The 67,645-nt window shown below is 32.0% G+C and overlaps 3 protein-coding genes across 9 annotated transcripts; 2 read left to right on the forward strand and 1 right to left on the reverse strand.

Annotated features, from left to right (window-relative positions):
- Positions 1 to 13,735: 13,735 nt before the first annotated feature.
- On the forward strand, positions 13,736 to 22,127 carry LOC129316551 (receptor-like protein 35). Its single transcript, XM_054960971.1, has 6 exons — positions 13,736 to 13,917; positions 14,608 to 14,745; positions 15,475 to 15,598; positions 15,987 to 16,041; positions 20,323 to 20,527; positions 21,590 to 22,127. Exons 1-6 carry the CDS (start codon positions 13,736 to 13,738, stop codon positions 22,125 to 22,127), a joined length of 1,242 nt encoding a protein of 413 aa, XP_054816946.1.
- A 14,573-nt stretch (positions 22,128 to 36,700) lies between these two features.
- LOC129316034 (uncharacterized) lies at positions 36,701 to 55,879 on the forward strand. Of its 5 annotated transcripts, XR_008594656.1 has the most exons (4): positions 36,701 to 36,882; positions 54,284 to 54,422; positions 54,860 to 55,004; positions 55,558 to 55,879. XR_008594656.1 is itself a non-coding variant. In XM_054960273.1 (3 exons), the coding sequence occupies exons 1-3, from the start codon at positions 36,809 to 36,811 to the stop codon at positions 54,941 to 54,943; spliced, it is 297 nt and encodes a 98-aa protein (XP_054816248.1). In that variant the 5' UTR covers positions 36,701 to 36,808; the 3' UTR covers positions 54,944 to 55,465. The 5 variants fall into 5 exon arrangements, 2 of the variants coding, with proteins under 2 accessions (XP_054816248.1, XP_054816247.1); XM_054960273.1 differs by lacking the exon at positions 55,558 to 55,879 and having other exon boundaries at positions 54,860 to 55,465; XR_008594657.1 differs by lacking the exons at positions 54,284 to 54,422; positions 54,860 to 55,004.
- LOC129316033 (disease resistance protein RPV1-like) lies at positions 39,779 to 53,042 on the reverse strand. 3 transcript variants are annotated; one of them, XR_008594655.1, is made up of 5 exons: positions 52,384 to 53,042; positions 50,919 to 51,981; positions 50,526 to 50,819; positions 48,897 to 50,402; positions 39,779 to 40,028 (listed from the first exon to the last, which is right to left on the reverse strand). XR_008594655.1 is itself a non-coding variant. In XM_054960270.1 (4 exons), exons 1-4 carry the CDS (start codon positions 52,902 to 52,904, stop codon positions 48,999 to 49,001), a joined length of 3,282 nt encoding a protein of 1,093 aa, XP_054816245.1. In that variant the 5' UTR covers positions 52,905 to 53,042; the 3' UTR covers positions 48,810 to 48,998. The 3 variants fall into 3 exon arrangements, 1 of the variants encoding a protein (XP_054816245.1); XR_008594654.1 differs by lacking the exon at positions 39,779 to 40,028 and adding an exon at positions 47,231 to 47,697; XM_054960270.1 differs by lacking the exon at positions 39,779 to 40,028 and having other exon boundaries at positions 48,810 to 50,402.
- Positions 55,880 to 67,645: the final 11,766 nt, after the last annotated feature.

A 67,645-nucleotide genomic window follows, 5' to 3' on the forward strand; every position in this document is an offset into this window, starting at 1 on the left:
CGACTTTGATATGTTTTCCTTTTGTGTTGTAGGTATGATTGCTTGAGTAGCTTTGTTATTTGCTTTCTCTTTTTATTTCTTAATTCTTGAATATCTTGTTTGACCATTGATTTTAATTATTATCATTATTTTTTGTTGGAAAATTATTATAATTATTTAATGGGCATTATTGTTTTCTTTTAATTTGGTCATATGGGTAAATAGTGGAAGAAAAAAGTTTTAATCCATTTTATTCCATCCGTTTTATAATAACTCCCAAAATAATGGTTATGTAAAACCATTCATTTTCTATCATAAAACTCCAAAAAATGAAAAAAATTATTCTATTTTGCTCCATTCCTTTTCATTCAATCCTAAATTTCTCAAATGCACTTTGAAGGTCATTTCCACCCAAGTAAATCAAGATATATAAGAATCTTTTATAAATTATTTATTCTATAATAAAACTCTTGATATTAATGGGTAAATTCTTACATTGAACTTATAATTATATATTATCAAATATTGGTTTATTAAGTTTAATTTTTTAAAATAAGATAATAGTTTAAAAATAAATGAACCAAACTAAGACCATATACTAATAGTGTTATTAAAAATAAATGAACCAAACTAAGCCCATATATAAAGTTAGAGACCAAAGATATACTTTAGCTTTATTAATGTTATGCAAAATGTAATAGGAGGTCCCTATAATTTGATTGTGTTTTGTTTTAGTTCCTATAGTTTTGTTTTGTTGTTCCAAGCCGGTTAGTTTTTTTAGTTTGATTCTTTTGTAAAAATTAGTCTCTATAGTTTTCAAAATGTGCATAAGGATTATGAGCTGAAATTCACATATTAAAGTTAATTTTGCTTGTGCACTTAACTCTTTTAACTAGTTTGCCATCATGTATTTAATTTCATATAACTCTTTTAACTAGTTTGCCGACATATATTTAATTTCATATTATCTTCCACATTCTATTTAATTAAACCAAATATAAATAAAAATTGTCAAGATAGATTTTATTAAGAATACATGTTGGAATCCTTGTTTAATATTTTTTTTTTGTCATTTAATATTCTACCTTTCACACCGACAATTGTGGCATAGATAAAATAATTTACCATCAACCTTTTACCTTTAATAAGATGCCTTGTTAAATATAAGATAAATATGAAAAGATATTATCAATTTAAAAAAATAATAATTTATTAAAATATAATTTGGTTAAAAATATTGTATATTTTTAAACGGATGGAGTATAATTTTGCCTATTAGACAACCGTCTTTTATTTTAAATGCTATTTTGAAGCAAAAATTTATTTTAAATACTTATGGTTATTGCATTCCAATCTAATTAAAATAATAGCTGCTACATAATGTTGCGTGCTAATACATTCACCTATATATATATATATATATATATATTCATATTCAGAACTCAATAACAATAACTTCTTGGAGTTTATTAATTATATAGTTAATTATATAAGATTACTTTTGCAGTATACTAACGAGACACCGACACCTCCAAGTGCCATGTGTAGCATGCATAAGGCAACATACACATGTGTGCGTCACAATATTGCATTGATTGTTGAGAGAATGAAAGTAAAGTCTTAAAAGATTAAATTAATGAATATTAGGTCTTCAATAAAATCCTTTGAAAAATATTGTAAATAAATCAAATCAAATAGTTGCAATATTTGAAACTTCTAAATTCATAATTATTTGGATCTGCAATTCATTTTTCAACAATTTATATTAGAGACCTAATTGTTATTAATTCATTCTGTTATTAGGACTTAACAGTCATTCTCTTTTGATTGTTCAGTTCACAATATTATGGTGTGAGTCTACATATGCTGGTTTGGTTTGATGAGGAGGACAAGCACAGTTGTGATTCACACACACAGCAGCTGCAAATCCACAACTAGGGCAATCCTCATCTGTTTGGCAGATAACTTGTGCCTTACTTGCACTTATAGTCACTCTTGCAGATGAAGTTCCTGCTTGGTATAGTTTCAGCGAAAATAAAAGGAATGTTAATTAGCATTGCACACAATAATGATAAGTTAATTATTTAGGCTTTTAACTACAGCAAGAACTGGAAAAAAATTGACATTTTTTCTGAAAACATATGATAGAAATTAAGATTGCAAATTGATTTTGCAACGAATTGCTCCATTACAAATAAAGGTATCACAAAATTTTCCTGATGGATTTGCTATACAGTATGAAGAATGAGAGATAAGAAATTAAGTTAAATAACGAGATAGAGTATGTTGGACTATGTAATTTATTTATACACATGCCCCCCTTTTTTTTTGCTATTTTTATAAAACACTACATGCATAAAATATTTACTATGGGGCATATATATAACTTGTAAATAGTAATAGAGATGATGAGGAAGTACCATGGGTGGTGAAAGCAAGGAGAAGAAATATGAAAGCCAACTTGAAAGGAGCGTTTGCCATGTTTTCTCTTTTCGTAGATTCAAACGTAGGAAGTTAATGTGATTTGTGACAGTATAGAATTTATGTTTGTTTCTTAGATACAATACCAACATATATAATAGCAATGTGCAAGGGATGATGTGAGTGACAACGAATGTGGACATGAGTATTGATAGAAGCAAATAGAAATTGGAAATTTAGTATTAATGGATTTATTATAAGATTTTTATTATTTACTATGAAAGAATGTAGAAATTTCATTCATCTAAAATCTTCTTACAACTAAAGTGTACAATGTATTTCAAAATTTCATTCATCCAAAAATCTTCTTACAACTAATGTGTACAATGTATTTTAATAGTTTCATTCATGATCATTGAAAACAACACATTTAATTGTATCTTTCACGTTTACTTAAGGGTTAAAGGTCATTTTTGCACTCAAATTATTCATGCCAAGTCTATGGGTGCCCTGAACGTGATTTTGGTTAATTTTTCCCTAAACATTTGAAAACTCATCCGTTTCTTCCTTCACCGATGAATTTGGTGAAGCAGTGGAAACCTAGCTCTGACCTGAAAATTGAGTGAGTGAGTGAGTGAGTGAGTGAGTGAGTGAGTGTGTGTGTGTGTGTGTGTGTGTGTGATGACGTGGTCTCTCTGCGTGATTATGTGATTATTCCTGATCTTTACCTCAAAAAAAAACCGCACTTTTTATTTGTTTCACATCACAATTATGCATTATATACAAAAAAAAATGAAATAATCCTTTCTTATATGACAAATCAATGATGAAGATAATTTACATTAAAGTTATTACAAATTAATTTATAAAAAAAACTTCAGTTTATTATCACATTATGGATGTATATGTATGTCATGCAGATTTGACATCGCCATGAATGTGAACGCAATGGGAGCTTTGAACGTCTTAAACTTCTCAAGAGGTGTAGAAAGATGCAAGTACGCTAATTTAATTAAAATCAGCTAGCGAGAGTCCTCTGGGCTTGTTCATTTTTTTTTTTTAAATTCTGAGCAGCTATTTAATTTGAAGCTGGAGAAATAAAAGAATATTATTAAGTGCATATCACGTTTTTAATTTGAATAAATAAAAAGATATTCTCTATATTTCATTAAATTTGCATATATATATATAAATATATCTCTTTTATATTCTAAAAATAAATTATACTGTAATATAATTTGAATTTCTTATATGACATTCTAGCCAGTCCAAGTAGAATAGTTTTGTTACGATTGCTTGCATTTTAGTCTTTTTAGCCCTACTATTTAATAGAATGTCTCAATTAGAAGATCCTACTTAAACTCTTTAATTAAGGATATTTTTGGGAAAAACTTATTAATTACTGGTTAAAATACCCAAACTCTCTTATATTTTTTTAAAATGATATTTTAGAAAAAAAATTTGTAATACCAAACAGAGGAATGAGTATATGAACCGATATTATAATATATTGATATTAATGATTATGACCCTAATGATTTATATCTTAGCATGTGTGTGGGGAGGCTAAGGACAAAAAAGCCATACGATAAGAGCCCTTCAAGATGGGTCAAACATTGAAGAGAGGTAGAGAATTAGACATTCACCCGGGACTGAGTTTTATGAAGAATAGATTGCAGCAACTCCAAGCGCTGAATGATAGTTCATAGCTCATCGCAGCTGCAATGAAAGATTATGGACTCAAGAGGTTCGCCTTTATCAATTTAAAACCCCATACTGTACATGTTTTCCCTAATAACCTGATTAATTAATGCAAATTTAATTAAACACAGCAAACTTTTATGGATGGTCAAGTCACTTACGTGTTTACAAAAGCTATGGGGATGTCACATCTCAAAGATCAGATTCCTTTAGTCCAAGTCACTTTTATGGATGGCCGTGTTTATGCATGGTGATCAATACCTACAAAGAACCCTTTCCTGATTGGATTAAAAGAAGTCCCACATCTAAATATTAGAAGATATATAGACTGTGAATAAATAAGCTTAAGAAGTATTTAACCAAATGACTTAAGCTATTTTGGTGGAGTATACTATCCTTAAGCATACTTAAAATAAGAAATCTAATATGGTATTAGAGCCATTCAATCAGGGACAAAAAAGACAGAGAGAAAAAAAATGAAACAAATCAAAGAATGAAAGATTAAAAAAATAACAAGAGTAAAAAAAAAAGAGAGAGAGAGAAGGAGAAGAAAAAAGAAGAAGAAATTAAATATATTTGAGCTCTCTCAGGCTTCATTTGAGGTCTCTAAGACTAAAAAAAGTATAAGCCCGGCAGGAGAAGAAGAAGAAAATGGAAAAAAGGAGAGAGACAAAGTAGTAGAGGAAATATTAAAATATAAAAAGAAGTCCCACATTTAAAAATTAAAAAGATAGACTATGAATATATAAGCTTAGAAAATACTTAACTAAATAGTTTAAGCTATTTTAGTAGAGTATATTATCCTTAACTATACTCAATATAAGAAATCTAATAAGATTCTCTATTAATTATACATTACCTTCACACATCTTCAATCCTTGCCCCAACAGAAATGATAAAACTAACGGTGCTACAAGGGAAAAGTGAGTTACTTTCCGGGTAATCCCAAGACAATCTTGGACTTGGTAAGTATTAGGCTCTGCTGTGCTTTTCATGGCTACTGTAAATACAATCATATGATGACTTGTCATTTAAATGACTTTGGAATCCGCTAGCCAGGATAAATTGGTATTATGGGTGATATCAAGACAATCTGGACTTGGTAAGTATTTAGGTTCTGCTGTGCTTTTCATGGCTTACTGTAAATACAATTCATATGATGACTTGTCATTTAAATGACTTTGGAATCCGTTAGCCAGGATAAATTGGTGTTATGGGTGATATAACGGCATGCTTTGCATAATAATAAGGTAGTATTATATCCAAGGATTTGGCAAGAAACTTATTTATAAACAAAGACTAATAACAAGTCCCATTCAGAGGGAAAAAAAATTACGTTTTCATTTTAACAACAATCCAAATATATGGTCATTGCATGCAAATAATAAGCTCCTTGCCACATTTTAACATTGATTCTCTCTAGCTAATATTAATTATGATTCATAATAATGACGATGATGTTGACAATGCATATGCCTGTGGATAGAGTCATAAATTGTAGGGTTAAGATTCAATTTTATCCCTGTGTGCTTTTTTTAGGAGCTATGGGTACCCTATACTCTTTAATGGGGCAATTTTCCCCGTGAAGTATTTTTTTGAAGTCCAAAAACACCCTTCTATTATGAAGCCATTAACTCTGTCATTACATGCTGACGTGGCATGTGTGTGGAGCCTAGCTACAGTGACAAGTAATACTCTGTCTATATCCTTAGTTACTAATTTGCCCTTGAACTCTTCTTTTTTTTAAGAGCACCGAACACCCTAAAGTCTTTTTCTAGGAGCACTGGGTACCTTGAAATCTTATTAAAATAAAATTTAATAAATATTACCAAAATATTATATTATATATTTTCATATTTAACAATTTAAATAATATTATTTATAAATATTCATTCAAAATTTAAAAATTACCTTTTAAATATTAACAACTCAAACTAGCATTTTATAAATTTATAAATAATTTTTTATTTTTATTTATCGATCTTCGATCTTCTTTTTGAGACAGTGCCTAAATTGTTATGCCTTTTGTGCATGTCAAAACTTACATTTTTATGTGGTTTAAATTCCTTAATTTTTGTCAACTGACGATTTTTCTCTAAAATATTGCACTACCCAAATTTAATACTCTTTATATGTTGCAGTGTTGGGAGTAAAATTTAAATTATGACAATTAGGATAAGAAAAAAATAGAGAGATAAGAAGAAAAAATTCATTCCTTTATTTGGAAGTTCATTCCTTCATTTTTAATACCAATTTGCAAAATATTAAAAAATTAAAATATTAAATTGGGGGGTAATGCTTTAAAATAATGATACTTAAATTATTAAATATTAAATAATGTAATAACAACTATTTATTAAATTTTATTTCAATAAAACTTCAAGGTGTCTAGCGCTCCTAAAAAAAAAGATTTAAGGTGTTCAACGCTCTTAGAAAAAAATTTAGGGGCAAATTAAGAAAAAAAATATGGTCAAAGTCTTATATGTCAGTATGCATGGGCCCCGCACATGCTACTTTAGCAAAAAAAAAGAAAAATTTATAGTTCATTAATAGAGGGAGTTTTATGCTCCTTAAAAAAATAGTTCAAGGATAAAATTGCTCCACTTAAAAGTATAGAGTACCCAGTACTCCTAAAAATAAGTACATAGGCAATATTAGACCTTAACCCTAAATTATGTGATGGTAGCAATAGTGAATCATTCAAAAGAGGTCACTTCAGATGTTGAGAGTTAGAATAAAATAGGTTTTAGGCTATCATTGTTAGGTTTTGGGCTGTCATTGTTAATTTGGTCTAAGCCTAATCAGTATTACTCCTAGTCAGTATTACTCACTTTACTCACTCATTTCTTATTTCTTAATGTGTATTTAAGGCTAGTTTAGGTTGTACTTTGGAGGCTAAGTAGCTGAAGATCACATCCAAAATAAATAAAAGTTTTCCATTGCCTTTCTATAATTTTCAACATGGCATTAGAGCGGGTTCGGACCCCTGACCCAGTTTATTTTTAGTCATAACCCTAATCTTTACCGATTCTTATTTCTCACTTCTTCGATTTTCACTCACCGTGCTCCCCTCCCTTTCTCAATTTGTCATCCACCATCACGTCTGATGCCATTTTCACTTGAACCTTAATATCTTTCTCAGATCTTTTCCCTCTAATCTCCTACGTTGTCCCAACCAAGTTCCTTCTTGATAATTTTCTCAACCCTCACCGCAAATCCCTACTTTCCTCCTTTCAAGATCTGTCATAGCAGAAATTGATATCCTTCGACCTTCCGCTTCTGTAGTCGATTTGAACCATCCACTCTACCTTTATCCATCTGATACTCAAGCTTCAACTTTGATAGCTCAACCGCTCATCAGAAGCAGGAATTATGCAATCTAGCATAATGCGATGAGGATGGCTTTCAAGGCCAACAATAAAATCAGACTAATCGACGAATCTTGCAAGCGAGAATCTCAAATTGAAATCCTTCGAACCCAATGCAATTGATGCAATGTAGTAGTACTTTCTTGGCTCATCAACTCAGTTTCCAAGGAGATTGTGGCCAGCATCACATTTTTTGATAATGCATAAGAAGTCTGGGATGATTTACACGAGCATTTTAACGTTACTGATGGAACTAAGATTTATAGCCTTCACCATCTCAATAATACTCTTAGCCAGGGAGGTTTATCAACCTCGAGCTATTTCACCAAGTTGAAGGAACTCTAGGAAGAATATTCCATGATTGTTCCCCTCCCTACTTGCAAGTGTCATTCCTTCATAAAGTATGCAAAAGGGATTCAATAATAGAAACTATTTTAGTTTCTTATGGGATTGAATGACTCCTACCAATTTATTCGATGTCGGATCTTAATTATGAGTCCCCTACCTTCAGTCAACCAAGCATACTCCATGATCTCACAAGAAGAAGCTCAACGATCCATATCTTCTTCCTCTCTTCAATCATTGACCAATCAGCTACTACAACCACTAGAGGCCATGGGCGTTATATAAAGGGGCGTGGTAGAGCTAATCCATTTGATGAATGCTCTTACTATCATAGAAAAGGCCATACAAGAGACAATTGTTTTCATATTATCAGGTTCCCACCCAATTTTCAAAAAGGAAAGGGTTGAGGCAATTTATCCAATCGAGCAAATCATATCAAAAATCCCAGTCTTCATACTGCATAAAAGCCACAACATGAGACATCATCAAATCATCAATTGTTGTCACCAATCGACTATGAGAGAATCATTGATAATCTTAAGAAAGAAGTTCACACCCTTTCAAATAAGTCTCTTCCAATAGGTAGAGTGGCCATTAAAGACTTGAGAGAGTTTACAGGTTCGAATTTATGCTTATTTTCTGCATGTTCCATAGCTGACACACGACCATATTGGCTATTAGATTTAGGGGCATCATGTCATGTTATGAGCAAATTATCATTTTTTGATAATTATCAGGAATACTGTGGCTCTTCTCTTAAAATTAAAATCCTCAATGCTGACAAACTAACCATTACTCATATTGGTAGTGTTAGGATTTTAGATGATATTGTCTTAAATAATGTCCTTTATGCACCTGGAATATGTTATGATTTAGTATCCATTTCCCAACTGACTAAAGATTAACAATGCATAGTTGCTTTTTTTTTCTTGACACTTGTGTATTACAGGATCTCTCCACTGGCAAAACCAAGATGATTGGTAGCATAAAATTTGGTCTCTATCTAATAGATGGAAGCCTCCCCTTATTAACTAATATTCACACTAGTAACTCTATTCTTGATGATGATATTTGGCATTTGAGATTATAACACCCATCTGACTCTATTCTTAAACATGTAGTTTCATTACAGAACAATTTGTCTTCTTTAAATTCTTCCAGTTGTGGTACTCGCTTTAAAGCTAAACAAATTCAATTGTCTTTTCCTTCCAGTCAAATAAAAACTGCTTCATTCTCTGAATTACTTCATGTTAATGTTTAGGGGCCATATAAAGACCCTACTCATCAAGGCTATAAGTTCCTTCTTACTATTATTGATGATTTTTCCCATGTAACTTGGATTTATCAGATGCATAATAAATTTGAGACTTTCTGTCATCTATAACAGTTCTTTTCTTTTGTAATAGATTAGCTTGGTGTTAAGATTAAGCACCTTCACAGTGATAACGGAACTAAATTTATGACCCATGATGCTTCTGTCGATTTTCTTAAAAATGGTATTATTCATGAAACCTCATGTGTTCACACCCCACAACAAAATGGGGTTGTAGAAAGAAAACATAGACATATGTTGGAGGTTTCTAGAAGTTTACTTTTCCAAGCCAATTTACCAATCAAATTTTAAGGGAAAGTTGTTAGGACTGCAATCTATTTGATTAATAGAATTCCCTCAAAAGTCTTGCATTATAAATCTCCATATGAAGCTTTATACAAGGGACCCCCAAACTTATCTAATTTGAAAGTGTTTGGGTGTTTAGCTTATGCCAAAATCCCAGGAAGATTGGAAAAGTTTCAAACCAGGTCTATCGAGTGTGTTTTTCTAGGGTATCCAAATACTCAAAAGGGGTATATTTTTTACGATTATAAAAATGATACTATTCTTGTTAACAAAGATGTTATATTTCTTGAGAAATAATTTCCATTTTTAGATCAGCTTTCTACTATTAAAAAGCAAGATCGGATACGTACTTATGACCTATTTATATTTGATGATATATCTGTACCTACAATTTATCCTGACCCCTATTTGAACATTAGTAATGAACTTATTCCTGAATCAAATGAAAATCGTGATGCTCTTAACAATGAACCTAATTCAAATAACAAAAACACTGTAATGTTCACCTTGACATTATCAGGACAACACTCATACATTATTGTGATAACTCAAATTAAATAAAATCCTTAAGAGAAGTTACCACAACTCAATGGTTTGAAGATAATTAGTTAAAACATTGGGATTCCAAGAAAACCCTTTTTAAAATATAGTTTGAGCTCAAACCATGGTCAAAAATTAACTAAGAGTAAATATGGAAGCATGGAAAACAAACTACAACAAAATCTGGCTTAAACGCCATATTTCAACAAATATTGGCCCATTCGCTGTGGCGGATGGCATAAAGGGATGAATCCCTCGAGGGCCTCTTGTACCGCGGTGCAATAATCATGCACCGTGGCGTGTACCTACTGTCATGACTTTTTTCCAAACTTCCAAAGCATATCATTTCATCATCCGACATTCGATTTGGGTGGTTCAAGTGTTCACACAAAGCTCTTTGAGCCCTCTCCCATCTTACACTCATACAATTATCCATTTAAAAGATGGACATCGAACCCAAAATGGTTCATTTTCACAACAAAACATATATTATGGTGTCCAACTTACAATACACAATGCCATTAGTTTCAGAGACAACTTGACCACCTCAAATAGGCCATTCACATTACACAATTAAGCAATCGCACTCAAAATGACTACCAAATTCCTATTGGACAAAAACACAATGGGGTAGACAAAATCCAATGCATCAATCAATTGATTATTTTGATACTCAAAACACTTAATATATATATATAAATCACTTGTAAGCAACTTGGCCAAGCACACAATTAATCCGTATCATCATTCTTGGACCAAGATATACATACTTATCACAATTTCATACAAGTGACATTTAAATAATGTCATGTTTGGTAATAAATATCGACAATATTAATTACCACACACAAAAAGAGAAAAGGGAAGAGCTATATTATGATGCTCTTCACTTTTCAAATTCCCCTTCCTTCCCCTTACCCATACCAAAGCCTTCACCTGTAAAATATAACCATGGGGTGAGATAATCATCTCAGTAACTAATATAGCTCATTAAATATTTATTACCATAAATAACCATAAAAAAGTATCAAAACTATAGAAATACCAAGCACACCATAATTATGAGATATATAGATCTCTTCTCAACAAAACGCGTAGTTTTACACTAGTATGATCATCTAACCACCGAACCTCCAATGCTCCCCAACATAAAACCATAGGCTCTCCTGATTCAATCACTTGTTGACCTGAGCACATTTTCGATGGTAGAAATACCTAGCCAAAGGTAATCTAACCCGCCTACGGACTATGGTTTTTTCCTCTTCACATACTTGTGATAGAGGCGTCGTTGACTCCTAACTGCACCCTAATAGGTACTAGGGAGTTACTAGACTATCCGGATGTCCCATGGTAACAGTCTCATATAATGCTGCAACGGATGTCCCATGGTGTCAGCTTGACCATATAAATTTTTCATTCACATATCTCCACACACACATATTCCCACATATCTCGGGTGAATTCTCACCCCCTATGATCATACTCTTTCACAATTTTCACCACTTTTCATCACATTTTTCACATCACACTTATATACATACTATATATATATATTTCAATTAGAAACAATAACCATTTACAAAACACTCTTTCATGCTAAAATCATTTACAATGTCAAATTATGCACAAAACTATTCAAAATCACAACTTTGTCATTTATAATTACTTCTATACAATTACAATAGTTAATAAACACAATAAACTATATGGTTACCTCAATCCTTTTGTTGCACAAAAAGGGTTACCGTGACTCAACGTTAGCTCCACACGTTCTATACGCACAATATAGCTCGAGCAACACTCAATCTATACCAATAGGTGATAATCGCTAATTATCACTCCGGATAACTCCGAATTCACTAGTTCTAAGTGCTTAAAATACTCAATTTTCTAACAATACCAACCATTCCCACACACTCTAACCATCCTATTACACATTCCAACACACTAAATTCACTAATCAATGTTCCACAATGTCTCAAAATCCTCAAATTATACTTAGGGTTCATCCAAACCCTTACCAAAATTCTTCATCGTCACAAAACTCATAAACTTAAGGTTAGAGGCTTGATTTAACTCTTCAAGATCTTAGATAAACAAATGAGTTCGGTCTAAACCCAAGGGAACCAAAATCAAAGCCCCCCTTACCCCAAACGTTTAGATTTTTGCATAAAAGAGGGAGAAGAGGGAATGTACAACTTACCCAATGGTGATTCAAGCTCCAATTGCCCTTAAAGTAGTCTAAAGATCGTGCCCTAGTAGACCAAAAGCTTTTCTCCATTGCTCTCTCAGTATCTCTCTTTTTCTCTTCTGTTTTTGATCTGTTTTTCACGTCTGATAAGTGTTGATTTTGCTTGTGAGCCGCGGTGCACTAACTCGCCCGCTGCGGCGTATGGCACGGAAAGGCCCATGAAATTTCAAACTCCCTTCCGTGTCATGGCCTACTTAAATCTTAACCTAGCCCTCTTTTAAGACTGTCTAAAGATGAAAAATCCATATTAGTCTCCATAAACCTCGCTAAATAACAATTTATCTAAATTGACAAAATTATTCCTTGAAAACACTGATAATTACCAATAAAGGAACTTAGGATGTTACAGACACTGCCTTAAATAATAGTAGACCTGTTAGACATAGAAATGCTCCTAGTTAGCTTAGAGATTATGACTGCTCTAGTGTGGATTTTTTAAATAAAATAGACAAAAAAGGGAATAAGAAAATTTTATACCCTATGCAACACAGCATCAGTTATGCTCACATTTCTGAATCATATAAAGAATTTGTAGCCTTAACAGACGATGTTAGTGAGCCTGATACATTTGAAGAAGCTATAAGAGACAATAGGTAGATTAAAACTATGTAAGATGAAATTACTGTTTTAAAAAGAAATCAAACATGGGAAATAGTATTACCTCCAAGTAAGAAAGCTATAGGATGCAAATGGATTTTCAAAAAGAAATTTAATGTTGATGGTACCTTAAATAAATTAAAAGGCATATTAGTTGCCAAAGGATTCAGTCAAGTAGAGGGTATAGATTGCTCAGAAACATTTTCTCTTGTTGTAAAAATGACTACTATTCATCCTGTTTTAGCTATTATTGCCCAGAATAATTGGAATCTGGTTTAAATAGATGTAGATAATGCTTTCCTTCAAGGGGATTTAGATGAAAAGGTATATATGAAAATTCCTCTAGGATTTAGCAAACAGGTGAGAAAAGGGTATGCAAGCTAGCTAAATCCTTATATGGTTTAAAGTAAGTGGCTAGGCAATGGAATATTAAGTTGTGTGAGGCCTTAATTGCTGATGGTTTTGTTCAAAGCATGTATGATTACTCCTTGTTCACCAAACAAGACAAAATGATTTTATAATTGTTCTAGCTTATATGGATGATCTTGTAATAACTGGAAACAGTGTAGAAGGGATAAAGAAAATGAAAGACTTCCTTCATATGAATTTTAAAATGAAAGATTTGGGTTCACTAAAATATTTTCTTGGCATTGAGGTTGCTAAATCAAATAAAGGGTTAATACTAAATCAACAAAAGTATACCTTAGATTTAATAACATCTACTGGTTTGGGAGCATCAAAACCAAGGAATGTTCCTTTAAATCCTAGTCTAAGCCTTAATAGTGAACCTAAAAAGGGGAGAAAGATGACCTCTTAAAGGATTGTACTAGATACAAGAGTTTGATAGGGAAATTATTATATCTGACTACCACTAGACCAGATATAAGCTATGCTATCCAGTTAGTAAGCTAGTTCATGAGCAGCCCTAGGAAATTGCATTTAAAGGCTGCCTTGAATGTTGTGAACTACCTGAAAAAGGATCCTGGTAGGGGCCTCTTATTTCCTTCTTTCGGAATCATGGAGGTAGAAGGGTTTTGTGATTTAGACTGGGCCTCACGTCCAAAATCACGTAGATCTGTTACAGGATACTTGGTTAGGTTAGATGGAGCCATTATTTCCTGGAAATCAAAGAAACAAACTACATTTTCTAGATCATCTGCTGAAGCAAACTATAGAGCATTGGGAATATATTGTTTTTGAAATTAGTTCGCTTATTGGATTGCTTAAGGATTTGCATGTTTGTGATTTAACTCCTGTTTGTGTTTATTGTGATAGTAGAGCTGTGATTCAAATTACCTCCAATCCAGTTTATCATGAAAGAACGAAACACATCGAGATCGATTGTCACTTTGTGAGGGAGAAACTTCAAGATAGCTTGATCAGTTTGAGGCATGTTATGTCTGAAGAGCAACAAGCAGATGTTTTAACCAAAGCCCTTTGTAGGAAAATGCATGAATGCATGTTGAGCAAGTTGGACACCTTTAATATTTTCAGGACCAACTTTAGGGGGAGTGTTGAGAGTTAGAATAAAATAGGTATTAGGCTGTCATTGTTAGGTTTTAGGCTGTCATTATTAATTTGGGCTAAGCCCTGTCAATATTACTTGCTTTACTCACTCGTTTCTTATTTCTTGATGTGTATTTAAGGCTGGTTCAGGTTGTACTTTGGAGGCTAAGTAGCCAAAGATGGCATTCAAAATAAATAAAATTTTCCATTACCTTTATGTAATTTTCAACATCAGAGAATTACATATACCATGTTGGTTCTTTGTCAACAAATCCTTTTAGACTTGCCTCTATTCCTGATATCATGTATCTCTACTTCAAAAACAGCCCATTGACTGCCAAAAATGGAGAACCACTGAAGATTCAATCCAAGCCAGCAGTAACAAGCAATGGTCGTTTCCATATGTTTTTGTTGATTCAGTACCTGCTTCCACTCATGTTATATCTGCTACGCTTGAAGCTATACTTCACAACAATCTCTTTCTCTCTCTCTCTCTCTCTACAACATATATATACTCTCTCCAGACTTATGTATAAGTAACTTTCTAGGAGGAATTGATGGTCTTTTTATATACCTTACTTTGCATAAAAAAGTAGTTCATTATGAATCACTTTTCTATGAGTAGAGTAAAAGATTACATATATATATATATATATATATATGAAGAAAAAGTGTTTTTAAAGACCATTCATTTATTAAGGTTAAACTGGGAAATTTTTTTGGGACAAATATCATAGTTTAACTACTTTTTTTACTCTGATAAGGTAGTTAAAAATGACTTGTGTATAACAAATCAGAGGGAATATTTTGTATATATTCAATCCTGTCTAATTCATAAAATTGCATATACACACTAATGCGTTTGCACGACTTGGTGGATTTGAAAAGGGATTAAATTTAGTGAACAAAGTGCTCTGCGGACGCTTCCAAAATGTTTACAGTGGGAGCCACAGGAAAATTAAAATGGTGATACGAATGGCTGAGCTTTACAAACCCTACGTGTTTCTTAAGGCTGCGTATGTTTTTAAATTGTTAATTCTGTTTTCATTAATTTCAAACTTATATATTATATGTTAATTTGAAGAAATTTTTAGCATAACATATTTGGAATGATTATTGATGATGTTATGAAAATATAAAACTAACAGGTTCCACGACACGAACACAGAAAAGCTAAGGAAGGCCACAAAGTTGGAGAGAGTTGGAAGCATTGATTGGACAAAGGACATGATAAATGTCCACATTCCTGGGCCTCATCAAGCATGCAATCAAGTAACCTTCCAAGAATCTCCATGAAGTCAATAAAATCCCGCTGTAGCAGTGCTGGACCAATGTGAAATGTGTTAATATTTTTATGACTTGTGAAAAATATGTGTGATTTGTCATGAATTTTATATGATATATTAATATTGTTAATTTTTCCTTGATTTTTTGTGTACTTAAAAAAAATTGGATTTTTTTATTTTATATGTAAGATTTTCCGGAAATGGGCAGTGACAAATGAAGAGTAAATGTAAATGAATGTAGGAGAATTACAACTAAGTCTCAATGAAGAGAATTAACTATTACAAGATCCATTAATATTTGAACTAAAGCCATGGTCTTAGTTCAATAATTAATAGACTTTGTAGTAATTAATTCTTTTTTGTGGAACTTTAAGGTAATTCTTCCAATGAATATTGGTGAAGCAGAGCAGAGACAGAGCTGTGCCTGGGGTTTTTGGAAAGAGAGTATTTCTCTAATGAGACATACGAATTTGGACTTGGTAATTATACTTAATATAGGAACTTAGTGCCTATATCATTTAAATTATTGAAACTCATACCAATGTTTTTAAATGTATACTCCACTTGAAATTAATGAATGAATGAGTTTATCTGAACCATTTACATAAATTTTAAAGGCTCAAATATACAAGCACTCAATGTCTATAGTTATCAAATCCAAATCCAATACACACAAAGCAAACAATTTTAGGGGCACATTGTCTTCATGGAGTCTCATTTATGTTAGACAAGGGCAATATTGCTCTATTTTTTAGATTTTCACAAACACTGCTTTTAAAAAGTAAGAAACTGGATATTCTTTTGAAAAAACTTTTGAAATATTTTTACCCTTTAACTCATTTTAAAATTCACATATAGTACCCTAATGTTTGATTTAAATTATCTAAAGTTAGATCTATGAATTTTTGTGAAGTTTATCTTTTTAAAGAAGAAAGAGAAGATTTTATATTTTATTAAAAATAATAGAAATGAAAAAATAATTTAGAAAAGAAATTTTCACAAAAATTCACATATTTCAACTAAAGAGGATTTAAATCCCATAATGTTCATATATAATGTATGTGGTGGATGACTTTGTGGAATTGTTTCGTGGAGGACAAAACAAGTTGAAAGTTGACATGACCCGACTCAAATAGCTAGGGACCATTCGGAAAATTAAAGGCATGATTAAGGATACTTTTAAGAGTCTTGACTCCTGAAAATACATTTTTTATTAAAAAATTTATATGGCAATTTATCGTTGTTTCTTGCATTGATTTGCGGAGGACAAAACAAATTGATTTGAACCGTAAAATACGTGGCTCTTTCTTTACCAAAAAGTGGCATGACAAAAGCATATTTTTAAGATTCGTAACCCTGAAAAATACACTCTTGACCCAAAATTTATGGCAGAGTTGCCTTTGTCACTCCCTTTGTTTTATTTTATAACATTTTCCCTGATAAAATTATGAATGCTAATCAAATTAGTTAATTAAATATAAAATTTCAAAAATAGCTTGATTGAATAATACGGGCAATTGCCCAATTTTCACCAAAAAAAAATCAAAAATAGCTAGCTAGTGTTCATTTAATACGAGAGAAAGGGAAAGAAATATTTAATGAGTGAAATTAAATAATGAGGGACAATTTTAAAATAAACTACCTTAATGATGAATCATTATTTTATAAAAACATATTATATTATGAAACATCAAACCCCTTAAAAATATATCTTATAAAATGGGGCGGGTAGTATTCAACACTTGTTTTCCAGGCTCTTAACTCATGTATTGTTTCTCCAACATCATTGTATGATTGTCTATTTTTATTTTTCTCATTTTCCTTCAACGTTAATTCTTTTTTATTGATGTTTGGATAATTAATTTACATTAAAAAGAAATTAGATTTAAAAAGTGTAAATAAAAACCTGCACCCGCCAAGTTGCAGCCTGCCTAACCTGCTTTTCCTAGCTGTATGGAAAATCAAAGACTAATTGAAATTATAAGACAAAGACAAGTCAATGGAGGAAAGAAAGCTCAGCACGCTAACTAAAAAGGAGTATCAGACACGAAGAATAGTCAATGATACTTTGACGTGATAATACCTACACCAAAACTTATTATCGGGAGATTATGAGTGATAAAGAAATCAAATTCTCACATTTAAAAAATAGAAAATGGATTGAGAATATATAAAATTTAATCAAATTATTTTGATCAAGTAAACCACTGTTAAGCATACTTAACGTAAAGAGTTTAATAAAGAGGAGTGGTTTTTATATGTCTATTGCATTATCAGATCTATCATCTATCTATGGAGTGTAACGGTAACTGGTTTTTGGCTATTCCATTATTCTTATACTTGCAATCATAGACTTGCACCACTCATTTAATTTCTACTCAATACTTTGGACCGCATTGATGAGTTACATGAACTATTTATAAGTTAAGAATAATATTTGTCTTGGTACATTTGATTTCTTTAATTAATCCATTTTATTTTCATTCTTTTAAAAAAACACTCGGCCCCTACCTATATGTTATATTAACTGATATGTTAATGATTTTTATTTAAAATATAAAATATATTTTTTAATAAATCACTTTTTAATTTGATTTTTCTTCATTCTATTCTTTTAAAATGAATATATATATATATATATATATATATATATATATATATTAGACCAGAAAATAAACATATGTAAAAAACTGAAAAAAGTTGAACTAAAAATGAAACATGTGAGAGAAACAAGAATTGAATAACGAAGAAAGAGAGAGAGAGAAATTCTGCAAGCATTTTTTCCATAATATGTGGGCTGGAAAAATTTTGAATTTTTTTATTGGCCAGAACTTGATTATTTGCGTCGAGTGCTTTCATTTAAATCCGTGGGAGCTTTTCCTACATTGACTTGTCTTTATTCATTATTTTCTTCAAGTCTACGACGTAAATTAAGGTTTCATTGATGACTACACGGTGCCCTATTGCCCATTCATAAGGGTGAAGGAATTAATTAAGCGAATAAAGCAATTATACAAACATATATATGCAACCTGAAGCTGAAATTCTGCAAAAGATTACCTGTGCAACCAAAATCATGACTTCAAACACATATAATCTCTAATCCCCATTACCCATCATCATACATTAAATTCTTTTTTATTATTGATGTCTGGATTCTCCCATTAGCTTACAGGAAAAAATAGATTTAAAAAGTAAAATTAAAAAATTGAAATTTTGTATACCCGCACCTGCCAACTTTCAGGTTGTCCGACCCATTTTTCTAGCTCTATGAAAAATCAAAAGGCTTAGAGAAATTATTGGACAAAGACAAGTGAATATAGGAAGAAGCTTCAGTGCGCTGATTGGAAAGAAGCATCAAACACGAAGAATAGTCAATGATACTTTTGACTAAATGTGGAGAAGAGTGGTTCCTATGTCTCTATTGCTATCAGATCTATCTATCGAGTGTTACGACTAAATGGAACCTTGGCCATTCCATTCCATTCCATTTATAAGTGTTACAACTTCTTTTGGCCATTCCATTCTTCTCCTTGCAGTCATCGAACTTGCACCACTCCTTTAATTTCTGCAATATACTTTTGACTAAATGGATATTTACATCACTATTTATAAGTTAGAAATAGTTAATTGACATGTTAATTAATATTTTTTATTTTAAAATATAAAATTTTTTTGTTTAAAAAATCACTATTTAATTTTATTTTTTATTCATTCTGCTCTTTTTAAACTGATTATATATATATATTAGACCGTAAAATAAATATATGGAAAATATTTTAATTTTTTTATTGGTCAAAACATATAAATGATGAGTACATAGTATTGTGTGCAACTTGAGCTTTTCCTGCATTGACTTGTCATTATTCATTATTTTCTTCAAGTCTAATGCAAATTAAGGTTTCATCGACGACACCTTGCTGCCCATTCATAAAGAAAAAGAAATTAGCTAATTAATTAAGCAAGTAAAGGCGAGCTATTATGAAAACATAATGTCAGAGAAAGGAAAATAACTAACGGGGACCATTTATGTCATGAAGAATTAAAGATAAATAGTAGGAATTGTCATATAAAAGGGTGTTGTTGTATGTGTGTCAAAAATGTGTGTGTCAAAGTCCTACATTGAATAAAAGAATGACTCTTCTAGTATATATATACTAAGGAATGAAATAACCTAGTAAAATGTGTTTGGAGAAGAAGTGATTTCACGCACATAATAGGACAATCACAATTGAAATCCGCTGATTCGCCTCCCTCCCCTCGTGCAAGTTTAAAGGCATTGGATTTCTTTTATCAAGTTATTTTTATAAAAATAATTATTATGCACTGAAAGAGACGTTCATTGTGACAACACCACTTGCAACCTCTGGTAATAACTTCCACGCTTTGGCCCATGATGATTACGTGAATATCACAAGTTGTAATCATCGTCACCTGTCATGTGAAAATTCCTCCAATATTCATCATCTTGATTTATCCTTTAATGAGGATCTTCACATTGATGATCTTCATTGGCTTTCTCGTGTTCCCTCCTTGAGTGGTATTAATCTTCAAGGAAAAGTTGATTGGATTCAATTGGCAACTCTGCTTCCTTCACTTGCGGAGTTACACAATAATAACTTTCAAGGCCACCTCCCAAAGAGTTTATTAAACATCGAAATGTGCAAGAGTTATATTTTTCTGAAAATGAACTAAGTGGACCAATTCCAGATTGGTTAGCCCAACTTGAGCATTTACGAGTCCTTGATATTAGTGAAAATTCCTTTTCCGGTCCAATTCCTTCTACTCTTGGAAATATGTCGTCATTGATTATCCTGGATGTTAGCTCAAATCACTTAAATGGTAGTCTACCAGAAAGTCTTGGACAACTGTTGAATCTGAAGGAATTAACTGTCGGTGATAATCACTTCTCAGGGTAGGTGACTAAAAGAAATTTTGTCAATCTGTCAAATTTGAAACGACTTTACATTGGATCACCGGATTTAATCCTTGACTTTGATTTGCTATTGGTTCCTCCTTATCAACTTGATTTTATTCATTTGGAATACATGATAGGCTCCAAAATTCCGGCATGGATGTATCAACAAACATCCCTTAGGAGGTTAATAATGACCTCCTCAGTAATTTCATTTCAACCTCAAGATAAGTTTTGGCAATTCGTAGCACGAGTTCCACACTTACACATGGAAGGAAATACCATTCATGGGGAGATGTCTAACGTGTTACTAAACTCTACCATCATAATGTTGATTTCAAACAATCTCAAAGGCCAACTCCCTCAATTGTCACCGAATGTTGTGGTACTCAGTGTGGGAAACAACTCTTTCGAAGGACCTATTTCCTCATCATTGTGTCAAAAAAAGAATGGGAGAAGCCAATTGAAGTATTTGGACATGTCTTATAATCTTTTGCCAGGAGGGCCTACAAATTGTTGGATGCATCGGAAATCATTAGAATTTATTAGTCTAGAAGGCAATAAACTAACGGGCACAATCCCCTCTTCAATTAGTTTGCTTTCTAACCTTAGATTTTTGCATCTCAACAAAAACAATTTATCTGGAGAGATACCTTTGTCACTAAAAAATTGCCAGAAATTGCAAGTCCTTGATGTCGGAGAAAATCAATTATCTGGATTCTTACCCAACTGGAGGATGCAAAATGCAAAGATTCTTTGACTAAGATCCAATCAACTTAGTGGAAATATGCCTCTCCAAATATGCCAATTGACTTCCCTTACAATATTGGATTTTGCAGACAACAAAATATCAGGTTCATTACCTGTTTGTCTACAAAATATGACAGCCATGACTTTCCCTAATTCACATAGTGGGGTTTACAGATTTTGCATTAGAATTCAAGATATCATTTACAAAATGCAAGACTATGTTGTGGTGCATATAAAAGGATAACGATCAAGATACGGCGAAAATTTGAAATTATTGCATTCTGTTGATCTATCAAGTAATAATATGTCTAGAAAAATACCTGCAGAGATATTTAGTCTCACTGAATTGCAATCTTTGAACTTGTCCCATAATCAATTTGAGGGAAACATACCAAATGAGATAATGAACATGAAAAAGTTGGAATCTCTTGATCTTGCAAGCAATCAACTTTCAGGTGAAATTCCTCAAGATATAGCTGAATTGTCTTTTCTAGAAGCCTTGAACATTTCCTTCAACAATTTCACAGGTAAGATCCCAACAAGAACTCAACTTCAAGGGTTTGATCCACAAAGTTTCATGGGGAATCCGAGATTATGTGGAGCTCCACTTCCAAAGAATTGCACAGATAAAGAAGAGCACATTGAACCCGTGGAAACAAATGATAGTCAAGAAGATGAATTTCTATTTTACTTCTATGTTGGGATTGGAGTTGGATTCGCCACAGGTTTTTGGGGAGTCTGCATTGCCATTTTCTTCAACAAGAATTTCAGGCATTCTTACTTTAGATTCTTATATCGCATCCAAGACAAGCTTGATATGGGGGTCCTCAAGACGAACCGTTTTCGTTGAAAATCGGCACTGCGGTAAGTGATCTTAACAAACTTCTGATGTATGTTTTAATTATTTGATTTTTTTTCCTTTTGAATTCTTAGATATTTCCCTATTCATATAATATTCTAGGATTATATCTTCCACACTGAACATAAATATTTACATTATAAAATCAATATGACAAAGAAGACATGCCTTAGATTATATACATCTGATATTTTGGAGTTATATTAATTATTAACATTTTTAATTTGAATATTATGTAGCGTCTTGCCGTGCATAATTCAGCAAGTCTCCTGACGAGGAAGTGGATTTACCAAAGACATTACCAATAATGAAGTCTATTCTGTTGACTTGAAGCTTAGCCATGTAATATAGTTTGATTCTGTTGCATGCAAACCGTATCCTTAATAAGTATGTGTTTTAAAACAAAAAGGACATTTTAAAACCGTTGCATGCAAATTGTGATTTTCAATTAACAGTGTGAAGCTGGAAAAAAAATTGAAAATAGAAGAGCAAAATGCAACCCAAAGAAATGGTTTTGCCAGGTGAAGTCAATTGTTTGAAAGAAGAACTTGGTAAAAGATGGTATGATATATTGAAGCTTTAATTTGAACAAAGAAATTTCATTAAAAGATGGAATGATACTCTTACTTTGTATTAATTCGCTTTTCAAAATTTCATTAAAATACCGAGACAAAATTCATAACCCACCTGGTTTGAGCCTATACCAATGTTTGTGAGTACGTCTTTTCGGGCCACTTTGGTTAATTTTATGGCCCCATATGGGCTAGTTATGACTTATGATGCTGAGCCACAAATACACAAACTTGAATTATCTCGTCACAATGTTTTGTTTTTGTTTTTTTTTATTACTAAAGAAGTGCATTCATAAGCTAACTAATGTTACATGTAAGGGTAGGAATAGATCAGGCCCCTATCAAAGGACAACACTTTGGTTTACTTTAAGCCCAATCCAACTTATTTACTCGATAGACTCATATCAGATTTAGATTATTAATTAGGCTTATGTAGTAAATTAGGCTATGCCTAGTTTTTAATGTCATTCCCCTTTAAGTAACTTACAAATAGTTTATTTTATTTTTTCATAGCAAAGAGATGACACGTTGTTGTTTGGTTATCATGTTGATGATGATAATGATGCCCCGGTTAGTCATACAAACATTAGAATATGATATGTGTATGATAGACATATATAATATAGTACATATATTATTATATTGTGCGTGTGTGTGCGTAGTATAATATAATATGAGTAAGTTTACTTTATGATGTTTAAACCAATGCAATGTAGTTGGTCGGGGAAAAACAAAACCAATGCAATATAATAACATTGTAACTGGGAATATATTATTAATTAAATTAGAATATTATTTCTACAAGACCTCCAATAGAATTGTATGTTGTCTTGTGTAGCATAAAACCACATAGCCAGGAAATGATACAACGAAACAGAGATATATAATAGCTGGATCTTCAAGTGAGAGTGGCAAGGTGTGATGTTGTTGATGGTTTGGTTTTATCAATGCACTTACAAAAATTATCAATACAGAAACCATGTCCAACCAAACAAGCACCACGACAATCCTTATTTGTGTGGCATCTAACTGATGGCTTACTTGCGTCATTTACCGTCACTCTGCTTGCAAATGAACTTCCTGCACACAATGATAAGTTATTCAGGCTTTTAACTGCAATAAATATATATATATATATATATATATAATTATTTTACTGAAAATGTGTTATGGAAATCCATTGGTCGAGAGAGAGAGAGTAATACTATTTCATTATTTATTTATACATATTCTAACTTTTTATTATATTTTGTAATACACTATTTCCTATATCTTCATCATAATGTATGTCTAACTATTTTAATGCAATCAAGAAGTAATTAAGTTATTAATTTTATTTGAAAAGAAAATAAACTTTCAATTTCACCTCTATTTAAACAAAAATTTTTCAAGTTTGCATTACATTTTTTCTTATAATTAATGAACTTAAATAAGCATAATATTAGAAATGTAATTAATATCCTATCAAGTGTCTTATATTAAGAAGTAAAGAATCTTTTCAAAAGGCATCTTATAATAGAGATAGAAGGAAATACATGTTAGGGCTGCACAAAAGATAAACCAGAGCCGCAATAGAAGGTAATCCAATCTAAATCAATCTAGTCTAGTCCTATTTTCTGTTTGGACTACTTATTCGAGTAGGACTGGATTGGGTTGTCTAGCTACATGCAATATATTTTTTACTATAGGTTATATGAGTTAGTAAATAGATATAAAGATGAGGAAGTACCAAAGGTGGCAAAAGCTAGAAGAAGAAATATGAAAGCGAACTTGAAAGAAGCATTTCCCATATCTTGTTTCGTTGATTCAAATGTAGGAAGTTAATATGATTTGTTGCGATATAGAATTGATGTTTGTTTCTTGGATATAATTTGGGGACATCTTGTACCAATTTATATTACAAGAGGGACAAGGAATATATATGGACATGAATGACATCAAGGGAAGAAAATTGATATATTTTTGAAAATTTAATATTTATACAATAATTATATGAGATTTTATTCCTTTTTTGATAACAATGAGAATCTATTCTTTACTAATGAATTTTTTCATAAAGTTTATAATAACTCATATATATTTTTATTAATGATTCAGATTTCCTCTTTTTTTCCAAATTAAGATAAACTTCTCTTACATTATGATAAGGTTAAATTTTATATGTACTCTATCCTCAATATATATATATATATATATATATATAATTCTCCCTTTTATATACTAATTTCCTTTCACAAATATCATCTATAATAAATTATATAGATTTTTTATTTTTTTACTAAATGATAGAGATTTTGTCTCCTTTTTTCCAAATTAAGACAAACAATTTGGTTAAAGTTATACAAACTTCTATATATAGTTTTTAAAATTTACACAACCATTGTCTGAAACGACATTAATTAATGAAATTAAATGATATAAATTGTTATAAATGTAATCAATTAATCATATTTAATTGGGTTAAATAGTAATTTGACTCTTAAACTATAGATCTTCAAAAATCACCTAAACTTTTTTTTTGTGTAATATTTTCCCTCAACTTTTGAAAATAGTGCAAAGTAGTCTCTATCATTAAGAAAAGTTAACTTTAATCGTTAGTTAACTAAAAAATGATGATGAAAAACTCAATTGTTGCAAAAAAAAAAGTCCTTTTCTGTAATTTTTCTGTAAATCGTGTCTAAGGATCTAAATGAAATTTTCTCTTGATCCTATCATGTTGCTAATATATTTTCATAAATTTCATGACAGAAAATCATTTATTTTTTACATTTGTAGAAATTATATTATCACGTTGCCCTATATATTTTATGTGATGTTAACATAGTTTCCTGCAATTAATTATAAGTCCCTTTTCCTTGAAATTACTTCTTTTTTTTATTCAATGATATTTACATCGATCTTCTTTCAAATTATCTAGCAAGTAATCATCGACAATTTACAAGTGAATGTGTGTGTGTGGGATCTGGAGTGTGAACATGGGGCGAGGAGGGGAGGGAGAAGGGCATTTTTGTCTAGCATTTTTTTGCCAAACAAAGACCCTAGTACTTTATCCTATTTTCCAATATTTTAAATCCCTTTGGCAAAAAAAAAAAAACTTTTGTGAGTTTATACTTTTATTTGCATCCGTGGTCCAAAATGTCATCTCCTTAAGTACTATTATGCTCATTGACAAAAAAAAAAACGAAATCATTACTCTTATCAAAATATCCAACATTATACCATGGGGAAGTACTCAAGTTTCTTTAAATCTTGTAAATAAAATTAAGCCACACTCAGTGATTTCCCTTCATTCAAGTCTAACAATGCTCGATTTTAAATTAATTAACAATATTAGTTATGTGAGGCTAAAGCATAATTTTGGTCCTCTAATTTTATGTAACGTTTAAATTTAATCCTTTAAGTTTATAAAGTATATTTCCAACCCTGTAACTCTAGCACTGTTAGTTTTAAATGATTATTTTTTATGCTAATTATTGTTAATTTTAAAAAAAATTAAGTTAACATATCAATATTTGATAATATTTTGTTAATATTTAAATGTTCAATGTAAAACTTTTTTGCAATAAAACTAATAATATTAAAGTTAAAAGACTAAAACTATATTTTATAAAATTAAAAGACTCAAATGAAACTTTGTATAAAGTTAAAGAATTAAATATATAATTTAACTATTATTTTGTCATTCTTATCTCAAGGAAAAAAAAACCAACATTGTAATTGTTATACATTAGTGATAACTTTATTTGATATAACCACAATCAAAATCAAACTAATAATAAAATTGTAGCATGATGCACAAATAAACTAGGAAAAATGATAATAAAATCTCTTCAAATTATATAAATGACAATTTTAATTCCTTAAAATGTCATAATACTAATGAAGTCTTCAAGGATCTCTTTGTCAATAACTTTTTTTAGAAAAAGACCATTTTACCTTTATTGATAAATTTGTAATTTCTTGTTCAATTCTTGTGATTCCTTGAAGAAAAGTTGTGATTCTTTAAACAAAAGTTATGAATGGAGTTTGTTATTTTGAGAATTTATTTTTCAATAATAGAAATTACATTTGACAAGTTGTAATTTTTTGTTCAACTCTTATGATTCATATAATAAAAGTTGTTATTGTTTAAACAAAAATTATGATTGGGGCTTGTTTTTCACTAATAAAAATTACATTTGACAAGTTGTGATTTCTTATTCAATTCTTGCAATTTACAGAACAAAAAATATGATTTTTTAAACAAAAGTTATGATTGAGTCTTATTGTTTTCAGCAAGGGTAAAATAGTTTTTTTTTTCCCTAAAAAAGTTATTGACAAAGAAGTCTCTAAGGATTTCATTGATATTATGATATTTGAGTGACGAAATTGTCACTTACATAATTCGAAGGGATTTTATTATCATTTTTTTCAATAAACTACTAAATCAATTCTTTCAAACTTATAGTAAAACAACAACAAGCTCTATCTCGTTAAGTGAGACTAGCTACATAAATTGTACAACATTATTATACTTTCCAAATAACCAAATCTTGTCATAATAATTTGGTAATAATCCAATTTCCATACATTGATAGAGGCGTTCTAATTAACGTATAATTAAGTACTGAAACAATGAAATAAACACACACACACACGCACAGAGTTTCTTGTTCAAGTGACAACATTAATTAATTTCCGAGTTTTCTTGTATATTGTTTGGCTGGTGGACGTGGACCAATAGTTAAGCAGATGCAAGTGTGACCAGCGCAATGTCCTCCAACGCAATAATCTTGACATTCTTTTTCTGTTTGGCATTTCACTGGTTTCTCTCTTTCTTTACTAGCCTCTTTTGCAAATGAAGAAGTTCCTGCATATAATAGTTTTATTAATAAATAACATTAACATTAATACATACCCCATATCGTCCCTAATTATTATATAAAGTCCTAATTTTTCTAGAAACATGTGATAAGAAGGTAATTTTGATCATTTATGAGGGGTGTTTTAGGAAAAAAATGTTTAGATATCACCAAGAGCTAATTAGTATGAGGAGACTTATAAAAAATCTAAAAACTAGGACTTATAATTAGAGACGAAGGGAGTTATTATGCATAAATTAAACAATATATACATGCACATACATACATACATATACTTACTCATCAATATATTATGATAAACCAAAATAATCTAACACAATAAATTTTACCATTATTCATTTGCTTTTAAATTGTGTGCAAGTTTTGAAAGGCTTTTGAATATATGCCTCTACAACAAATATGAGGTTGAGACTAGATATAGAAAAATCAAATTCAGAAGAAATATTTTTGTTTTCTTTTCTATCACCTAAATATAAGGTTGGTTTAGGTGGTAAAGTATGGACTAGTTAGTGATCTTGAAGATTTAAACAATTAATACTGATGTAAGAAAAATAAAAAAGAAATAACTATAATTTAACTGTATGAAAATGACACAATTATACGTTCCAGTATTTAGGACTGAAAGTAGCTAGTAATGAGACCACAGTTCAACCAAAAAAACAAAACACAAAACACACACACACACACACACGAAAATAACATAATTATTTTTTTACTAATTAATAGAGATAAAGATGAGAGGAATTACGTACCGTGACTGCAGGTTGCAAGAGCAAGAAGAAGAAATATGAAAGCAAACTTGAAGAAAGCCTTTCCCATGTTTTCTTATGGTTTCAGGAAAAAAAAAAAGATATTCGATTTTCAACACTATATATAGATTTTCTTATTAATTTCTCCAACACACACACACACACATTTCAGTGCACGAGTTTGCGATTGTAAGATGTCTGAATTTCGAATATGATCACAAGGGGAAAGAAATTAAAATTTGATATTTAATATTAATGCAAAGATTCCACATGATTTTAGCCATTGAAACATGGATTAATTTCTTCACCAATTGATTAATTGAATTAGAGACTTTAATCTAAGACCCAGGGAGGTTAGCTAATTAGGTTAATTGGCTTAAGATAATTTTCTTAAGTCACGACAGCTTTAGTCAAGAGGAAATGGAAGCTAAACTTAACCTAATCATAAGAAGATAATGAGTCCAAAATCAAATAATCTCTAAGGTTCCACTCTTGTGAAAAGGGAAGTTCATTTCACTCACTTTCACTAGCATTTTAGTTACTTGCACATTAGATAATTGGTTTAGATAATTAGTTAGGTAACTAAATTCTTACAAACTTTGGTTGATTTATTTCACTAGATAACTTTCAATTAGACTTAAGACCATTTCTTGGGAGATGACCTAGGGTTGGTCCTATATTGCATTAGGGTTAGCTTTAGTTTAATTTTGAGGATAAGCGATTAATTCCCTATCAACCTTCTATCATTTTTAGTCAATTAAGAATAAAAGATAACTTTTCTTAACAGTAAATGTTATATTGTACCATTTGCAAAAGTTGAGAGAAAATATTATATAAAAAATAAGTTTAGAATCTTAACACTCATAAACCTATTGTTCAGGAGCCAAACTGCCATTTAACCTTATTTATTTTTTTAGATGTCCATTGAAACCCAACTCTTTGATTCATGAATTATTTATGGCATTGTGCATCAACCTTCAAAGAGACTTGATTCTTCACTTTTCTCCCTTCATTCACAAATCCAAGTGTAGGAAAATGTGTACTAATTATGAACATTCATTGATTTTTGGAAATGTACATTCTAATATTAATTATAATAGTGTGGGTACAACGTAAATCGTGTCTTAGGATCTAAATGAAATTTTCTCTTGATCCTATCATGTTGCTAATATATTTTCATAAATTTCATGACAGAAAATCATTTATTTTTTACATTTGTAGAAATTATATTATCACGTTGCCCTCTATATTTTATGTGATGTTAACATGGTTTCCTATAATTAATTATAAGTCTTTTTTCCTTGAAATTACTCCTTTTTTTTATTCAATGATATTTACATCGATATTCTTTCAAATTATCTAGCAAGTAAGCATCCGCAATTTACAAGTGAATGTGTGTGTGTGGGGTCTGGAGTGTGAACATGGGGTGAGGAAGGGAGGGAGAAGGGCATTTTTGTCAAACAAAGACCCTAGTACTTTATCCTATTTTCCAATATTTTAAATCCCTTTGGCAAAAAAAAAAACTTTTGTGTGTTTTATACTTTTATTTGGTTCCGTGGTCCAAAATGTCATCTCCTTAAGTTCTATTATGTTCATTGAAAAAAAAAAAAAAAACGAAATCATTACTCTTATCAAAATATCCAACATTATACCATGGGGAAGTACTCAAGTTTCTTCAAATCTTGTAAATAAAATTAAGCCACACTCAGTGATTTCCCTTCATTCAAGTCTAACAATGCTCGATTTTAAATTAATTAACAATATTAGTTATGTGAGGCTAAAGCATAGTTTTGGTCCTCTAATTTTATGTAACGTTTAAATTTAATCCTTTAAGTTTATAAAATATATTTCCAACCCTATAACTCTAGCATCGTTAGTTTTAAATGATTATTTTTATACTAATTATTGTTATTTTTTAAAAAAATCAAGTTAATATATCAATATTTGATAATATTTTGTTAATATTTAGAAGTTCAATGTAAAACTTTTTTGTAATAAAACTAATAATATTAAAGTTAAAAGATTGAAACTATATTTTATAAAATTAAAGAACTTGAATGAAATTTTGTATAAAGTTAAAAAACTAAATATATAATTTAATTATTATTTTATCATTCTTATCTCAAGGGAAAAAAAACCAACATTGTAATTGTTATACATTAGTGATAACTTTATTTGATATTAACCACAATCAAAATCGAACTAATAATAAAATTGTAGCATGATGCACAAATAAACTAGGAAAAATGATAACAAAATCTCTCTGAATTATATAAATAATAATTTTAATTCATCAAAATGTTATAATACCAATGAAGTTGCCAAACACCTCTTTGCCAATAACTTTTTTTAGAAAAAAGACTATTTTATCCTTATCGACAAATTGTAATTTCTTGTTCAATTCTTGTGATTCTTTGAAAAAAGTTGTGATTCTTTAAATAAAAGTTGTTAATGGAGTTTATTATTTTGAGAACTTATTTTTCAATGATAGAAATTACATTTGACAAGTTGTGATTTTTTGTTCAACTCTTGTGATTCACATAATAAAAGTTGTTATTACTTAAACAAAAGTTATAATTGAGGCTTATTTTTCACTAACAAAAATTACATTTGAAAAGTTATAATTTCTTATTCAATGTCTTGCGATTTATAGAATAAAAATTATGATTTCTTAAACAAAAGTTATGATTAAATCTTGTTATTTTCAGCAAGGTTAAAATAGTCTTTTTTTAAAAAAAAGTTATTGACAAAGAAATCTCTAAAAATTTCATTGATATAAATGACATTTTGAGTGATCAAATTATCATTTACATAATTCAAAAGGATTTTATTATTATTTTTTTAATAAACTACTAAATTAATTCTTTAAAATCATAGTAAATTAAAACAACAAACAGCCCTATCTCATTGAGAGAGACTAGCTACATAAATTGTACAATATTATTATACTTTCCAAATAACCAAATCTTGTCATAATAATTTGGTAATAATCCAATTTCCATACATTAATAGAGGCGTTCTAATTAACGTATAATTAAGTACTGAAACAATGAAATAACACACACGTACACACACACTCAGAGTTTCTTGTTCAAGTGACAACATTAATTAATTTCCGAGTTTTCTTGTAGATTTTTTGGCTGGTGGACGTGGACCAATAGTTAAGCAGATGCAAGTGTGACCAGCACAATGTCCTCCAACACAATAATCTTGACATTCTTTTTCTGTTTGGCATCTCACTGGTTTCTCTCTTTCTTTACGAGCCTCTTTTGCAAATGAAGAAGTTCCTGCATATAATATAACATATAGTTTTATTAATAAATAACATAAACATTAATACATACCCCGGATCGTCCCTAATTATTATAATAAGTCCTAATTTTTCTAGAAACATGTGATAAGAAGGCAATTTTGATCATTTATAAGGGGTGTTTTAGGGAAAAATTGTTTAGATATCACCAAGAGCTAATTAGTATAAGGAGACTTATAAAAAATCTAAAAACTAGGACTTATAATTAGAGACGAAGGGAGTGATTATGCATAAATTAAACAATATATACACACATGCATACATATACTTACTCATCAATATATTATGATAAGCCAAAATAATCTAACACAATAAATTTTACCATTATTCATTTGCTTTTAAATTGTGTGCAAGTTTTGAAAGGCTTTTGAATATATACCTCAACAACAAATATGAGGTTGAGACCAGATATAGAAAAATCAAATTCAGAAGAAATATTTTTGTTTTCTTTTCTATCACCTAAATATAAGGTTGGTTTAGGTGGTAAAGTATGGACTAGTTAGTGATCTTGAAGATTTAAACAATTAATACTGATGTAAGAAAAATAAAAAAGAAATAAATATAATTTAACTGTATGAAAAGACACAATTATACGTTCCAGTATTTATGTCTGGAAGTAGCTAGTAATGAGATTGCAGTTCAACAACAAAAACGCACGCACACACATGAAAATAACATACTTATTTTTTTCACTAATTAATAGAGATAAAGATGAGAGGAATTACGTACCGTCACTGCAGGTTGCAAGGACAAGAAGAAGAAATATGAAAGCAAACTTGAAGAAAGCCTTCGCCATGGTTTCTTACGGTTTCAGAAAAAAAGATAGTAGATTTGCAACACTATATATAAACTTTCTTGTTAATATCTCCAACACACACACACACACACACACACACATATATATATATATATCAGTGCACGAGTTTGCGACTGCAAGATATCTGAATTTCAAATGTGATCATAAGGGGAAACAAATTAAAATTTGGATATTTAATATTAATGCAAAGATTCTACATGATTTTAACCATTGAAACAAGGATTATGACCAAAAAAATCAATCAATACATGCATACACGTATGCATTCATGTGCTATATCCTTAAGATTTATATATATAAATTGATTGATGATTACATAGATTTTGTGTGTGTGTGTGTGTAGGTATATCTTTAATTATACATATTATCCTGTTTTTTAATTTGCTTGATTTCATCTTTGATCTATGTCCATAAGAGATTTAACTGAATTTTATCACAGCCTCGTCCTTTGGGAGGGACTTTTTGCCTGAAAAGTAGACATATCAAGATTCTCATATAGTATTAATTTATGGAAAAAAAACTTATATACTTAAAGTGATTGTTTGCAAGCAAATCAATATATGAAAATCTTTTATAAATTATTTATTTTATAATAAACTATTGTTACTAATAGATTAAATTCCTACATTAAACTTATAATTATTGATAAAACATTCTCAAATATTGAGGTATTAAGTTTAATTTTTTAAGATAATAATGATTGGTAAAAAAATCAATTACTTGAAACTAACAGTATTAGGATTAAAAAGCTAACAAGATATTTTATAAAATAAATGAACTAAACTAAGACCTTATATAAAGTTAGAGGATTAATTAAAAATACATTTTAACCTTATTAATATTATGGAAAAATGAAATAGTAAGTCCCTATAATTTGATTGCGTTTTGTTTTATTTCCTATAGTTTTGTTTTATTGTTCCAAGATAGTTAAGTCTTTTTAGTTTGATTCTTTTACACTATTAGTCTATATAGTTTTCAAAATGTACATAAGGAGATTTTGAGCTGAAATCGACAGATTAGAGTTAATTTTGCTTGTGTACTTAACTCTTTTAACTAGTTTACTGGCATATATTTAATTTCATATTTGCCTCTCACATTGGATTTAATTAAATCAAATATAAAAGAAAACTTGTCATGATGGATTTGATTAAGAATACATGCTGGAATCCTTGTTTAACATTCCTTTTTTTTTTTTGGTTATTTAATATTATATTCTACCTTTCACACCAACAATTGTGGCATCGAAAATATAATTCACGATCAACCTTTTACCTTTAAATAAGCTACCTTGTTAAATAAGACAAACATAAAAAAATATTATCAATTTAAAAATAATTAACTAACTCGTATAATTCGATTATACAATATATTTTTAATTTTGCTTATTGTACATCCTATATTTTATTTTAAATTCACATTTGGAAGCATAAACTTTATTTTAAATATTTATGATCATTGCAATTCCGATCTAATTAAAATAATAGCTACTACATGACGTACATGCTAACACACACGCTCTCTCTCTCTCTCTCTCTCTCTCTCTCTCTCTCTCCCCCACCATCAGAACTCAATAACAATAACTTCTTGGAGTTTATTATTATAAATTATATAAGACTCCTTTTGCAGTGTACTACATAGACACAGACATCTTTTGCATGCTATGTGCAGCATGCATAAAGCAACACACACTCACACACACACACACACATAAATTGTGTCACAATATTGCATTGATTGTTGAGAGAATGACAACAAAGTCTTAAAAGATTAAATTAATGATAATTAGGTTTTTAATAAAATCTTTTGAAAAGTACTATAAATATAAATTTAAACAATTGCAAATAAGAATTTCAATTTTAAACTGAGACTCATAATTAAAATTTAAATATCTTATTTACTAATGTTTGAAACTTCTAAATTCGTAATTATTTGAATCAACATATATCTATCATTCATTTTTCAAAAAATTATATTAAAGATCTAATTGTCATTAATTCATTTTATTATTAAGACTTAACTATCATTCTCTCTTGATTGTTCAGTTCACAATATTATGGTGTGAGTCTATTGATGCTGGTTTGGTTTGATAAGGAGGACAAGCACAGTTGTGATTTACACACACAGCAGCTACAAATCCACAATCAGGGCAATCCTCATTTGTTTGGCAGCGATCTTGTGCATTTATAGTCACTCTTGCAAATGAAGCTCCTGCTTGGTATATAGTTTCAGTGAAAAATAAAGGAACGTTAATTAGCATTGCACACAATAATGATAAGTTAATTATTAGGCTTTTAACTGCAGTAAGGACTGAAAAAAAAATTGACATTTTTACTGAAAATATATTGTAGAAATCAAGAAAAATCCATTGCAAATTGATTTTGCAACGAATTGTTCCGTTACAAATAAAGTATGACAAAAATTTCCTGACGGATTTGCTATACAGTATGAGGAATGAGAGATAAGAAATCAAGTTAAATAGAGAGAGAGTATGTTGGACTATATAATTTATTTATACACATGCCTTTTTTTTTCCTTTGCTATTTTTATAAAACACTACATGCATAATAATATTTACTATGGGCATACATGCAAACATACATACATACATACATACATATATATATATATATATATAATAGTGATAGAGATGATGTGGAAGTACCACAGGTGGCGAAAGCAAGGAGAAGAAATATGAAAGCCAACTTGAAAGGAGCATTTGCCATGTTATCTTGTTTCGTAGATTCAAACGTAGGAAGTTAAAGTGATTTGTGGCAATGTAGAATTGATGTTTGTTTCTTGGATACAATGCCAATATATATAATAGCAATAGAAGTTAAAGTTAGTGAGTGCCATGCGTGTGCACACCATGGCATCCACCTGTTAAAAATTTAAAAAAATTCTTCTCTTAAATCATTGTAAAAAATTAAATTATAAAAATTCTTCTATGTGTACCCTTGGCAGCTTAAGATAATTAAAAAAAAATCCTCCATCTGATACATTTGGAAGCTTGATGCATATTTTTTTAAAAAAAAATTCTTCCATGTTTACACATAACAAGAGCTTGCCCTCAATCCCGACCGAAGCTTTAATTATGAAAGAACGTTAGCATCATCACACATAATAATGATAATTTAATTATTTAGGCTTTTAACTACAGCAATAACTGAAAAAAGAAGAAGATATTTTTACTGAAAATTTATTATAGAAATAAAGAAAAATCCATTGCAAATTGATTTTTAAACGAATTGTTCCATTACAAATACACGTATCACAAATTTTTCTTAACAGATTTACTACGGTGAGCATGAAGGATTATATATCATTTAGGGTAAAAGAACAAATTGATCCAAAACTAAAACTAATAAGTCCAGAAACATTTAAAATTCTAAACTTAATTTTTTTATAATATTTCTTTTCAACTTTTAAAAATTGTATAATCTGATTCCTACCATTATTAATAAAAGTTAACTTTAAAAATTAGTTGATTAAAAAATGACATCAAAAACTATAAACAAAAGGATCAAAAAAGTATAAAGAATCCAAAAATTACAAACAATGACAAAAAATTATAAAAAATGATCGAGAAAATTTATAAGTCCTTTTCTATAACTTTTAAGGATATTTTCTCTCATTTTCTAATCAATTAATGAACAAAGTTAACTTCTATTAATAACAGTGTTTTCAAAAGTTGAAAGGGAATATTGAATAAAAAAATAAGTTTAAATAAGCCAACCAATTTTAGACCTATAGTTTAAGAGTTAATTTGCTCTTTTACCCTATTACTTATTCATACACACATTTTTTTTTATTATTCAAAGTTATCCTTCTATTGAAAGCAATCATATTTAAGACATGATTATATACTAAATGTGGATACATTTCTTAATAGAGATTCAAACATTAGTTAGTTATGTTGTGTATGAGAGATTAGCCCCTTTTATTATACCCAGTTGTTATTTTTATAGCACACCACATGCAATAATATTTAAAATTAAAGAGCAAAAATGTCTTGAATTTTTTTTTTCTTTTTTTGAGGCGATTTATACCCAATTCTAAATTTTTTTGTAAAACAATATTACCCGAATCTTAAAAAAAGGGAAGCAATGTTGCCCGCAGTTAACTGAGATAACATTTGACTGTTAAATCAATCCTTAGACTTATAACTTTACACGTGTCGCATTCTTCTACTCTCTCAACCTAACACTAAAATTAAATACGCATAGAATGAAAAAGAAACTTGACGGTATTGGGGAAGGTAAGAGCGACGACATTGCCGCTGCCGATGTTGATTCCGGAGGAGACTAAACGGACGCGGCTGAGTTCGAAAAATCTAGATCAAGGACATTAGTGAAGAGAAAACCAATGAATTTGGTGAAGCAGTGGAAACTACTGACCAGAAAATTGAGCATCTCCGTTGCAATTCTCAGTCCATATAGGTATGATTCCCTCTCTCTAATCCTGAATATTTTCACCTTACGTTGCTTAGCGATGTCAATTTATAGGATTGCAATTTATTTTCTGGAATTTCAAGGCCGATATCCTGTCTGACGAGTTTTCTGATGCCGTTTAGAGCTTTTCACTCCATTTATTGCAATGTTCTTTATTGTTGAAATTTGATCACTCTGTATCTGATATGAAAAAATTTTAAGTTTCTTAGCAAAAAGTGCAACTCGCAAACATAACACTTTGTCCAATGCTACCTCCGTAACACAATGTCATAATCTCCACTATTGCATCCCTGACATGTTGCCTATAGTCGCCGGCGGCTAAGTCCTGCGTGCACTGTGTAAGGCCGTACAGCGTCGTGTTGGCAGATGCGTCACCTTTCTGAACACTGTACTTGGAATCGGATCTCCCAAGAGCCTAAGCTGCTCCATCAATCAGATCGTTCAAAATAGATTCCAACGTTTTGTAAGATCGACCAGTTCGTAAAAGTATAGGATCGACTAACGGAATCTTGATCCGATATCTAGGCCCTTCCATGGAAGAGAAGATAAGCCGACACTCGTTGTACCAGATAATGGCTTATTTGGCTAAAGGACAAAACGAGCTTATCCTTTGGGCGGTGAAGTTCACACACTCGCTGCACAGTGCATACGGCACATCACCGCGGCACATGATGAAGAGACCGTAACGGTGTTTGGCTGTGTTTGCTCTGCCGTTGCCTGTGATGGTGGTATTGAAGAATCTGGTGCCGCTGCTGGCGTTGGAGGAGAGGGAGAACAAACTTAAAAATTATTCGTATCAGTAGTCGTCACTTTCCTCTTTTTCTTCAGCTTCTTCAAGAGATGTAGAAGATGAGGGATGCGTTCAAGAAGAATGCGACCCCATTAAAGTTGTTAGTCAAAGGTCATATTTAACCATCAAAGGATAGTCTATATTAACGGTGTGGTAAAATTACTCTTTTTTTTTTTTACCCTTTTAAGTTTTAAGGAGATATTGTTTTAAAAAAATTTAGATATTAGGCATCGTTTGAAAAAAAAAATTCCAAAATAATTTTTGTTCTTTAACTCTAATATTTAATGTAAGCTTATGAAGTCACAAATAGTGACAGATGTAATTTTGCAAAATTTAATCTAAAAACTAGATTAATTAATTAAGAATTTTAATTAGTTAAATGAGTTAATTAAAAGTTAATTATAGAGTTTGAATGGTCTTTTCAGTATATTAGACCTCATAAGGGATTTAAAATAGGGCTTAGAGAGTTATTGGGCCATTGTAGGTCCAAATTAATGGGTTTAAGTGATGCTGTTTGTTTTGGACCATCTGTTGATGATGTTGGACCCTCTTTTTCTCCAAGGCAGTTTTCTTCTTCCATATCTTTTCCATCATCGAGATTTTCTATGACAATAAATCTGGACTGTTGTTGAAAATTAACCTCCTTTCTGATATCTTTATCATAGCTGTATGATCTAGGATGACCTTCCCTTTGCCTACCTCATCTTAAGAATTGAAATTTTTATTTTTGAGGTGGAAGCATCTAGGTGCCATATATGTCTCCATTCATTGGATTTTTCTTCGGCGATGACATTACAGGATGAGAATGACTAGATGACTTCGTGCATTCTTGTTGCTGACTACTTGAGCTAGTTTTCTAAGAACATGCCTCGCAACGTGGCCATATCGATTACAAGTAAAGCATATGAGGTTTAATCCCTCATATTTAATGTTGAACAATGACCCAACTGCAATAATTCTTGGCACTAGCTTCTTCTGGAGATCCAGTTCTACACAATTCGAGCAAAATGGCTGCGCTTAACCTCAGCTTCAGATGCGTTAAAGTCAGCAAGAGTGTTAAGATCAACCTTTAACGTGCGACCAATTATATCGCCTTATCGGGAGATGAAATGATTGTTATAACAGTGAATTAGAATGTGAGGTATGCGAACCTAGGTTACTGTTCTTCCTAAAGGATTATGGAATGGGTCGAAGTAAGGCGTCCATTTCTAGATAAGCAAACAATGTTGCTTGAATACCCACAGTCTTTCATAAAGAGCTTTTAAGTAATGAATTTTCCAGGTGTCTAGGTTTGTGAATTTGACCACGAAATAATTGTTGGGTAAATCAACAATCTTGAATTCAGATGTACCCCACATAAGACAAAGTCCATCTCTAAGAGAGGGAAGAGAAAAACATCTACTAAGAATTGTAATCACCAGTCTATAGTTCCAAGGTTTGCACCAGTCATTATATTCTTCTTGTGTTATAGGAACAACATGATATATCTCCATGAGCTTTTTCATGGACTCATCCGGCTTTGGTAATTGCCAAAAAATATCATCTTCCTTTATGGGAGCATCGTCGAAATCAGGGAATGACCTACTGTTTGCCACATCATTAAAGCCTAAGAGTGATTCCTTATAGGTTGGGGCCTGTTCGAGTCAGAGGGCACCAGCTCCTCGTGTAGAGAACATTTAGGGGATTTTTCATCTTGTGCAACTTCTTGTTCCTCCATGCGATCATCCATGATGAGTTGGAGAGGTTCTTCAACCTTTTTTTTTCTTTTTTCTACCATCATTTCTAGCGTCAGAGGGTCGATCTGGCGGCGATTTATGTTGTCCAGTGTCCTCCATCAGTACGAAAAGAAGAAATAGTGTGCATAGAACCTACGAGAGAGAAACTCAACTTACTTTCCGAAGTAGCTTTTTAGCCAATGCACTCAATCTGATTCCAATCAAGGATCCTGAACACTTGGTACCAGGACAAAACCTTACTGTAAAGGCAACCCTAACAAGTGTCTCCCATCCACCAACCATTAACAATCACATGCACATGCATAAAACTCATTCATGCACAAATTATAACATATTGATATATCATAATTAGGCTAGAAACAATTATCAACAATCATAAAATACATTTGCATAGTTAGCCTTTCCCAAAAATATAAGGCCAAGTAACCAAAATGCCTAAGTCTAGAAAGAGGGCTAACATGCAAACAATACATAATCTAAACATACAAATCCTATATTTGGAAAACTATGAAATCCATTACAACACAAAGGCAACTAGATATAATATGACTTAGATCTCTAGTGCTTTGCCTCGAAAGCTTTCCTTTTGCCTTTCGTTTTGTCATCTCCTGGAGTGATATTAACAAATATGGGTGAGATTAAATAAGCTTAGTAACCAAAGTAATTTAATTAAAGAATACTAAAGTGTGTCATTCGCAACAAGTAAGTAGATATATCAAGTAAGGCAATCCACCCATTAATCACAATTCATCATCAAACCATAATCCACATGATAAAATGCAACCAACTTATACCGCTTCTTTTATCATTTGACTGAATTCATGAGCTACTAACTGTATAGGTTTAGCCCATATGATTGGACTAGCCCAGCTTTTCAATTGTAAGGGGTCACTTGGCTAAAGGCTTCCACTTTAACTCTCAAACCATGAATCCCCTCTTCTCAAATTACAAGGTGTCATAATTACCTGATTCATATCATCCCTTATAGGAATATGTGATATTGAGCATCGTGCTCAATTGATGCCATACTTGTAGGTTTTGGACAAATGTCATACTTATAGGCTAATGGCAATACTAAACACATTTAGTAAATAAATATGCTAATCATTACGCAGAAAGCTAGTGGAGTCCACATCATATAGATTTTCCAATTAGGGAGAATGATATTTAGGTCTTAGAAGAATGAATTAATGATAGTTAGGTCTTTGACAAAAAATTTTACAATTTTGTAAATATCAATTCAAATAGTAAAAAACAGAAATTTTTGTTACAATCTAAAAGTTACATTTGATATTTAAATCTTATTTGCAATTGAAACTCCTAGATTTATAATAATTTGAATTGATATTCTTAACTTATTTTTTAAAACAATTTGTCGAGAACTTAACTGGTATTAATTCAGTATTTTGAGACCTAATTGTCATTCTTCCTTCCAATTATACCCTCTATTACCTTTTGAGTAAATTTTCACCCATCCATAATCATGCAAGATTATTAATCATATGCAAAGAAATTCTCATATGTATATCTCAATAATTCAATACTTCCATAAATTCAGAGCTTGCATGCTTATCTCAATTAATATATCAACATAATTCGCAGCAACTCATTACCTTGTGATCATGTAACCAATACAAGCCTAACAATATAATAAACATGTGACATTTATACATATGTATTTACTAGGCACAACTCATCACAAAGAGACATGTGTCAAAACTCAAGTATCAAACTTAAAGGTAACATGTTCATTATCATGCTTTCATAGCTCATTCCAAGCCTTTAATAACATTGTAGAAATCACAATTTACAAACAATGATATATTAAAATTAAATACTCAATTATCTCAACTTTTGGGTTTACCATCCCAAAAGTGTAACTTTAGAATTTTCAAAGGAGCTTTCCACCAATATTAGCTTTGGAAATAATCACTCTACAATCAATAATCCAAAAAAAAAACATTAATGACTAATCATTATTAATCATTACTTATTCATGATTAAGGCCTAATACCTTTTTTAACATGGTTAAGCATAGCCAATTTTAAAATTCATTTTTATTAGCTTATTTAACTTTTAATAAGTTTAATACAAAATGCTAGCTAGTCGCATTAACTTAAACTTAATTATTTAACATTAGAGTTAACTCTAAATCTCTTATTAATTGCATTTAATGTTGTCAACTACTCAAAATCCATATTGAAAGCATTTAATAACACCCATAGACTCCATTGTAGTAATAGGGATTTGGAACTTGGCTCTAGGTTTGGATAACATCTTTCCCCAATCACCGAAATCAAAAAAAGACGTATGAAGAGGTAGAAAAAGAAGAAAAGAGACTTACCCAATAATTTGTAAGCTTTAAACCACTCCTTCATGACCCCACCTGTCACCTTTCTGCCCCCAAAACCACCTGACCGTAATTCGAAGAGTGGGAGTGGAGAAGATTCAGGTAAGCAAGGTAAGACTTTGGCAAGCGTGAAGATGGTGGGTCCTGTTACCCTGGAGCAATCTAAGCAGAACAAGTGAGTTTGTATGTCACCACATTCCCCCTTTTATAGTTTTAATGATTTTTGCATCATGGAACTATCGGGTTCCTGGTAGCCGGTCATTCCTATTAATTGTCAATGATATTGTCAAGAAGAGTGCGATTGATGTTCTCTGTTTGATTGAAACTATAGTAAGCGGGCTTCAGGCTGATCGTGTTGTTAGAAAACTTGATTTTAGTAATTAAATTAAAGTCAAAGCGAGTGGTTTCACGAGTTGTATTTGGGTCCTCTAGAATGAGCAGAATACTAAAGTTGAATACATAGTATTGAATGTCCAAGTACTACACTGTAAAGTTGTTGACCTTGCCTCTAATGCTTGTCTAATTGCATCCTTCATGTATGGGGAAACAAATTATCTTAAAAGAAAAGGGCTGTGGGATTCTCTCAAGACTATTGCAAGTATTACCATTGAATCATGAGTAGTTATGGGTGACTTTAATGCCTTCTCCATCCCTAAAGACAAGATTGGTGGCGCTAGTCCTAACCCTCTATCTATGAAACACTTCAATGACTACATCACTGATTCTGGATTAGTTGAACTGGATGATCCAACATGAAGATTCACTTGGGAGAAAAATGGTGTGCATGAAAAATTGGACTGGGCATTCTACAATCATGCTTAGCCTTCCTTCTGGCCAAACTCCAAAGTTTTACATGAACTAAAATTCAAGTTTGATCACAAAGTTGTACTTCTATCTTTTGATTATACAACTTGATGCCTCCAAAATAAGAAGATTTTCATATATCAAGCTGCCTGGAACCTTGAAGATTCTTTTACAAATATTATTCAAGAAGTATGGTTAGATAAAGATTGGGTAGCTGGATTACATGATTTCAATCTTCAACTTCAAAGTAGAATGATGAACACATTGGAAGCATACCTAAGAAAAAGCATACTCTCTTGCGACGAATTGGAGGTATTGATCGTATCAAAGCCACCTACTCAGATAATGGTTTACTCAGGTTAGAGCTCAAACTCTGGGAGGAATATCATAAATTGACTACTCAAGAAGAACTCCTTTAGTTTCAAAAATCTCCTTGTAATTGGTTAAAATGGTGTGATTGCAATACAAGATTTTTTCATGCCTCCACCATTATCAAAAGAAAAAAAACAGTGAATTGTTGCTCTTCAAGATGGTAATGGTAATTAGGTAAATGATAAGGGCTCTCTAAAGCTGATGGCAAGCGATTATTTTTCTAAACTTTGCGCCAAGGATGATTTGCTGGATACAAACTCCTATATGCCTGCTTGTTTTCCTTGTCTTTCAAAATCAACTTTACTTTAGATGCAACGCAACATTAATGATGTGGAAATTAAAATTGTGGCTTTCACTATGGGAGCATTTAAAGCCCTAGGTTCTAACGGAGAATAGGCCCACTTCTTTCAAGCATAATGGGATTTAGTTGGCGGAAAAATCTATAGATTGGTTAAAGATTTGCTTCAAGATCCAACCAACATGAAAATTATCAATCATGCAAACATTATCCTCATTCCTAAAATTAATCATCCTACCTCTTTGAAAGATTTGCGACCGATTTCACTTTGTAATGTTAGTTTCAAGATCATTACTAAACTGCTAGCTAGTCATTTTCAACTGCTCCTGAATGATCTCATTACCTCCCAGCAATGTAGTTTTATTGTGGGAAGATCTAACTGTGACAACATTATCATTGCCTAGGAAGTGATCCATCAAATGAGGAACAAACCTGGAAGAAAAGGCTATGTTGCAATTAAAGTAGATATAGAGAAAGCCTTTGATCGTTTCGATTGGAATTTCATCAAAAGCACACTCCTTGCTATTAGGTTGGATAATAAGTTTGTGGATGTCATTATGGCAATGATTTCCACCATTTCCCTTAAAGTCCTTTGGAATGGTGAGGAAAGACCAACTTTTCATCCATCAAGAGGCATGCACCAAGGCATTCCTTTAAGCCCGTACCTTTTTGTTTTATGTATGGAGAGACTAGGACACCTCATTCATAATGCATGCTCCATTTAAAGATGGAAACCTTAGAGATCTGGAACTAATGGACTAATAATATCCCATCTCTTTTTTGTTGATGATCTTCTTCTCTTCTCAAAAGCAACTAAGAGTCAAATCAAGGTTATTAAATAAGTTATGTCGCAATTTTGGGCAGCTTTAGGGCATAAAATAAATTTAGACAAGTCTAAAGTCTTCTATGCCAGAAATGTGCATTTTAATCAAAGTGTGGGGTTGAGCCAAAGTATTGGGATTGGTATCATTGGTGATCTGGGGACATATCTTGAAGTCCCACTCATTCATTCTAGAGTTACTAAAGCTACCTTTTCTCATATTATTGAGAAAGTTCGCAATCATCTCTCCTCTTGGAAAAGCAAATTATTGACCATGGCAGAAAGGTCAATTCTTATCAAATCTATTATTGGGGCTCTTCCTTCTTATCAAATGCAATCCTCTTTAATTCATAAAAGCATTCTTAAGGAAGTTGAAAAAATAAGCAGAAGCTTTCTTTGGAGTCAAGACTCAGAGATGAGGAAAATGCATCTTGTGTCTTGGAAGGACATCTCCAAAAGCAAAAAGAAGGGTGGCCTAGGTACTAAAGATCTTTAATGTCAAAACAAGGCATTTATCATAAAGTTATACTGGGAAATGATTAACAAACCTAATTCCTTATGGGTTCAATGCCTTCCTACTAAATAAGATTATGGCACTCATAAAATCCTAATGGTTACACGAAAAAAATCTTCATCTCTTGTCTGGAGTACAATTGTTATATATTGGAATACATTCCTGGCGAGAATTGGAAAAAAATCAACAATGGATGCGACACAAATTTTTTGGTGCGATTTATAGACCCTTTTTGATAAACCTCTCATCACCCTTGCAAACAAAAACTTGAATCTTATCAACCATTCCAAGGTGGTTAGGGATTATGTGCTACCCTCTGGAACTTAGAATGTGCAGGAGTGGTCCCATTTCTTTTCTCCTAACATCATTGCTGCTCTTAAATCTATCAAAACAACCTCAAACAATCATAATGATGTTCTCTTGTGGAAAATGGCATTCGATAGAAGGTTCTCTATTAAAGAAGCATATGACTTCCTCACCAATACTGACTTACTTGCTACTGACCCACTTTGGAACGAGATCTGGAAGTGTCAGGTCTAGAAAAAAGTGAAAATGTTTATGTGGCAAATTACCCATGAGATAATTCTCACAAACACACTTAGAGAGAAGAGAGGTCTTTCAAACACTTCAGATTGTCATTTTAAGTGTCACGAAGAAGAAAGTGTTATTCACATCTTGAGAAACTGTGGTAGAGCACAACAAGTGTGGAATAAACTGATTAACCTTATCTTTATTCCTATATTTTTTTCTTGTGACTTACAGGTGTGGCTAAGATAGAATTTAAACCACGACCTTAGGAGACAAATATCTAGTAGGTGGTATTGGTTTAGAACTTTCTGTCAATTTTGTTGACTCTTATGGACTGAACATTGTAAGCAACTATTTGAGGAAAAATGTGCAAAACCAAAGGAGGTCATTCACTATGGCATGCATAAGCTAATGGAAAATGTTGCTCAGGATAAATTTCATCATCAGCTATTCCCAGATCAATCATTTTTTGAAATAGTCTGGAAACCTCCCTCTATTAGAATGGTAAGGATTGATGTAGATGGCTCTATTAATGGTGATAATTCTATTGCTTATGGAGGTGTCATTAGAAATGATCGAGCCAAATGGATCATTGGTTTCAAGAAGAAACTAGGCTTTCTTCTTTCCCTCGCAGCTGAAATTCTTCTTATTAAAACTGGCCTGGAGGTTTGTAAGCTCTATTAGTTCAAGAAAATTCAACTTTTCTCTAACCCTATTGAAGCCATAAAATGTCTTTCTAAAGACAGTGGCATTGATCATCCTCTGAGGGTTGAGATTGAAGAAATAAGGGAATTATTCTTCGATAATTAAGAGATCAAGATCCATCATAACTCTAGAGAAGCACTTCGATGTGCAGACTCACTAGCCAAAGATGCACATGCTGACCACTATGGCTTAGTCTTACTATCTACTTTACCTTCCTTTTGTTTAGGTTTTATGTAGGATGATCTGCATATAAACTTTGATGTAATGGCTACTAGAGCCTAGTCTCTCCTTTCTTTGCTTTCTTTCAAGCTTTAGCTTGCCTTCTAATTATAAAAAAAGAAAAAGAAATCAAATTGAGTTGGAGCCAAGGCTAGTAGATTGATCTTTTAACTAACTATGTGTGAATGCTTAAATCACCTTAATCAAAGGGTTGGGAAGTTTATTAGGTGCATTAGAAGATAGAATTTAATTCTACATAATTCTATATTGTTATAGTTCATTGGCCGTGGAGGATGACACAGTGAAGGGTTAGCCACAATGGATGTGGAGTTTAGCCATAATGGAAGTATTGTGCTAGGTTGGTTACAACAGATGGACATGTCATGGCCTCAATGCCACAAGCCACAATGAATAGTTCCTTAACCATGATGGATATGTACAACTTTTTGTAATGTCTTTTTTGTTCTTATTTGAACCTATTTTAAATGCTTGACCATTTTTCATGTTTCTACATTCCTTTCTACTCTAATTTTAAGTGATTTCAAATGTTGTTGTTTATAATCTATTTTCAAAATAATTACGAGATCCCAATATTCTCAATTTTTTTCAAAGTCATTTATAAAGTCTTACCTTAACCAAGGTTCATCCTTAGCTTTAAAGGTTGATTTAATTAATTGGGTTTATAAATGGTTAATAATAAAAGGTCATTACAAATTTGGTATTAAATTCTCAAATTTTGAGAGCTAGAACTTGTGAATGCATTATTAACTAACATTTTTTAAAGTTTATATTTTTATTTTAAAAAAATAAAGAAGTAAAGTATATTTAATGAACTTTATTAATATATTTAATTATGTCTAAAAGTATCTTTTACATTGAGATAACGCTCCTCTGGTTATATTTATAAGTTACTTTCAACATATTTCATTAGCACTAAAAAAAATTAAAACTCATTAATTATGTGTAAAAATTTAATAATTTCTCAATTTTATCCCTATTAAATATACATACTTTAACAACATATTTTATCTCTCCATAATTTAATGGATGATAAAAAAAAATTTATGATAAAAATTTAATAATGTGACTTATAAATAGAACCCAAAAAAAAAAAATATCTTCTCTCTACCATATAAATAAGGGAGTGAGTTGCTTACAACATTGAATCAAACAAAATCCAATAAATGGTGAAAAGAATGCCCCTCATCATCTTCAAATTAATAATTACAGTCAATGTAGGATGGTGGAAGAAATAAAATCCAATAACTGGTGAAAAGAATGAGCAAATTGAATAGTAATGAGGGCTGTGGTGAGGCGCCGGGGGTGACGGATTATAATTGCATCATCATCACTAAGTTCAACTTCATTACAAAGTTTAGTGAATGGAAGACGACCATAACAAACATTTGCACAAACTATAAAATGTCACTATCTACATATAAAGACAATATTTAGTACAAGATTTCTTTGAGAAGAAATACACTCATGGCAGCACTTCAAAGGGGAAAAAATCATAATCTAATTTTGAGAACCAACCCTTTTGTTCAAGAGAAAGAGTAGATATTTTTCTTAGAGGACATCAGATTTTATTCATTGCCCACATTAAATTAAAACATGAACCTATTAATCCATTCAGTATCTCTTCAATTTCCAGTCACATAGGGCCCCTGTATATGATATAAAGATAGTTCCCATGTGTTAAAACTTAGTTAATCAATACAGAGAGACATACAGAGATGCCTGTATACTAATAATAAAAATGCACTCCTATAGCGTTTTCCTTTCACCTTGCATGCCTATTTTGTTCACGTGTTAAAACTTCATTTTTGATAGTGTTAAGCAGTGATTTCACCATTATTACGATGTGCAGGAACTCACATACTATCAACTTCACAAGAACAGATTGAATCATAAAATATTGTATTTTTTCTCATTTTCTTTGTTTCGCCGAAACTAGTTTCCTTTCAAACTTTTCAAACCCTTTTCTTGGGTGATATCACCATATTCTGAGTCATACAATGACATATTGAATGATGTTGCAGGGGTTCCTTTTCCTTACTTTTTCATTTTTAGATAGAAAAAACATAGGAAGAATATACACAATTCTTTAAAATTTGGCCTTGAGAAATGGGTGTGCTTATTAAAAAGGGGCATAAAATGAATTTTAAAAAAAATGAAGGAAACTGGTGTCATAAGATTACATAACAATTAACATTATCTGACATTGACTTAAACCTTAGCTGCGCCACATTGACACCCAACAAGAAGTCAGCAAGTGCAACAATAAACATCTAAGGCTGAATGCAACAAGCTAAAAACAAAATACTTACCACCACATGTTCTTCCGACCCTGTTTATAAGTCATTCAACATGTTTTACCAAAATTAAGGAAAACCTTAAACCTCATTAATTTTGTCTAAAAATTCAACAAATTTTTAACTCTATCCCTATTAAATATAATTACTTTAAAAATAAAATATTCTAACATTTAATAGCCTTTTAAGCATTTAATAGGGGCAAAAGAGTAAAGAAAGACACAAAAACCATAGAAGTGCCCTATAAAAAGGACTAAAGCAAATATTCTCTCTACCCTATAAATAAGATCAAAGGAGCATATGGCTGTAGCTCAACACCAAGAGATACATCAATGAAATTTTTTTAGAAGAGACCTAGTAATTAAAACATATCAACAGATATACATATACATCTATATTGCAAACCAATTGCTTTATTTTTTAAGAATTTTAATTCACTATATATGTAAAAGTGAAGCACAAAGTCATAAATTATCTCTATAACATTTATTGATATATAATAGAAAAAGTTTAGCTTATAAATAATTTATAATCAGAGAAGCAAGTAGCACCTGTAAAGATATAAGAGAAACTGTATTTCTTCGCTGGGGACAAGATTGAGACATCAAAGGCTGAGAGATTTCTTTGCTGGAAGAAGTCATTATTCTTCAACATCAATATCTGCTTCCCTCTGAACCATATAATGGGTGTACTCCACATGCTTTAATGGAGACATCAGAATCGACAGTCTCATAACCATTCCAATATGGAACAGAGAATTCACATGCAATCTTCCCATGATAACTCCTTGGAGCATCATTTAAGCCATATTTCTCATACCATAGAAAAACATTATCAGAATTCAAGTCCTCCAAAGGAAGTATATCATAGATAGTGTAGAATCTGTGGTTATCATCAACAGAGTAATTGCAGTGAATGATTAATTCCTTAGAGGTGAAACGAGGAACAACACAACAAAACAGGAAGCCATGCAGTTGGTGAAGATTACAAGTAAATTCAATAGTATTGGAAGCCTTTGTCATCTGTTTATATCCAATGCGTTTTGGAACTCCACTTCCTGGGTAACAACATTTAACTCCATATAAATTGTCATCCTCACAAGCTAAAATTATTGAGATATGGGTCAATTCCCTGATAAAGTCAAGGGAAAGCTCATCCAACTTTGCACAATTTTGGAATTCAAAGCTACAGTCTGCCAGGAATTCCAGTGAAAACCGTGAGGGGGAAAAAACAGTCTCCAAGGAAGTGCATTCTGAGACATCTAATACTTTGAGGACAGGAGGAAGTCCAAGTATAGAACTAAGCCTAGTACAATTCCTCAAGTAAATGAATTTCAGGTTTAAGAGATGCTCGATGAAAGCCGGCAAAATCTCCACACTAGTTTCTTTCAGCGACAAAGATACTAATTCTGTTAAGGCACTGATATTGTCAGGGATTTCTGACAAGTTACTACATCCATTCAAACTTAGCATGCTTAAGTAACATAAGGCACCGATATTGTCAGGAATTTCTGACAATTTACAACATCCATCCAAATGTAGTTCTGTTAAGCAATGCCAGGCATCAAATAGGGTGTGCAGCTCCATTTTGCGAATCACTTGACTGAAATCATTAAGTTCAAATTTCTCAAGAGAGGTCAAACAACATAACTCATTTATTGGAAGGCTTCTCAGTCTTGAACCATCAAGAACAGGCTCTCTAAGTTCTGTGAAACGCCCAACTGGCAACTGTAGTATTTCGATTTCACTCCCCCTTAAATTTAATCTAGTCATTTTTTCTGATGACAAACAAAATTTCTTGAGGCTATCACAGTAATCAACTTCAAGGTCAACGAGAGATTTTAAGTGTGTTTCACTTTCAACACTCTCTAGTTTCCGGCAACATGATAGATCTAGATCAACAAGTGAGTTGAGAGATAGGATAGTGTGATGAACACTTTGTAAACTTTCACAAAATGAGAGGTTTACTCTTTCAAGATTTTGTGCCATAGAGAAATCAGGCAATTCAATCAATTCTTTGGAACTTGACAAATCCATTGTCTTTAGACTCACAAGATCCTATAACAATTAAAAGCCATCTTAAATGAGTAAGAGTAAGCAAGATCGAAGACAAATTATATCTATATGCATTATTAGTATATAAGTACCTGTACTCCTGATACCAAAAAGAAAAAGAAATACCTGCACTCCATCCCAAAGCTTTTCAACTCTACTACCTCGTATGTTAAGTTCTACGAGTTTCTGAGGACAAAGGCCTGATGGGAGAGACTTAGAGGGATATTGATCCCAATGAAAGAACCTTAACTTTTCAGAAAATGACTCGAGGCCCATAGGAAGGTTCACATGTCTCTGCTCCATTGCCCAAAAAAATTTGAGATATCTTAAATTAGTCATTTTTTTGAATGCATTGGCATTTAAGTCTAGTATTCCAATTTTAGACAAATCTAACGTGATTCCTTCAATGGCCTCCGTTCCCTGCAGAGAAAACAAATTATAATAAAAGTAAGTACTTCTATGATCTATCACAAAAACAAGGCAAATATTTTGTTGTTATGGAATTATTATTTTACTTACCCGATTATTTTTCAATACATCATGAATTTCATCAGGATCCCATAATCGACTACGTCTTTCAGGTTCTTTAATATGCTCTTGATAGATAATCTCCCGACCCATCATTTGTATCAAATCATGCATGGTGACTGTATATCCAATAGTTATAAGAGCCTTAACAGCCAATATTCTCAAGCCACTTCTTCCGTGGAAGCCATAGCTATCTAATAGTACAATTACATTTTCTGTAATTTCATCCTTCAAAAAGCAAGCAATATCCAAAAATATTTCTCTTTGTTCATGATCCAAACCATTATAGCTCAAGATCAACACCTTCTGAATATCAACATGGGGAGTCTTTTCCAGTTTTTTCAATTCACTATCCCATTCCGCCTTACTTTGAGAATGAAGAAATGAACCCAACACTGTCAAGGCTAATGGAATTCCCTGAGCATAAACAACTGCTCTTTTTGAGAGCTGTTCATATCCAATTTCCGGATGGCCTTTGTGGAAAGCTTTAAAGCAGAAAAGTTTTAAGGCTTCTTCATCATTCAAAGCTCTGGCTTCATATATTTCAGCACCATGTCCAATAAGCAAACGTTGATCCCTTGTAGTTATGATGACTCTGCTGTTTGGTCCCAAGCAGTTACATTCTTGAGCCAAAAATTCTAATTGACTAGAACAGCTCACATCATCAAGCACAATCAAAACTTTTTTATTCCGAAGCCTTCTCATATTAAATGTGGATACTACAACTTTAGATGTGTTATCATGAAGTAACTCAGAGAGAAGTTTATCACGGAGGTATGGCAGTCCATGCTTTTCTGACTGTTCAGTGAAATTTTCCAAGAAGCAATAACTATCATATTGGGAAAAGTTTTTGGCAAATATAGCCTTAGCTATAGTTGTCTTGCCAACGCCTCCCATCCCCCAAATTCCAATTACAGGGGTTTTTTCTAGTAACATTTCAATTCTCTTACAATTTTCATCAACTCCAACCAGACCTTTTAACGCACTTGGATACTTGAGATTCAATTTTTGCAAGACATCCCCAACAATGCTTTGTATGAGTTCAGATTCGTCCCTAAAATATAAACAGAGACATTAAAAAAATTGATAGAATTAAGTGATGAATATTAGAGTCGATTAAATAAAGTGATAACTAAATTTGGCATTACTAATGTATAACAATAGAAAGGGGATCTAGCATTTTTATTCATGTTAATCCGTTTAGTCTTGCTTTGTCAGAAAATGGGAATAACTATAGAAAAGAATATGAACCCACATGGACTGTGAATCAAGTATTTTTAAAATTTAAAAAACGACCACTACCCCCTTAACATTGAGGTGAAGAACGGCTCGACTGTTAACTTAATGGAATGAACACTTTAGAAGGACCGCCAACTCTATTTACTCTAAATAAAAATCTTTAATCAATTAATAAGCAATGAAGTGAGCATTGACTATTAAAAGAATGAACACTGACCTGTGAGATCGAGAGTCCCACCCAGCTAAATTGGCAATTTCAGAAAGAGCATTTCTCCACTCGTTCACCTTGTGTAGGTTTTCCGCGAAATCCTGCTCATGTTTTGCGAATGCTTGCTTGTAAGGCCCATTCTGCTTTCGAACATCGGATGGATCAACTTTGAAGAATACAGGGATCACAATTTGTGATTCGTACTTTCTGCATCGGAGTATGTGCATGAGTTCATCCAAACACCATTTGGAGAAAGCGAAGTTTTCTGATAAAACCACGACAGATACACTCGAGTCCTGAATTGCTTGGAGGATTGAATCAGAAATCTCATCGCCTCGGCTAAGCCTGCTGTAATCTATGAAGGTTGTGATTGATTCATCACACAGGGCTTTATAAAGAGGGCTGGTGAAGTTTGAGCGAGTGTCTTCACCTCTAAAGCTAATAAACACATCATATTTTTTTGGAGGAAGTGGAGACGAGGAAGAAGAAGAGGAAGAGGAATAGGAAGAGCATGAAGCAACAGCACCCATATGATGTGGATATGATGGATTTTAGAGTGCCCGAAAACTAGACGACATCTCTTCTCTTCGGTCCTAAATCCTCACAATGCATTTTGATCAGTCTTGCAGTTGACTGACCTGCAATTTTGGTTGTTTCTGACAACTGCTTAGACGTGTTGGAATTTAAAGTGGACTCCGAATGAGAGGCGTGGATTGAAACAAGAAAGGGATGACTTAAACAAAAGAAAACTTTTATTATTGTTTTTTAGCAATAATTTATACACACTCCCTTTGACTTCTCAACACTGCACTTTTTTAACTTTGTCACCTCACTCACTGTTCTTATACACACTCTTGCTTCTCTCACACGCACGCTTCATCATACACCGATACACGCACGCTTTTCTCTCACAGAGCGCACACTTTAACTCACAGACTCACTAAAATGCTTCTTTGTTAAAGCATAAAGGATTATTATGTAATTACAATCTGTGTGTAGATTCTTCTGTATATAGGCCACATGTATGATGTATCAATAGGCTGTTACTGGTTAGCATTCCCTTATATGTGTCACAATCCTGTTGTACCCTCTAACGGTTTTGTCCTATATATATATATATATATATAAGCAATACAATTGTGTAGGCTTGATTAAGGCGGCAGAGCATGATTCTCAGATTTATGTGCTTTCTATCTTGTTATTAGAGTTCAGGTCAAAAAAAAAAAAAAAAATTCCTGGTATTAGAGCACCTCTCTCATTTTTTCGGTCCATGGCTGCTTCTTCTATCGCACTCGCCTCCTATAGTTCTTCCCCAACCATCACTATTAACACCATCTCCAAAAATAAACCCTTATTCAGCTCACCTGCCACTTCGGTCAAGCTGGACTGTAGTAATTACTTGTTATGGGAATCTATTGTTCTCCCCCTTATTGAAAGGGAACAAACATGATGCTCACATCACCACCAGCATCTCACCTCTAAGACTAGTTTCCGATGCTGCAGGACCCAAGCCAAATCCTAAGTATGAAGACTGGCATGCTACCGACAAGCTTCTTGTTGGGTGGATTCGCAATACCATGACTATTGATGTCAGCTCACTTTCCAATGCCTCCACAAAAGCTCGGGTTCTTGTCTACAAATCCGAGCTTTACCGTACCAGGAAAAATGACATGAAGATGGACGAGCATCTTGCTAAACTGAAGAATATTGCAAACCCTTGGCTAGAGCCCTGGTTGATACTAAAGATCTCATCATTCATACACTTAATAGCTTATACGTGGAATACAATGCTATTGTTGTCAAGCTCATTGACAAACCTGACCTCACCTAGATTAATGCTCAAGCAGCTCTCCTTACTTTTGATACCTGTCTCGAACAACTTAATCACTTCTCCAGTCTATCCTTGCAGCCCTCTGCAAATGTTGCACAATGTGCTGAGACACCTCATTCTAACACTGGTCGTGATTCCTTTCGTAGTGGTGTTAGTTCACAAAGTCAAGGATCTCATGGTGGTAGCTTTTGCAGATGTTCTCATCGTGGAGGTTCTGGTAATAATCGTCCTTATTGTTATCTCTGCTATCACCTTAGTCATGATGTTGCAAATTGTTATTACCGATATGATCACTCTTATCAACCTCCATCTAGTTATGGTCGTGGCTCCACGGGTGCTTCTTCTAGCACTATTGCAGATCCGGCTTAGTATGTGGGTAGTGGGGCAAATTACCATGTCATTCCTAATGCTGACCAACTTGTGAACGTCCAGAACACTGGTGCATCTAATATATCTCCTCTATTAACTTGCACTGGTGAAAGTGCTTTTGTTAAGGGTATTGGTTTTGCCACTATCCCATGTTCTTCCTCCAATGTTTCTCTTAAAGATGTTTTAATAGTACCCACTGCTACTAAAAATCTCATGAGTACCTACAGACTTGTTGAAGATAATTATGTCTGCGTTGAATTTACTAATACTGAATGTGTTGTGAAGGACAAGATGACAGGCAAGGTACTACTGATGCGAGGGAAGCCCCAAGAAGGAATGTACTCCCTAGTCAGTGATGCTTTTTCTTAGCAAGCACATGCTGTTGCCTCCTCCTCTGTTGCAACTTCGTCTGAGTATCTTGATTGGCATTGTAAGCTAGGTCATCCGAGTAATAGAGTTTTAGGAAAAATATTGAATAAATGTAATGCAATAATTGCTGTGAATGAAAAATATGTTTGTGAGGCTTGTCAATGTGGCAAATCCAAATTACTACTGTTTCCTAACTCTATTTCTCATGCGGCATCTCTGCTTGATCTTATACATACTGACTTATGGGGTCCCTCTCCCATCCAATCCACTCGAGGCCATGAGTTTTATCTACACTGTATTGATGATTTCATTCGGCACACTTGGTTTTATCCATTAAAACACAAAAGTGAAGCTGTAAATGCTTTCAATCATTTCCGAGCTGTTGTTGAAAATCAATTTAGTACGAGAATTAAGGCTATCCAATGTGATGGTGGTTTTGAATTTAAACCAATTGTTGTTATTGCTATTTCTTGAGGAATCAATATGCGTATTACTTGTCCCTATACTTCTCAAAATGAACGAGCTGTGTGTAACCATAGACATATAGTTGAGATGGGGTAACTTTACTTGCTCAGGCTCACATGTCACTGACATATTGGGTTGATGCATTTCAGGTCGATCTAGTTGATTAATCGACTCCCCACTCCAGTTCTCAAGGACTCGACGCCCCTGTTTTGGTTATACAAAACAGAGCCTGACTACCAGTCGCTTCAGCCTTTTGGTTGTGTATATATATTGCTACCAGATGCAAAAAGATGCTAATTTGTTGGCACAAATATGGCAATTGTGATGAGACGCGCAATGATCCATATTCGAAATGCAACAAGCTATATATGGATATCTGAATAACGTTGTTTTCTTCTCGTTCTCCCTGTTAATCAATGTGTATATATATACACACATACGTACACAATCCAAGAAGTTTTGAACGTTACGTGTGAATTGGTCCTCAAATTAAAGATGGTGGTGTGTGTGTTTATTTTTTTACATGAGCAACTTATATCCCGAGCCTGCCTTAGACTAATCAGGATCAAGGCACGATAAGCACCACAGGGCACCTCTTGCCACTTCCACTGTTGCATTCTTAAGACTTGAACTTGAGATCTCTAATTAAACTGGAATAACTCTTATCAATTGATCCAAGCGTCGTGGTTGGTAGTGTTTTTTTTTTTTTCCCTGTGTGGAGTTGTCTGACAATTTTTCTTCCTGATGAAAGGTTCTGATGAGAATATTCAAACGCGTCATTGCTTGTGATATACACGCTCCTCTTGCCATGCCCTCTATTTTTTCTTAATTAATCTCTTAATTATTTCAGAACAAACAAAACTTGAGTGAAAGAATTGAACAAATTTCAATATTGTCCTGACTTTGGAGAAATTTTTGTATTGCCAAAGAATTTTTAGAGGGTTGCAATATTGTTGTCCTATTTTCCAATTGCAATTTTTTTTTTTTTTTGACAATTCCAGTTGTAAATTTTGGTACACAGAGTTTTCTTGTTTCCCCATTTAAAATTGCCCGTATATATATATATATATATATATGTATGTATGTATGTATGTATGTATGTATGTATGTATGTCTATTATAGGTTTACAAGTATTTTCTTAGCTAAAAAATTTGAGAGATGAATGAGGAAGAAAATAAATGTACTTTTTATTTATTAAATTTAATTTTATATAATCTGGAAAAAGATTAATTTTATATAAGCATTTTTTTCATCAAATAAATTAACCTTGTTAAAATAGAGAGAAGTTTTTATGCGAGATTTTAGAAGTCAAGAAGATTTAAAATAAATTAATAAAACTAAACAATCAAATTAGTGTAAAATTAAAGGACTAAAAAGTTTTAAAAAAAGTTTTTGTCATATAAAAATTAAGGAAACTGTTTTCACTTTAAAACGATGAAAATAATTAAGGAATTGAGAGATTATTTTGAAGTCATGAAAATAATACATTTGTGGTAAAAGAATAAGGATTCTATCTGGTTTGACAGAAAATCAAAGTACAATGTGTTTCACAATCTATATTTCATTCCTTTATTTTTAATCATTACATTTTTTGTTATATATTTTGCTTTGCTTCTATAATCTATATATAAAATCTGCATCTGAACTCTATCAAGGCACATGCACAAATTGCTGGTGTAGGCAAAAGAAATGGTCTGCTGTTACAAAACAAAAAAATTGCTTCTTTTTTTTTCCAAAACCAAAAATTAGAATTTATGGAAACCAAATCCACCAATAAAGGACAATAATTAATAGCTCCTATTGACAAAGAAGTGCAATTTGTTGATAAATTTTGGATTAAAGTACAATTTTTATCTTTAAATTTTTTTTTGAGGTACAATTTTATCCCTGTACTAATAAATAGAGCAATTTTACCCCTATATTACTTTTCAAGGAGAACTAGGCACCCTATAAAAAGGGTTTTTGGCCCTTTAAAAAATTAATTCAAGAGTAAAACTGCCCCACTTATAAGTATATGAGTAAAATTGCTATTAGAGACAAAGTTCAAGAATAAAATTATACCTTAACTCATAAAATTTTTAGATCAATTCTTGATAAAATCCAACTCCAAAGATATGCATGCTAGTAGTTATGTCCTAATAATAATATAATCTAAATATGATGTTTTGGCTATAGTGAATGGTCATATGCATATAAATTAATTTCAATTAAAGAAAAATATTTAGTTAGGCAGGATCAGTTACGTACGATCATTTTTAAAATATATGCTCATAATGAAGCGAAGCAAAATTATGTAAAATGTAGAATGATTCTCTATTATTTTCAAATTTTCTTCTCCATCCATATGCCAACTTCATTCATCACCTATCCAAACTCGGAGGGATGTCATGACATGAGACATGAGTAAAGGAAGGAGTACTAGGAAATTAATGTATTGGCAAAAAAGAAAAAGAAAAAATTGTGAAAATTAATAAGGGTTAATATGTAATTTAAACCATAAACTATAGATTTAAAGGCTATTTAAACTCTAAAGTTTTAAAAAATATATTTTAAACTTTAAACAATTAAAATTGGGATAATTTCACCCTTATCATTAAATTTAAATGAATATCCATTAGTTTTTGAACCCGATACTAGGTCTCGATTTTGTTGTATTGTATTGATGATGTGGAGATGTATCTTGAATTCTAGAAAAAGTAAGCTGTCAAAATCTGCAAAAAAAAAAAAATTAAAAAGTTGTCTAAATATTACATTATCACAAAGAAAATTGATCATCCCCTCTTAAAAAGTATAATTTTAATTATATATTTGAGTTAAAGTACAATTTTATCATTAAACTATTATCAAATGAGTAATGTTGCCCCTAAACTACTCATCATAGCACTATTACCTCTAAACAAATTAAATCAAAACAATGTTGCTTCCGTCATTTAAACATCCGTTAACTATAGTTAGCGGGACCTATTTTTCATGAATTTAGGTGCAATTTTGTCCTTAAATTATTTTCAAAGGAGCAATGTTGCCCTCACTATTTAAAATAATAAACATTCGTTAACTGTAACTAGTAAGATTCACTTTTCATAATCTCTCTTTAGTTAACATTGAATTAAGTCAAGATTTCAAATAGACTATAGCATTCTAGTTGTTGAATTAGTTTTTGGATAACTATTTTATGATGGTCTATGTATAGGTTTTTATGTTTATAATACGTATAAGAAAATATATTTATTTATGATAGACAATTTTGTAGACTAATCCACTCAAGATGATAAGAAGAGACTTTTTTGCCCCAAAAATATTGTTTGTATGCTTTTTGTTAGATCAAGAGCTCCTTTATAATGTTGTCAGTGTGAATTTATACTTCAACTATTGTTATATTTATCACTGAAAAAAATTAGTATAAAAATTGAGTTTCTTCTCAATGTATAATTCATGACTCCTTAGAATGTTGGTCGAGAATATCGTGATACAAATAAATGCTTTCACATGAATATTATATGTTAAAAAGGATCTAAATCTAATGGCACTAGTACAAAAAGTACTTTACATTATCTCTCTCTAATTAACGAACGTTTATGATTTTTAAACGGAAAAGATAACATGCTCCAATTTAATTAGTTTTGGAAGGACATTGCTCTTTTGAGAATAATTTAAAAAAAATTACACCTTAACTCATAAAAAGTGAGTTCTACCAACTATAGTTAATGAACGTTTAAAGGGCAAGGGCAACATTGCTCCTATTTAATTAGTTTAGGAACAACATTGCTATGACAAGTAGTTTAGGGATAACATTACTATGATGAGTAGTTTAAGGATAACATTACTCCTTCGAAAATAGTTTAGGTGTAAAATTACATCTTAACCTTATATATTTTGTGAATGCAAATAACATGATAATCACTTCTACTAAAAGATCACTTCTAGTATAAAATGCAAGTATGCAATCTAAACTAAATAACATAACAACAAATATCATGTTTGACTGTTTATAATCTCTATATATTTCAAAGAGCTTCATTTCACTCACTCACTGATTTAAAATTTGCAATAATCTCATATTTCAAATTCATTGTTTCATCATAAGAAAATTGATTTCATATCAATAAAAAACTAAAAGATGGTGAACAACTTGTCTTGTATATATTTGTATAAATAAATAAATAAATATTAAGCCATAACATCAAGTGACCTGTCGAGTGTGAGAGAGCATGTGAGTAGGGTCTTGTTTGCTAGTGGAATAGTCCCTACGGAATAGGTGGTTGGAGATGTGAAGGTGGACTTTCGAAGGACAAGTAAGATGCTTTGGGGTGTAGTGTCAATAAGGTTTATGATCAAGAAAGACAAAAGAATAATGCCTTGAATCTTGATGTTGAAATGGATGAAGTTAGAGAGTTGAGTTCTCAAAAGGTTGCGAGTGTTGCCAAGGGTTCTTCTAAAACTTGGTCACAAAATTCCTATCATGAGTCTCAGGTTGAAAAGGACAGCATGGAGATTGAAAAGGACCTTGAAGCCTTATTCAAAGATTAGTTGAAGGAAGAGCAGGAAGTCTTTCCAGAACTGAATGAAAGCCAGAAGAAACTTTTTGATGAATTACCTAAGGTTGAGATGACTGACAAACAATGGAGGAAACTCTACTTACCATGGAAAGATGCGTTAATTCTAACTCTTAAGGGAAGAAGAATACGTTTGGATGACATAAGAAAGGGAATAGAACTTATATTAGGGTCAACTGAGTTTGAAATCATAGACATGGCTAATAACTATTTTGCACTACGAACAAAAAACAAGAAGCTGTGTCTTAGAATATTAAACGAAGGTCCTTGGGTGATCTAAGGCTATTATTTAGTAATGCAATGTTGGAACCCCGACTTCAATCCATTTAGTAACCAAGTTCAAAAACTTGCTATCTAGGTGAGGATTCCTATCCTCTCATTGCATTGCTACACAGAAGAAATGCTTCGCAAAGTCCAGAGTAAGATTAGGAAGGTGCTGAAAGTTAACTACAATACTTTAGTAAAGATGAATGATCAGTCAGCTAAGATGGAACGTGGGAGGTTCACTAGGGTGAGTGTAGAAGTGGATCTTAATAAGGGCTTATCTTCTAGGTTTGTCATTCAAAGACAAGTTTTCATAGTGATGTATAAAGGCTTAGAAGTTGTATGCTTCAATTGCAAGAAATACAGTCACAAAAAGGAGCTATGTCTATTACTAAAGGTGGAGACAAGCTCAATGGAGAAAAATATAGCGATGAGTTCGTTGAAAAATCACTCACCCAACACAGGTCTATTGAAGTTTGGTAGAGTGGTCCCATCATAGACCCTTCTAGATGAAAGTTATGAGGGATGGATGTTGGACAAGAAACCCTACAAGCCTAGGTGGTTCAGACAAGAGATAGGAAAGGGATTTGGTCAAGCATAGGATCATTTATATTATAGAAAGCAATTAGTGGTTGTGAAGAACTTTGGTAATACATCCAGATATAATGTTCTTACTCAGATAGGAGAGGAGAAGACCCCAATACATCTAAAACCTCTCTTGTGAAGAAATAGCTAGTGACAAAATGGCGACGAAAAGATGGGCAGAAGGTTAGTAACCAAAAGGGTAATGAGTGTGCAGAAAAAGTGGGTAAGGTAGCGCAAACTTCAAGTAATGTGCTAAGAGATACTTCGGTCAAGTCAAAAGGCAAGGGGATAGAAGGGGCTAATTAAGAGGATCGGGTGAGTAATTTCGTGTTGGGCTATCATGGACCAATAGAAAAAGACCAAGTATTTAATTTTAATGCCTCTACTTTGAGCCCAAAGGTGATAGATAAGGTGATCCCAAGTAAAGAGAGGAAGAAAAAAGAGAAGAGTAGTAATGCATTTACAGAAAGGGTAATGGGTCCACAAAGTCTTAAGAATTTGGACCAAGCTTTTAATTTTAAGCTATCATCTTTTGATTTTGAAACCACGAGCAAACTTGGGCCTTATATAAATAAAGAAAAAAGGAAGATTGAGGAGAAACTCTCCAATGAAAATTAGTGGATCTAAAAGAGACCAAGAAACACAACCCAAGATGTTATAACCTCTATTGAAGAGATCTACCAGTGTTCGAAAACATAATGTTATTGAAGGCTCTGCAACAAGAAGGGGTCAACTTTTCACTGAGCAAGGTACTTCAGAAGTAGTTTTTGGTTCTTTGATTAGTACACAGGGAGCTAATGAGAATAATAGAGGAGATATTTAGTCTGAACAAAGCATCCAACTTGTCATCGAGGTGGAGACTAAATCCCTTTGTCATCAACATAGACCACCTGATCCACATATTGGGCATTTTGTGCTCTAAAACATTGAGGGAGATAAAGCTAAAAATCAAGAACAATTTTTTGAAGATGTTGAAGTGGGGCTAAATGAGGATACCACTATAAGTACTAAGGCTAGTACAGAGTTCACTATCCAATAAGCACAAGTATTGGATCTAGTTTTCATGAATATTATCTTTATGGAAGTTTTAGCTTGGAATTATAGAGGAGTTGCTGCTAAAAGCTTCCCTAATAAAATTAAAGACTTGTTGAAATGTAGAAATGTGAATATTCTAGCTTTGTTTGAAATGAGAGTAAGTGGTGATAAAGTAAATAAGATTTACATAAAACTACGCTTGTCTAATTGGATCAAAGTGGAAGCCACCGAGTATGCTGGGGGATTTGGCTATTTTGGGATAGTAAGTTAATTTATATTGAGTATGTGTGCTCTAATACCCAGCTATTGCATGTATGGGGTAATATGTTGAATAATCCTAACCACTTCTAGCTCACTTGTGTCTATAGGGAGACTAATTATTTGCTATGTAAAAATCTATAGAATAGTATTGATTTGTTGGGAAATAGTATTATGGGTCCTTGATTAGTAGTAAGTGATTTCAATGCTTGCTTATCAGCTGATGACAAAGTTAGGGGAGCTATTTTGAATGTATTATCTATTAATCATTTTAATGAAGGGGTTTCTAAAGCTGGTCTCTTAGAAGTAGATATTATGGGAGATCGGTTCACATGGGAAAATAATTTTGTGAAGGAAAGACTTGATTGGGTTTTCTCTAATTGTGAGTAGGCTACTACTTTCCCTTATTTTAAGGCTTATCATTTGGCTAGATTTGGGTTAGACCATAAAGTTATCCTCGTAAAGGACTCAAAATAGCAAGATGTACATTGAAAGCATTCTCTTTTCAGATGTCAAGCAGCATGGTTTCTAGAGGAAGACTTTGTGGATGTGGTTAAGCAAAGTTGGCAAGAAGGAAATTGGTGTGATAAGATTAAAACATTTGAAATTGTTGCAAATATTTGGAATAAATCTAGAGTGGGAAACATTCCTAGGAAAAAGAATCAATTGTTGAGAAGAATCGAAGGCAATGACCGGGCTAGAAGCAGGAAGGATTCCCAATATCTCAAGTAGTTAAAAGCTGAGCTTTGGAAAGATTGTAATAAAATCCTGACCCAAGAAGAATTATTAGGTACCAAAAATTCAGATGCAAATGGCTTAATTGGGGTGACAAGAACAGTAGATTTTTTCATGCCACTACCAAAATAAGACAAAGGAGGAATAGGATTGAAGCTCTTAAGGATGATCAGGGAATTTGGATTTTTGATAAGGAAAAGCTCAAATGATTGGCTATGAAGTATTATCAAGAACTCTTTAATTTGAAACCAAAGGTGCAAACCCCAACTTTATCCAGGACTTCTTTCCCTAGGATGACTAGTGAGGAAATTGCTACTTTGTCAAGGGAGATATCTGATGAGGACATCAAACAAGCAATATTTAGATGAGTGGCTTCAAAGCACTTGGACCAGATGGCATTCAAGCAGTCTTTTACCAACAATATTGGGATATACTGGGCAACTCATTTTATAATCCTGTGAAAGATATTTTTCATCACCCAAAGAAAGTGGAAGGGATTAACAATACTCATATTGTTCTTATACCTAAGGTAGATAGGCTTAAGACTATGAAAGATTTTAGACCTATCTCCCTTTGCAATGTGAGTTATAAAATTATGTCAAGGTAATTGCCAACAAAATCAAGCTTGTGATGAATAAGATTATTAGCAAACATCAAAGTAGCTTCATTATGGGAAGGCAAGGTGGAGATAATGTTATTATTGCACAAGAAGTGATCAATTCCATGATGAAAAAGACTAGGAAAAAGGGCTTTATGGCAGTTAAAGTAGATCTAGAGAAAGCGTATGATAGACTTGAATGATCTTTCATCAAAAAATACTTAAAAGAGGTGGGGTTTGATGTTAAGATATGTGGTGTAATTATGGCTCGTATCAATACCCCTTTAGCTAAAGTATTATGGAATGGAGAGACTTCTAGCAGGTTTAAGCCTTGTCGTGGTTTGAGACAAGGGGACCTTATCTCCCTTTATATTTTTATGATTTGCATGGAAAAATTGAGTCATATCATTACTGATGAAATCTTGAGAGGGAAGTTGTAACATCCCAATTTAAATTTTTATAGTTAATTTGGGTTGATAGAAATTTTAAAAAAATATTTAGAGGTAAGCAAATTAGTAGGAGATGATTATTAAATTTAACTTAGGATATAATTCTAAATTAAAATAAAAAAATAAAAAAATTAATTAAAAAAATTAAATTATTATTATTATTAAAAAAAAGGAAGAAAAGGTATGAGAGAAAAAAAAATAAAAGAAAGAAGAAGAAGAAGAAGTGGCTGCTTTCGGCGCTCTCCCAATGCAATCATGATATATAATAATAATAATAATAATAATAATAATAATAATAATAAAGAAGGGAGAGGAAAGAAGAGGAAATAATAAAAAAAAGTTGTGGGACTCACATTTATTTTTAAAAAGCCACCGTTCTCTTCTCATTTTCCTTCATTTCCTTCCTCTTTCGTGTGCGATCAGAGAGAGCGTCTGTGAGCGTGAGTCGCCGGTGCGGAAGATCTAAATTTTTAAGGTAAGAGTTTTCAATAGGATATTTAGGATGTGATTTCAAGCTTTTCAAGATTAAGTATGTGTTCTAAAAATTTTCTTAATCATTCTTCCTCTTTGGTTTCTGATTTTGTGGTGGTAGAAAATTTATGATTTGGAAGAGGGATAAATTTATGTTGAATAAATATGATTTTTGAGGTTGTTAGTAGTATAATAAATATTCTAGAGTATAAATTTGTTGATGATCTTTGAATTTGTGGCTTAAGGATCAAATCCTAACTAGATTTTTATTAAATTTGAAAATATATGTTAAATTATTGAGGTTTAGATGATTATTTGGGATGAGAAATGAATTATTATGGCTATAGGATTATGATTCTAAGTTTGAGACTCAATTTCCAATTTTTGGATATTTTAAGTGCGAATTTATGAAATAAAAAGAAAATTTTGATAATAGAAATTAGTTTAGAAGTTAATTTTTAGATTATTAATGTTTATTGATGAGTAAAAGAGGAGTTAAAAATTTTACTTAATAGTATTAACTCTAGATTTGTATTAAGATTGAGATTAGGAATTATGTTATATTTTTAATTCTATTATTAGAATTATTTTATTAGTTTCAATAATTGAAACTAATATTTATAAATAATATGTTATTTGTAGATTGTGTTGTTGGTAAAGATTGTGGTGGGAGAGAAATTGTAAGGAATAATTTATTGAAAAAGCCACGAGGTAACCATGCTTTTAATTTGTGATTAGTGTTACTTCATGTTAATTGGGTAATTATTGAAAAAATTATGAATTTTGTAATATTATATAATTGTGCAATATTATTATGAATTTGTTTGATTATTGTGGGAGGTGTTGGGAGACTTGCTATTGTTATTGTATTTATGTGCCACGTGGTACGCCCCTATTGGAGCTCAATAGGTGGCTTATAAGGGTTTGGGCTAATCTACCTTTGGCCGGGTAATTTAGCACCGAGTGAGGGTTACGGCTCGAGGTTAATTGAGGGATATAAGGATGGTTATTTGTGTGTATTGTAATATTTCTTATATTTGTTGGAATTATATTATTTTTAATTCTTACTTAATAAGCACACACTTAACTGTTTGTATATACTATCGTAAATTGGCTTTGGTTACTGAGACTTTTGAGTCTCATTATGTGGTTAATAATTTTCAGGAGAAGAGCCACGAGTGATACGTGGAGGAGTCCCAGAGGCTTAGTGGCATAGATCCACTGTCTCTTTTGGGTATTTGATTTATGATTTATAATGTTTTATATTGCCAATATTAGGGCTTTTTGTTTATTGACAATTATATGAATATATAAATGTAATCATGCCTTTCAAACTATTTCTATTTTTGGTACATTTTGGATGACTGTAATTTTAATATTTGGTTTACTTTGAATTGGTTAAAATGGCATGATTATGAGGCCAAATAACTAGCTTATTTTGAAAATTGACTAAATTAGTTATTTTACTTGTTGGGAGTATAAGGATGGACAAATGTGATTTAGTTTACTTGTTGGGAGTATAAGGATGGACAAATGTGATTTAGCCTAATGGCATGTGGGAGGTAAAAATTTAGCTGAAATGTTGTATTGTGCGAGTTGAAGCCAATTATAAAATATTTTTATATTGAAATTATTGATATAAAATGTGTTGGGTGGCTGTAACCCAACTATGGTTGAGTTAAATTATTTAAAAAAAATTTGGTGTGTTACAGAAGTGGCAACCTATCTAATTAGTAAAGAATAGGCCACTCTTATGACATTTGTTCTTTGCGGATGATTTAGTTCTCTTTAGTGAAGCTTCTCGTACATAAATGGAAGCTATAAATAGGTTTGTTTCCAAGTTTTGTAAAGCCTCTGGTCAGAAGATGAATAAGGAGAAGACTAGACTCTGTTTCTACTAATGTCTATATTAATAGAGCCCTTAAGCTTAGTAAGGATTTGGATGTTGGTTCAACGGGTGACTTGGGAACGTATTTGGGCATTCTGCTTATTCATAGACAAGTTACCAATAGTTTTTTCCCATTTTGATGAAAGCTAGAAAAAGAATGTCAAGGTGGGAAGGAAAATTTCTTACAATGGCAAGGGGGCAACCTTGATTAAGTTTGTAATTTCATCTTTGCCAAGTTATTACATGCAGACTATTCTTCTTCCTGTGGGTTTCTTGAATGAGTTGGAGAAAGTGAGTCAAGAGTTTCTATAGGGTGAACAAGAAAACTCCAAGGTGCATCTTTTAGCTTAGGAAGTACTCCAGAGGCATAAGGAAAATGGAGGATTGGGAATTCAGAATCTAAAACATCAAAATAAAGCTTTCATTTGGAAGCTTTGTTGGGGCTTAGTTTCGAATCCTAATGCCTTGTGGGTACAAGTGTTAAAATATAAGTATCGATATGGTGAAAGAGACACTTTGAAGATTAAGAAGAGGATGGGTGACTCTATTACGTGGAGGAGTATATGCAAAGTTTAGAATTCTTTTCAAGCAGGATTGGGCAAGAAGATCATTTCAGGCAATCAAACTTCTTTTTGGTTTGATAGACGGACTCTAAATAGATTGCCACTTATTGACTTTATGGAAAATGGGAAAGAATTTATTGATATCAATGAGAAAGTGAGCGATTATGTCCTTCCATATGGAGTTTAGGATGTTTATAAAATGTATCCCTGGCTATCTAGATATGTTGTGGACCGTATTACTAGCATATGAGCCCCGTGTGAGGCGAGAGGAGAGGATAAATACTTTTGGATTCATTCATCTGATGGAAACTTTTCTATAAAATCTAGTTATTCTTCTCTTCTTATAGGTATGATGGATAATTGCGAACGTATATGGAGGCAGATTTAGAGGTGGAACATCCTAGAAAAGATGAAGAATCTATTTTGGTAGCTTATACACAATAAAGTCCATACAACAGCCCTCCAAATTCATAGAGGACTTGCTGTATCGAGCCTATGCCTATTTGAATGTAAAGAAGTGAAAGATTCTATGCATCTATTCCGTGATTGTAAGTATGCCAGAAAATAGTAGTCTATGTTTGTGCATCCTGATTTTTTTAGTAAGTTTTTTACTCTAGAAAGATGTGACTGGTTAGAATGGAACATGAAGGAGAAAGTAGGATTATCCATTACTTATTGTGTGCCTTGGAATTTTTTTCTTTGCAAATATATGTTGGAATATTTGAAGGAATAGATGTAGAGTACTCTTTCGAGAAAATGATAATGAGGTTGTTGAAGAGCCTTACTCCTTTTTGTTTAAAATAGCCGTTGATTATAGGTTGTCAAGCATGATTTCAG

The sequence above is a fragment of the Prosopis cineraria genome, unplaced genomic scaffold, assembly GCF_029017545.1.
Source record: "Prosopis cineraria cultivar Desert tree isolate PC_DT_omini unplaced genomic scaffold, ASM2901754v1 PC7, whole genome shotgun sequence".
Classification (NCBI taxonomy): domain Eukaryota; kingdom Viridiplantae; phylum Streptophyta; class Magnoliopsida; order Fabales; family Fabaceae; genus Prosopis; species Prosopis cineraria.

Bases quoted from the DNA above. Each gene is read 5' to 3' on its own strand.
- LOC129316551 (XM_054960971.1), top strand. From the start codon at position 13,736: ATGAGCAGCCCTAGGAAATTGCATTTAAAGGCTGCCTTGAATGTTGTG. The intron at 13,918-14,607 runs GTTAGATGGAGC...AAATCCTTTTAG, and splicing joins GTTACAGGATACTTGGTTAG to ACTTGCCTCTATTCCTGATA. The intron at 15,599-15,986 runs GTAACCTTCCAA...TGGAACTTTAAG, and splicing joins CTCATCAAGCATGCAATCAA to GTAATTCTTCCAATGAATAT.
- LOC129316034 (XM_054960272.1), top strand. From the start codon at position 36,809: ATGAATTTGGTGAAGCAGTGGAAACTACTGACCAGAAAATTGAGCATC. The intron at 36,883-54,283 runs GTATGATTCCCT...CTATCCTTGCAG, and splicing joins GCAATTCTCAGTCCATATAG to CCCTCTGCAAATGTTGCACA.
- LOC129316033 (XM_054960270.1), bottom strand. From the start codon at position 52,904: ATGGGTGCTGTTGCTTCATGCTCTTCCTATTCCTCTTCCTCTTCTTCT. The intron at 50,820-50,918 runs GTAAGTAAAATA...TTTTCTCTGCAG, and splicing joins ATGTATTGAAAAATAATCGG to GGAACGGAGGCCATTGAAGG. The intron at 50,403-50,525 runs GTATTTCTTTTT...TAATTGTTATAG, and splicing joins AGCTTTGGGATGGAGTGCAG to GATCTTGTGAGTCTAAAGAC.